Here is a 54854-nt window from a genome sequence, read left to right on the forward strand (position 1 = left end):
CCACCGAGTGCTGGAATTAAAGGTGTGTGCTACCACCGCCCGGCTGCATGCCTTTATCTAAACTGTAACTGCCTCAGGTGGCCATGGGTTGTTCATCTGTGCTGTACTGTGTGAGAACTGTTCCCCACTTTCCACCTTTCAGTAAAGAAACAAGTGTCTTGTGCCTGTCCTTCAGGTTATCCTAGGAAGGTTGAGAATGAAGCCTCTCCACTCTAAAGAACTAGAAACTACCAGGACCCCATCTTGTAAGCAGCGTGTGCTGTGGGTAAGCACCTGGACTTCATCCATTGGCTGGGCTGACTGGCCAGTGCCTGATGCAAGGCCCTGCTTGGCTTTGGGATAGGTGCTAGAGATCCACTCAAACCCTCATCTTGTACAGCAGCCGTTTTTACCTCCCTGTGACTGCAACTTCACAACTGCCATACTCTTCAAGATGGAATGGGAAAGGGCCAAGTAAATTACTGCTTGGGTTTGCCCTGACTCAGCACATGCTTGGTGGCTATAAACCTTTGTTTCCAGAGTTTGGACAAAGTGCTAAATCTTTCACTTGCTTTTTCAAAGCCCTTATCTACTAAGGCATTCTGGTTTGCTTGACTTTGACAAGGTTTTCCTATGTATTTTAGGCTAACTTTGAATTTATGCTCCTCTGCCTCAGCCTCCCGGGTTCAAGAATAATGAACCCTTGTCGCTACCCATCTCACTGTCCCGTTCACTGGTTATCGCTCTTGGTTATTTGAGTGTCTGACACTGCACACGAAGATTTGTAGAGCGAGCTACTTTATGGCTCTGGGTATTAATTTTGGTTTTCATTTGCTTGCCAGGCAGTTAAATTAGTTGTACTACCATGCCCAGGGAACTTTACAATGACTAACAATGACATGAGCTGTACTTCAGGTTGTTTACCTATTATCATATAGAGAAGGTGTACGTCCTTGGAGTACACTGGAAACCCCCTTCTTTGAAGGTAACTTTATAGAAGCTTGTTTTAGTAGTTTTAATGCCACTTGCTTACCTCTATAAATATTGCCAAATAAGAAATTATGGGCAAGCAAGTAAAGGAAACAAATTTCAGGGCTGGAAAGATGGCTGAGAGTTTAAGAGCTCTGGCTACTCCCGTAGTGGCCTAAAAATTGTCTTAACCCCTTTCCCAAGGCTTCTCTGGCCTCCAAGCACACCGAGCATGAAAGTGGACCACAGACATACAGGCAGGCAGAACACCCATACACAAAAAAAGTAAAAAAAAATAATTTAATTTAAAAATTTTACCAATTATAGATTTACCAAGAACATGTTAGATAATATCCACAGATTTGTTTGCAGAGAAATTTATCCATTATTTTTATTAAATTAACATTTCTGTGTCTACAATGGGCTGGAGAGATGACACAAGGAAACTTAATTTCTTGAAGTAGCATTATTTTCTTAATTTCCTATTAAGGCTTAGTTCTTAGTTACAAAGTCAAATCTCTAAGTGACACATGCCTGTAACCCCAGACCTTGGAAGGATGATAGAGGGTTGTCCTGTGTTCTACGATAGTTTGGGCCGTATAAAATTGAGTCCAAAGCTAGCCTGAGCTACTACCGAGACTGTCTCAAAAACATAAAAAGTTACATCCCTTTAAATTGCATACACTAAATTGGATGTGACCACATTTACTCTCTCACTCATTCCTTCTAGGTAAGTGCACTGGTTCTTCAACTTGGAATGGCCCAACTTCCAGAAATACAGTTGTACAAGGGTTAAGATTTTAAGAGTGAATGTATGTACACATTTTATTATATACAAAGAATGAAGTTTTAAAAGATAGACAAAATAGAAGTTATAGTCATAATTGGTATTCTAAAAAAGTCTTATCATTTCTAAAAGACATAGGCCTTAGAGTAGAACTTCAAAGGATAAATCAGAGCTCTAAATAGGTCTCCTGTAACAGCAACTGACACTCCAAGAGGCTGTGTGTGAACTGTGGAAGCCAGTGTGTTAGGCCTTGGGAAGGAATGAGATGCTTACATATTGAAGGATAAACAAATGAACAGTACTGAAGGAAGGGGACTTCTAGGGTCTGCTTTATTATTGGCAATGACTGTAATCACTGAAACCAGAATTCTAGGTAAAGCCCTGGGAGTCTCATAATAAGGAAACCTTTCTGTAGGTCTACAAATGGTTTAGTGACAGGAAAAGAGAGAGGTGAGTTAAGAAGACAAAACAAAAAAGACAGGTTAGAGGTCAGAAAATACATACAGAACTCAGGCCTAGCAAGACAGGAAGGGAGATGACATTCATCTATTTAAGTCCAAGCCTGGAAGAACAATTTCCATATATTTGGTATTTAATAATATACAAGAAAACAACACATTACGGAAGAGCTACTTTATATAAGCTAGAAACACACATAATATAAATTCCAAATGAAACCAAATTTGCTACATGTTTAAACTATAAGGATGATAAAAAAAAGATTCTCAATTCAACTACAGTTACTGTGATGTCTTGGACATAGTCTATCCCATTGTAATCTGTATGCAAGTTCAAATTATGAAGTTTCAGGTTTCACTTTTTAAGAAGAGAAAGCCTTAGCCCTCAAATGAGTTAGAGATTTATTGAGGCTCGCAGTGGCAGTCTACTTTTTGTGACAGAGTGCTCTGAAGTCTCTTCCGCTTTAGACTTCTCCACTGGGTTAATGCCTCTGTTTTCTTTGTCCTTTCCATGTGGCTTTTTATGCTGTGGATTTAAGGGGAAAAATACAGTCACAATAATATAACATTTCCTAGACATTGTAACATTTTATTTCAAAGTTCTATACATTGTAGGCAAAAGTTTAAATCAGAAAATCATAAGAGTCAACTTAAAAAAACAAACAAAAAAGAAAAAAACAAAATGAGTATAGTCTTCCTTATTTCACCAGTAAGGGAAGTAGAAGAATTACCTGGTTTGTTTTTCTGAGACAAAGTTTCTCTGTGTATGGTCCTACCTGTCCTGAATCTCTGTAGACCAGACCTCTGCCTCTGGGATTAAAGGTATGTGCTACCACCACCTGGCAAGGAATACTACTTTTTTGCATTATTTTCTAAAACATAATTATAAATTTTCCTTTAAGACAGTGATTCTCAACAGCAAGTGATTCATTCTGCCCTCTAGTGGACATATGCCAATGTCCTGAGACATTTTAGGATAGTACAAATTCCTAGTTCTGGTAAGAGCTGGCCATGGATGAAAGTGTTCGACCTGCAGGGTAGCTGGCTACAACACAAAATTACGCAGATTATAACATCAACAGTGCTGCTTATAGAGAGGAAGATTTGTCACCATGAAGAAAAGACCATTCTACTCTAGGTAGAAATGCTGACATGGGTGACTATGAAACACTTCCATTCTTCCATTTATCTTCTACTGAAAATGTGTTTCATGCTGGGCAGTAGTGACACACGCCTTTAATCCCAGAACTTGAGAGGCAAAGGCAGGCAGATGTCTGTGAGTTCGAGGCCAGCCTGGACTACAGAGCAAGTGCCAGGAGAGGCTCCAAAGCTATACAGAGAAACCCTGTCTCAGAGAGAGAGAAAAGAGAGAGTTTCATACTTACTATGCATCTGGGGACTCTATACCTCTGCAAGCCTGCTACTTCCAGCAGAAATTAAAATACTGCATACTCAGTTATGAATGTTTATAATTTATAAAGTTTTATACTCTAGTGATCACTTAACATGTATAAGGCCCCAAATTCTAATCCTAGCACCAAAAAGAAAAGGCCACAAACAATAATGGAGAATCGGACTGTCGGTATGAGTCAGTGATAATGAATTACTAGCTGTGTCAGGGCAGAAACAAGGGTAGAAGAATATGGGTGGGACTGTCCTGGGATACACAAAGGATCTGAGGAAGTCTGCACAAATGTAGGTAGGCGGTGGTGCACACCTTTAGTTCCGGCTCTCACGAGGGGAGGCAGGTGGATCTCTGAGTTGGAGGCCACCCTGGTCTACACAGCAATATCCAAGACAACAGATATACAACACAGTGAAACCCTGCCTTAAAAAACAAAACACACGCACACACACATTTCAACTGTAAAATTCAGTATTACATGTCTTACATAAAGAAATTGTTACTTTATCTATGGTCATACCTTCAAGATACAGGAAAAGAAGCCAGGCAGTTTCTGTTTTTGCTTTTTAAACAATCTTGTTTTACATACCAATCCTGGTTCCCTTTCCCTCCCATCCTCCCACTCCCCCATCAACTCCTCAGAGAGGGTAAGGCCTCCCATGGGGGATCATCAAAGTCTGTCACATCATTGGGGGGCAGGACAGGGGCCCTCCCCCACTGTATCTAGGCTGAGTAAGGTATCCCTCCATTGGGAATAGGCTCCTAAAAGCCAGTTCATGTACTAGGAATAAATACTGGTTCCACTACCAACTGCCCTACAGACTGCCCAAGCCCCCACGTTCAGGGGGCTTAGTTCAGTCTTGTGCAGGTTCCCCAGCTGTCAGTCTAGAGTCAGGGAGCCTCCATTTGCTCAGGTCAGCTGTTTCTGAGGGTTTCTGCAAAATGGTCTTGACCCCTTTACTCATCACTCTCCTTCTCTACAACTGGACTCCAGGAGTTCAGCCTAGTTTCAGCTGTGGATCTCTGCTTCCATCAGCTACTGGATGAAGGCTCTATGATGGCAATTAAGGTAGTCATCAATCTGATTATAGGGGAAGGGCAGTTGAGGTACCCGATTCATTAGTGCTTAGATTCAATCTGATTATAGGGGAAGGGCAGTTGAGGTACCCGATTCATTAGTGCTTAGATTCCTAATTGGGGTCATTCTTGCGGATTCCTGAAAAATTCCTTAGTGGCCAGGCAGTTTTTTTGCTTTGAGACAGGGTCTCACTATATAGTCCTGGTTGGCCTGGACTCACGGTGGAAAACCAGCCTGGCCATGAACTGGAAGAGATCAATTGTTTCTGCTCCTCGTGCTATGATCAAAGGCATGTGCCCTCACCTGCACCAGGCAGTTTTGAATGGCTTGTTACTAACTGTTAGCAGAGCATGAACCATACACCTGTAACCCAGCATCAGAGAGGCAGGGACTTGGGAAAGTTTGGGGAATGATTAATAAGAGAAGAGTCTCTTGTGGGCAGGATCAATCACTACTACAATTTATAGTCCCCAACTTTTAAATTCTTTAATCTTCAGAGTGTGATGGACAGGGATGGATACCAGGGCCTATTGGGTAAAGGTATAAGTAAGAGAGATAACTGCTCCTACTGTAAGAGGCAGAGCCGGGTGGTGGTGGTGCACGCCTTTAATCCCAGCACTCGGGAGGCAGAGGCAGGCAGATCTCTGTGAGTTCGAGGGCAGCCTGGTTGTTAGCCTAGGCTAGCTCCTCTTTAGCCTCAAAGTATGGGGACGTCAGGTGTATATCACCATGCCTGGCTAGGTTAGCCATGATCCCTTTATACTAACTAGTAAAAACTGAGTGACAGCAGGTGAGGAAGGGAAGTAGGTGAAACACACTGTCGAGTACCTGGAAAAACGGAACACCGCCATTTGAAGAGCAATCCACATTGGTGCGTACAAATGTCTCTTGACTCAAAAGTTCTTCAGCACATTGTTCCTGAACCTCCTTCTTGTCATCTGTGTCCTAAAATAAGAAGCTCGGTGAGTGGGTAAGTCCATGGCACTGGATCGTCAAACAGAGCAGAATGCGGTGGAACATGCTTTACTATCCCAGCCCTAAGGAGGCAGAGGCAGGAGGATTGTTGCAAATTTGAGGCAACCTGGTCTATATAGAAAGCTACAGGACAGCCAGGGAAACACAAACAAAAATCATCATAAAAGCCAGGCAGGGGTAGCACATGCCTTTAATTCTAGCAGGCAGAGGCAGAGGTAGGTGAATCTCCGAGTTTAAGGCAAACCGGGTCTACAGAGTGAGTACTAGGACAGCCAGGACTACACAGAGAAACTGTGTCTCAAAAAACATCGTAAAGGCAATTTTCTTTTTTGAATGATCTCATATGAATTACATGAAAGTTAAACTTTGATAATTTGTAGGAAATCTACAAAACAATCTATTGGCTTGTACTTATTCTCTTCTTTCTTGACTTTTCTATACTTGTTATTAACTACGGAGCACAAATTGTGGGCTTCATTGCCTTGCTTCTAATTGCAGCTTCATCTTCATAAGCTGAGACAAAAGAATTCTGTTTGTTCATTCACAAGATGTACTACAGTGGTACCCATCCCACAGGGATACTGAAAGGGTTGAGTTAGCATACATGTAGACTTAAAACAACACTGTCTGGTATGGAATCATAGCTTAAATGCTGGCTCAGAAATTATTATCTACTAGTCTAAAAATCAAAATCAGTAAGATTAAAAGAAAGTCAGCAATTCTCAGAGGAAACAGCATAGGACTGAAGAGTGAAAAATAACAGTCATTACATAAAATCAACAGTTTACAGGGCTGACGTGATGACTCAGAGGGTCAAGCATTTGCTGTTCAAATATAAGGGTCAGATTTTGGATCCCCAGCCCCCACCTAATATCTTGTGGGTGTGGCAGCCCACCTTAATCCCAGCACTTAGAGCTGGTAACTACTAGTAGCTGTGGGTTCAAGTGAGAGATCCTACCTCAATATAGTCAGTAGAGAACAATTAAGGAAGGCACCTAAAGTCAACCTCCTGGCTCCACACAGATACACACATGCTGTATGCACACCCCAATGCACACATGAGCACCCATGCATGCCAAGACAAGTTTATGGGAAAGCTCTACAACTATGTTCTGAGTTTTACCTGGCCGGCCTCTCTGTCGCTTTCTGAGCAGCTTAGCAGCATTGATTGGTTGCTCTGTGCCTTTTGCAGCCGATCAAGGAGTTGTTCCCGTGGTTCAGTTCTCACCAGTGTTGACGGATATAAATAATTTTTCCTCTCTGGCGTCATACCTTTATACCAGACATTAGGAAGGCAGGGGAAATTAAGTGTGAAACGTAACTTTTAAAATTATGTTAAAATGTATACTTTGAAATGAGTTGTCTTCCAAAACCAAAAATGATTTCCATATATCTTTTTTACCTGCCAGGCACAAACTGGTTGAAGCTAGTATTTTTTTTCATGTAGTAATGTTTTCTTGGGGTTTGTTTGTTTTAAATAAGATTGGCTTTTTCCTGCTTCTAGGGCTTCCTGCAAGCTAAGTCTCTGCTGGAAAGACATCTCTTCTTATTTTTTTTAAGGATTTATTTATTTTATGTATGAGTACTCTATCTGCATATACAACTTTATGTGAGAAAGGGGCACCAGATCTTATCATAGATGGTTGTGAGCCACTATGTGGTTGCTGGGAATTGAACTCAGAACCTCTGGAAGAGCAACCAGTGCTCTTAACCTCTGAGCCATCTCTCCAGCCCCCTCTTTTTATTTTTTAAATTTATTTCTTTATATTTTATGTATGAGTGTTCTGCATGTACGCCTGCATGTCAGAACAGAGTGTTAGATCCTATTATAGGCAGTTGTGAGTCACCATGTTGGTGCTGGGAATTGAACGCAGGACCTCTGGAAGAGCAGCCAGTGCTCTTAAATGCTGAGCCATCTCTCCAGCCCAGTAATGGATCTTTAACAGATCTGACAATTCACAAAAGTCACCTTACCTACAAAAATATGAAGTTTCCATTTCTAAGAATATACAGAATAATATATTAGGCTCAAAAATGAATTTGGGTATTCTGAGAAATGGTGGCATTGTTGGAATTAAAAGTTTTACCAATGTGATCTGAAAAAAGTAAGCATTTCTTTATAAATTTGGTGTAGTACCTGGCTCTTACGGCAGTTACATTTCTTTATAAGGGAGTTGCCTTTTCACTTAACATTCCATTTTCATTGATAGTTAACAATAAATCTGAAAGATTGAAGAAACTAAACCAATGTTCTTTAGTACAAACTCTTTTTTTTTTCCCGAGACAGGGTTTCTCTGTATTGTTTTGGAGGCTGTCCTGGAACTCGTTCTGTAGACCAGGCCAGACCAGGCCGGTCTCGAACTCACATAGATCCGCCTGCCCCTGCCTCCTGGAGTGCTGGGATTAAAGGCGTGCGCCACCAACACCTGGCAGTACAAATTTGAAATGTAGATGCCATAAAAATCATTCAAAAAGAAAAGTGTACAATTCAACGACTTTACAATTCAATGAAGAATCAACTATGAATCTGTGGAAATCAGCTGGTAGTTTACCAATCTTAGGCATTTTTGATCTCTAAAAATTGTGATTTTTTTGTTTGTTTGTTTGTTTTGTTTCTTTGAAACAGAGTTTCTCTGTATCTCTGGCTGTCTTAGAAATCACTATGTAGTGCAGGCTGGCCTCAAACCCAGAGCTTTACCTGCCCCTGCCAACCAAGTACTGGGATTAAAGGCATGTGCAATCACCGCCTTGCCCTAAAAATGGTAATTCACCGGGCGTTGGTGGCATACGCCTTTAATCCCAGCCCTCGGGAGGCAGGGGCAGGCAGATCTCTGTGAGTTCGAGACCAGTCTGGTTTACAGAGCGAGTTCCAGGACAGCCTCCAAAACAATACAGAGAAACCCTTTCTCGAAAAACAAACAAAAAAGGTAATTTCTAAATGACAAGATAAGAGAAACACAGACAATATGCACTTCGCAGTGAACTTCGTATTAATAAACAGCTTAGCTTTTATATCCATTTGGGTATTGAAACACCCTCCAGACACAGTGTTAGCTAAATAGCCAGGTCCGTTTTATTTGTTTTTAAAATGCTTTTTCGTTTTGTTTTGTTTTTTCTTTTTTGAAACAGGAGCTCTTGTAGCCCAGGTTAGCCTCAAGTTTACTATGTAGCCAAAGATGACCTTGACCTCAGATGGTCCTGCTTATACCTCTTGAGTACTGTATTATAAATGTGTGTCACCACACCTAACGGTTTCTTTCTTTCCTCAGGAGCCCAAGTGACAAATTTCCTTCCCCAGATTCCTGAGGAAAACAGACTGTAAATTGTCACAAACATTCAGACAACTGGCTTTGTTTATACACATGCTTTTAAATTGTTATTTATGAAATTTCCTATTGTGCCCAAATTTCTAGGAATATACCACAGACAAGAAACAAGCTAAGACTGAATTAAAACATTTTTTTGTTTTTGTTTTTCGAGGCAGGGTTTCTTTGTACTGTTTGGAGCCTGTCCTGGAACTCACTCTGTAGACCAGGCTGGTCTCAGACTTACAGAGATCTGCCTGCCTCTGCCTCCAGAGTGCTGGGATTAAAGGCGTGTGCCACCAACGTCCAGCTTTTTTTGGTGTTCTAAACATTCTATATTTAAATTTATTACAGGGAGCTAGTAGATTCCTGTCAGGCAAAGGCAGGGCTCAGTTTCCAAGAGCATCTAACACTGTATACAACTGAATTCAATTTCAAGAACTTTAACAATTTTATTCGTTTTAAAATACCCAATGGAGGTAAAAGAGAGGTGTCAGTGATTAAGAGCATATATTACTCTTCAGAGGACCAGAGCCGGTTCCCAGCACCACACTGGGTAGCTCAAACCCGGCCTCCAGAGGCACTACACTCAAGTGCATATCCACCTACCTCTGCCCCACATAAGTAAAATAAACCTTAAATAGTAAAAATACCTGTTGGGACATCTAGTTTCAGATCCTGCTGCAGAAAGCAATTAAGCTTTGTCAAACCAGTTTTTATAGTTTCATCAAGCTCTAGACTTCTTGCTTTTAATGTTTCATCATCTGAAGTTATCTGCACGACGAAGGAGGTGTGCTGGTTCTCAATGGCAGCTGCATGCACACCCTGTTTTCCAGTGATCTCTGAACGTGTAGCCTCACAACATTCATTTACAAACTGTAAAGACACAGACAAGCTTTCATTACTAAAGCTGGAAGCACTTTAGTCTAGCACCATTTTTAATTATCTTGAAACGGTCCATAAAACAGGTTTTAAAAACACATATAAAAGTAGAGAGAACAGGGCAGTTAGCCCCTGCTATTCACTGCCATCGTGAGTGCTGGGGCCAGAGGTACTCTGGCCTGCTAAGCCATCTCTCCCACTACCCATTCTTAACATACTCCACTATACAGATGGAAGGAAGGTCTGACTTAAAACTAGACTGAAGGCTAAGTCCTATGTCTGGTTTGCTCTGTGGTTTATAATTTGATTTTTTTTTAACTTGAAAAACTTTTAAAGAGACTAGGTCTTAAGCTGGGCAAGGTGATAAACACCTTTAATCATAGCACAGAGAGGAGGAGGCAGAGGGATAACTTTGAAGTCATCCTGGACTAAATAATGAGTTCAAAGCCAGGAGAGGAAGGGAAGAGAAGGAAAGAGGAAAGGGGCTGGGTCGGGGCAAAACTAGATCTTTCCCCATGTCTCAAGTTCTGGATTTAGTCACCCATCTCCATAGCGGGTTTTCTTTTGTTTATAATCTTTTTTGAGACAGAGTCTTTAAGCCTCTGTGGTACAGACTGGACTCAATCCAACTCAGAATACCCCTGGCTTCCAAGCAATGGCATCACAGGTGTGAACCATCATGTCCAGCTTCTATGCAGCCTCAGTTTGAGTCCAGAAGCCTATGTAAAAGTGGAAGGTGTTGTGTCTCTGATCCCCACATACGTGCCATGACATACATGTCCACACATACACATCATGTACACAGACACAACGATCATCATTTTAAGGGTGGAGAGACGTTTAGCAGTTCACAGAACTCCTGAGATCTCCAGTACCTGTGTCAGGCAGCTCACTGACTGTGACTCCAACTCCAGGGGTCAGACACTTTCTTTTGTCCTCCAAAGGTGTTCCTGCGCGCATGCACATACACACCCCAAGTAAAATAAAACCTTTTTCCCCCAGACATGGTTTCTCTGTGTAATAGTCCCAGCTGTCCTGGAACTCGATTTATAGGCCAGGCTGACCTCGAACTTACCTCGCCTGCTTCTGCCTCCAGCACATAACAATTTAAAATAAATTCTAAGTCAAGAATATTTTCATTTCTGATTATAGCTATTCTCCCCAAAGTTAGTTCCAGGAACAGACATATTACCTCCATTAGGTTCTCAAGTTCTTCCTTCCTCTTGCTTAAGCAAGATGCCCACTGTTCAGAAAAGTAAGCTGTGCTTGTGTTCAAAGATTCACACTTCTGTGTAGTCTCCTGAGATACAGTTTCCAGATTGCCATTGAGTGAATCACAGTGCTTTACAGATTCTTCAACCAACTGTGTGCCTTCTTGACTAAAGTGTCTGAGTTCTTGTACTAACACATCAGAATCAGCAGTTAGTTTTTTACTTTGAACTGTTGTTTGGTTGATTATAGCTGCAGCCTTCCTATAGAGAAACAAAAACCAGAATAACCATAAGTTCAAGGCCACTCTGATCTACAAGTCATGGTCCAGAACAATGGAGCTACAGAATAAGACTCTCAAAAATAACAAACATCCCCCCTCCCCCAAAAATCCTCTAGCTCTTGCTATCTGAAATCAGCCCATCATCACTCTCCAGAGGCAAGAAACCTCAAGTCAAATGAGAAAGGCAATCAACAGATGCCAACAACAAGAACACTTGTTTTAGAATTCTCTGGCAAACATTTTATAGGAACCTTTGTAAAAAATGTCTCAAAAAAACAATCAAAAGCCTTAAGCCTGTGATTTCAGCGCTTGGGAAACTTAGGCAGAATTGCTTTGCAGTCAGGGTAATCCTGAGCTACACAGTAAGGTCCTGTCTCAAGAACACGAGGGTGGAGAGGAAGGAATACATTTAGATACATATATATATACAAATATAATGTCAACAAGTCACAAATTCACTTGTAAGCAAACCAGAGTTGTTTGTACTATTTGAAGTTTTTTTTTTTCTATTGAAAATCATTCCAGGCTTAAAGAAAACTTCAAAAGAAGTTAAAAGTGTCTTACTGCTCTGTATTTTCTTGAATATTGTTCAGTGGTTTCTGGATGTTTTCGCACTTTTTCTCCAAAGCACAGAATCTCTCTGTCCAACTACTGATTAACTGGGAAAGTTCCTGTAAGAAAGATTGAGGAAGGGAAAGACTTGAAATGGTAGCATTTAAATGTTTAGTCTCTGAATATGAATGACAACATGATCACACAGGTGAGAATTTAAACTTGTTTGGTCATCCTGCCTTAGCCACTGAGTGCTGGGGTTACAAGTGCATAAAACCACACTCAGCTGAACTATATAAATTCTTGACAAAATATTTTTTAATTTCTCCTCTCACACAAAGTGGAAAGCCCTGAAAGGACTATTAAAGAAACATTTTAGGAGTTTAAAAAAAAAAAAAAAGTAAAGAATTTAAAAAGAACTTTTTTGGCCTTGTTTTTTGGAGAAAAGGTCTCACTAAGCTTAGAGTCTGATTCTGCTGCAATAGAATCATATACCAAAGCTTCGTTGTTACTTGTTACAACTCAGGGCCTAAGAATAACAGACACTTGGTGTGGTTAAACATGCTGTAATCAAAGACAGATAGGATGGCCAATGATACAGCAATGAGAGAAAACTAGGCTTAGCCTATCAAAGATAGTAGCTATCCATGTCACCCTAAAAAGAAAAAAACTTACAATATTTTCACTTACAATGCTACAGCAACCTTATGGGTGAGTTTTCTATTCCTTCCTCTTACTGAGAAAGGACCATTTTGTCTGTCAGGATGTTGTTAAGCACAGAGTTCCAGATGCAACAAATTCTCAAATATTAACTGATATAAAGAAGTATTCCCGATTATTTTGTACAAATACCATCAGAAATAACAGTAGCTGTGATACCTTCAGGTTCCACAGTAGTTTTGTAACATTCAAACCACATGACGTAGATTGTTAAGTTCATCAAGCCACTAAAAATGTCAATTAAGAGATACCTGGAAATGGGTTTCCTTTATTGTCTTCAGGTCTTCATTTAAGTTTCCACAAAGTTTCTGTGATTCACCCAAGGAAGAAACTGTATTTTCTTGTAGTTCATGTAGGTTGTTGCACAATACACTTAGAAAACCGTCTATTTCCTTTTTTTGATCTTCTATCTTTGAAGAAAAAAAATATTAGTTTCTTTTTGAAGCAACCTATCAAATTTGAGGTATTAAGAAGACAACATCTGTACCTTTTCAGCCATTGTCAATGAAGTCCTGAAAATATGCTGCAGTTGCTTATTGATGTTCAAGATGGAAACCACACCAGGGGCTAAGATGGTCTTCAGGGAACCAAGAAGGTCAGTCTCAAGTTCATTCTGGTTTTTAAAGCAAATGCATCTTTAAGAATGTTTTCATTTCCATTAACCTGGCTGATATATCTCAGGTACTTAGCAACCAAACACTGACATTCTTTATAACCTAAAGAGGCACAGCTGTATATATCCAGAATATACTCTGGCTACACCATTTAGTCCTGCTCCACTAACTGAAACAGTGTTTAATAAGTGTGAAGTAAACGCTGAATTAATCTTCTCTTTTTTGTTCGTTGCGTCTCTTATGACACAGGCTGACCTTAAACTCACTGTGTAGCCGAGGATGCTCTTGAACTCCTGTTCCTCCTGCCTCCACACTATCAGGATCACAGGTATGCACCACCATGCCTGCCTTTATAGTCAATTAACAGTCTAATGGAGATTCAGAAGAGGAGAAAAACGACAGTAAAGTGTTAAGATTTCAGCACTCCAGTTTGATCCCCATCATGGGAAAACAACAAAATCTATAGATACATTTAAATATAATGAATTTTTTTTTTCTTTTTGAAACAGGGTTTCTGTGTTCCAGCTGTCCTGGAACTCACTTTATAGAATAGGCTAGCCTTGAACTGGCAGAGATCTACCTGCATCTGCCTCCTGAGTGCTGGGATTAAAGGTGTTCAACACCACTGGCAGGCTTCCTTTCTTTGTTTCTTTCTTTTTGATGAATATAATGAATTTTAAACAGTTTTAGGTTATTGGTCAAAAAAGCTAAGCCAAAAAGTCACTAAGAGTAGACCTTAGGGGCTAGAAAGGTGGCTCAGTGGTTAAAGCCTGTGCTGCTTTTGAAGAGGATCAGTACCCACTTTAGATGGCTCTAACTATGGCTCCAGGGGATCCAATGTCCTCTTCTGGACTCCACAGGTACCTGTACTCACTTGCATATACCCTCGCACCCCACATAAACAAGCAACAACAAAAAAATAGGCTTTGGAGCAAGGCAGTGTAGTTCATGTCTGATATCCTGACACTCAAGAGGCAACATAGGGTGATTAGCATCAGACCTTAAGCAGCCTGGACTAAATAGTGAGTTCTAGGCCAACCTGAGATACAAAGTACCCTGCCTCAAAACACTGGGGGAGGCAGGAGACCAAACTTTAGGCTACAAGGATTTAACTGTGAAGATCCTATGACTTAAGAGACTACTTTATCAGAACTTGTGTGTTCTTGTTCTTGAAGAGGAACACATGAAATTGAGAAAAGATCCTTTCACTAGGAAAGGGCAACAAATAAATACAAAACCTAAGCAGAAATGAGTTAGTAGAACTGCAGGGACATGCTTGTGGTACAATACTCAGGACCTGCGTTTAGGCCCTCGAATCCACATTACCAAAACAAACAAACAAGATGAGAGTAGCACAGGGGAAAGCAGACAGGAAAAAGATCCCTGGGGCTGAGCAAGTTAAAGGTTACTTCCCAAGCCTGACACCCAAATTCCATTTCGAGAACCCGTATAAAGGCTGAAGGAGACAACAGGCCCCACAGCATCCTCTGACCCCATGTGCACATCACGGCAACATACACATGATAATAACAACAGGCCCCACAGTATCCTCTGACCCCATGTGCACATCACGGCAACATACACATGATAATAACAAATCAAATCTTTAAAAAAATTAGCACCTTAAGAGAGGTATCTGAGGTCAATTTTTTGGATTCCTTATCCACCTGTGCGTACATGTATGTGTGTACACACACACTCACGAAAAACAAAAGGAAAAGAAACGAAGAAAGAAATGAGTCAAGTAGCAAAAAAAAATATATATATGGGTTTTGAAAGCATAATCTTCCTTTGATTAAAGCAGAGGTGCCCCCCGCCCCCATTTGTTTGAGACAGTCTCACTATGCAGCCCTGGCTGTCCTGAAACTCTTTGTGTAGACCAGGCTGGCTTCAAACCCAAGAGATCCACATCCACCACCACTAACGATTTATGAGTGATTTTTTGTTTTTGGTTAAGACGGGAGCCCATAACTCAGACTGAGTCGGCAATCTCTATACAGCCTACACTGGCCTCAAATTCATGATCCTCCTGCCTCACCCTCCCACATGCTGGAATTACTGCTGTATACCAGTATGCCTGGCAGAATGAGTGACTATAGAACTATGAAGAAAAGCTTTCAGAATGAGGCCCAGTAGGGCTTAGTCACATAGAGCTAATGCAAAGAACTTTTGGTTTTTTGGTTTTTCGAGACAGGGTTTCTCTGTGGCTTTAGAAGCTGTCCTGGAACTAGCTCTTGTGGACCAGGCTGGTCTTGAATTCACAGAAATTTGCCTGCCTCTGCTTCCCGAGTGCTGGGATTAAAGGCGTGCATCACTATCGCCCAGCACAAAGAATTATTATTGTATGTGCTCTTTGTGACTAGAAGGCTTATTAATAACTGCTACTCTTTTGTTTGTGCAGGGTCTCTCGTGTAGCTTTGAACTCATTAAAAGCTAAGGATGGCTCCAAATTCCTGATCCTTCTGCCTCCATCTTTCAAATGTTAAATTACAAACATGTGAAAGACAATAGATTAATTATTCCTATTCTCAACTACACCAAATGAGTGAAAACACTTTCAAAGTTTAGTCATATCCTCCTAGAAACCAGCCTTTCTGTGAGGCGAAAACAAAAGCAAAAGCTCCACAAAAGTCCTGCAAAGTGTAAGTTAATGCCATTTCTGACGGCTGGTCCCCCTTTGAAAGCATTAAGAGATTTACTTACAATCAATCCTTGCAGCACAGTTTTACTTTGTGCTGCTAACGACTGTTCCTCCAATATCATATCAGAGATCTGGGTGACACGAGCTGACACGCTTTGTGGAATAGACATGAGAGTTCCAAGAGCTGTTGCAGTAACGGTGTCTAATGCAGAGACACTAGAAGACATGAGATTACCTACAAAAAGAGAGATGTGAACTTTGGCATAAATATATTTAAATGCAGTTAAGACCACTTTCAATAATTCAAAGTCAATCTTTATTATGTAATTTCTAATTAAAGAACTGTCTTACTACATAATAAGATTTAAATATTGTCCTATAAGCCCTGGCATATTAAAAGCATATCATACTCCAGCATACCTTACAATAATATTAAAATTAGAATGCATTTCTCTTTGTTTGAGATGATTTTACTTCCAGTCAGTCATGCTTCAGTTTCCCAAGTACTAGGATTGAAGGCATGAGCCACCAGGTTTAAGACTTAGAAGATTCAGCTAGGCAGGGGTGGTGCATGTCTTTAATCTCAGTACTCAGGAGAAAGAAGTTAAGTACAGCTCTGTAAATCCAAGGCCAGCCTGGTCTACAGAGCTAGTTCCAGGACAGTCAGGGCTACACAGAGAAACCCTGTTTCAAAACCAAAAAAACCGAGGGGGGAGGGAGAGGGAGAGAGGGAGAGAGAGGGAGAGGGAGGGAGGGAGAGAGAAGGAGAGAGAGAGAGAGAGGAGAGAGAGAGAGGCATTAGAATATTCTAAAATAAGTATCAGTTTTATAGTAGACAGGAATTTATTTAAAAAAAAAAGAAAAGAAAAGAAAACTAAGCAGGGTAGTGGTGGCGCATGCCTTTAGTCCTAGCACTCAGGAGGCACAGGCAAGTGGATCTCTGTGAGTTTGAGGACAGCCAGAGCTACATAGAGAAACCCTGTCTCAAGAAAAGAAAAAGAAAAAGATAAAGTGAAAACTGTAAAATATATATATCTGAAACACAAAGAAAGCCTTAGAATGGGCTGGGCATTTAGCTCAGTTGCCGAGCAAGTGTGGTAGTACAGGCCTGCGATCCCAGTACTCAAATGGGAGACAGGAAGATTAGATGTTCAGAATCATCCTCTTTACACAGCAACTTCAAGACCAGCCCAGGATACCTGTGACCACGCCTCAAAAACAAACAAAAGACCAGAAAAGCTGAGTTTAGTAACACTCTTCCTGTGATCTTGGTGCTTAAGTACAGAAGGAAGGATTATTAGTTAGAAACCGGCTTGTCTAGTGGTGGCGGAAGGAAGGCAGAGGAGGGAGAAGAAATGGGAGGCAGGGCAGGGGAGGGGAGGGGGCAGGGGGATGGGAAAGAGGGGGAGGAAAAAAGGTAGAGAAGAGAATGTGAGAGTGAGTGAGTGAGTGAGCTGGCCTGGGATTCAACTGAGCCTGTCAACCCTGTCTACTTGGCCACTCAAAGACTTTGTCTCAAAAGAAATAAGATGGAGGGCTAGAGAGATGACCCAATGGTTAAGAGTATACACTGCTCTACCAGAAGTGCAGTTCCAATTCCCAACACCCATATCCAGTGGCTTACATTCCAATGGAGGAAATCCAACGCCGCTAGCCTCTAAGAGTACATGCACTCTCTCACACACACACACACACACACACACACACACACACACACACACGCACGCACGCACACACACACACACACAGACATACACATACATGTAATTAAAAGTAAAAAGTGGATGGTCCCTAAGGAATAACACTTAAGGTTGTCCTCTGGCTTCTATATTCATATGCATACACATCCACAAGACACACCCACAGAGATGCTTGAACTTACCAAACAGTGTCTTATGATCTTCTAGCATAGCCTTTTGTTTTGCGGTGCCATCCTTAATTAATTCTTCCATATTATTAAACAGACTGTTGAGGTTTTTACCAAAACTATCTTGAGCTTCAGCATTGTGTTTATCAATTGCTCTCTTTCGGTCCAGCTTTGAATGGAGACCAGATACATCCCTGGTGGTTTCTTTAACTGTACTAAGCAACTGTATGTTTAAAAAATAAAACACAAAAAGGTAACACATAAACAGTCTAATCAATGTGCCTGTGTTCTATAAGACTCTCTCCCTAGTGAGAACAAGACTCTAAAGATCCAGGTGCTTAGGCCCCACCAAGCCTGCTCCCCTACTCCCTCTCTCCCAACCACCCCCTTCCCAAGTCAGCCGTCTGTGCACAAGGACTTGCAAATTTATGTCAGTAAATATGTTTGACACAAACTTTTTTCCTTTTGTTTTATTTACTGTCTCCTCAAAAGTATACCTAGTAAAAAATGTAATACTTTCATTCCACTTTTAAAAGGAAACATGGGGTCAAATAGTGAAATACTGTTTCATAAATGGACATAAATAACACCTGGAATGAATAAATTAAAATGTCAGAACAGAAGCTTAAGGAGGCAAGGATACTTCTACCCACCCTTCAACGTTTTCAATACAAAAGACAAACCTTGCTGGCAGCATCATGTAGCTTCTCCTCAGTTCTTTCCAGGGCTGAAGAAACATATTCCTCTTTAACAAGTTGCAATTTTGTTTCTTGCAAATGTTTCTGAGTGGTTTCAAGTTCCTGGGTCTTAGTTTGCAAGTCAGATTTACACTGGTCAAGTTCATTTTTACTATCCACAAATAACTCTGTAACCTACACATAACACATAAATAATTATTTAAGAATCAGAAAAAATGCTGGTGGTTGGTGAAACACTTAGGTAGTTAATAATATTGGGAAAACAAGTTACTCAAATGTAAAAATTGTAATAGTATGTCAGACTGATTAGAACATTTTTAATGGCATCTGGTGTCTTCTAGAAAGCTTATTCAAAACTTAAATAGCAAGTGTAATATAGTGCCTTCAGTGGACTGCCCTCATAAAGGGGCAACATGAGGGTGGCACAGCAAGGGTCCAGTTCTTGTCTAACTGTCCAATGTCTCCCAATCCTTGAAACCCTTAACTTGAAAAGGAGCGGGGAGAAAGTTCAGCTGGTAGGATGCTTACCTAGCATAAAAAAAGCCCTAGGTTCTACCCCCAGCTCTGCATAAAACAAGACCTGGTGATGCAATGCTATAATTCCAGGTAGAGGCAGGAGGACCACAAATTCAATGTCATCGTTGGCTATAGCTTTGCTACTCTTTTGAGGAAGGGCCTTTATGTAGCCCTGAATAACCTGGAACTCAATACATGACTAAACTGGCCTCTAAATTATAAAGATCCATCTGCCTCTGCCTCCAATGTAACTTAAAGGCATGTGTTTCAATCTACCCAGACTACATGAGAACTGTTTCAAAATAAAAATAAAAACTGAGTATACCATGAACCCTAGGTCTGTAGCATGCTTTGGAGGTTTGTATAATATGTATATGCTATAGTGTTTACACAACAATGAAATCATTTAAAACACACTTCTCAAAAACATAACCCAATCATTAAACAAATGTCTGACTAATTTCTTCTAAAGTTGTATTAATAAGTGTCAAAATAGAAGCTTTTTATTACTAACAAAGGAAGGGACTGGAGAGATGGCTCAGTGGTTAAGAGCACTGCCCGCTCTCCCTGAATTCCCGAGTTCAATCCCAGCAACCACATGGTGGCTCACAACCACCTGTAATGAGATCTGGTGCCCTCTTCTGGCATGCAAGCTTACAGACACTGTAAGCATAATAAATAAGTAAATCTAAGAAAGAAAAAAATCAAAAAGAAAACAATTCTTTCAAAAGAGGAGAAAAAGTCCTGCACATTCTAAGTGTCTTTCAGCATTTCCTTTCCAGGACCTCACACACCATCTGGAATGCCTACCTTACTGAGTTCCTCCTCAAGGACACCGATCTTTTCAGACAACTCAACAATCTGTTCCTCCTGAACTGTTAATTTTCCATTCATGGCTCTAAAACAGTTTAATACAAATTTAACAGTTAATGCTTTGCTCTAAACCCTACAAAATTTAATCTAATTGTATAACAAAATTCAACATAACAAAATTATGGCAGCTACAAAAACTCATCTCGACACTTTTCACCCTCATGTGATACTTACGTGGTTAAGTGCAAAACACAGCAAGCAAATGCATTCCAAAGATTTACTTGTTTGTAGTTCATGGATGAGTGTTTTGCCTGCATGTATTTCTGTGTACCACTTACATGCCTGGTGCCCATGGGACCAGAAGAGGGCATCAGATCCCCCTCTGCAACTACAATCACAGTCGGTTGGAAGCCACCATGCCAGTGATAGGTATTAAACCTGGACCCTCTGGAAGAAACAGAGCTCTTAACAACTAAACCATCCCTCCAGCCCCTCGCTTGTTTTATAAATGAAACTGAAAATCTTTTTCTATTAATTTGAGATGTAAAGAAGCAGTGACAGGGTGCTTGTCAGCAAGAACAAGAGGGACTCTGGATTTGGTCCTTAGCACTGTAAAATATATGGAAAATGAAACTGTGTTAAGAACATAGAAAACTGACAGAGCCTGGGCGGTGGTGAGGCATGCCTTGAATCCCAGCACTGGTGAGACAGAAAGCATATCTCTGAATTTGAGGCTAGCTTGATCTATTGAGTGGGTTCCATGACAGCAAAACTGTCTCTAAAAAACAAAACAAGAAAATTTAAAAAAGAAAAAACCTGACAGAGGGAATGATAAGGCAAAGTAGAGATGGGGGAGGGGATAATATAGGTGGCTGCAATCAGTAGTACAGAATATAAAGATGCCTTCCCATGCCGTAAGTGCTTAATACTTGAAACTATGAAGCATCATGAGAAATGGGTGAGATAAATGACAAAAATCACCTAGAAGGGCCGAATCAAAGTATATATACAGAACAGTAAGTACAGGGGATGCCACACACACAGTTCTACTAGTACTGGGTCTTGTGAGAGTCACTAGGGCAGAATTTCCCAGTTCTTTGGTGTGGGCTAATGTTGGGGAATATTACTTTCAGGTGCACTGCTTTTGTTTATGCTGCATTTGTTTAATTCTGTGAAGCTGTCTTACTGTGCCTGTCTAAAACACCTGATGGTCTAATAATGAGCTGAACGGCCAGTATCGAGGCAAGAATAGGTGGGGTTGGCAGGCAGAGAGGATAAAAAGGAGAAACGAGGAGAGCAAGAAGACAAGGACACTAGTGGTCAGCCGCACAGCCACTCAGTAAGAGTGAAAGTAAGGTATACAGAAATAGAGGATAAAAGCCCAGAGGCAAAAAGGAGTTGGGATAATTTAAGAAAATCTGGCAGGAAACAAGCCAAGCTACTAAGGCCGGGAATTCATAACTAATCCTTCTGCATACTCAACTTTTGTGCTCTCTCCAACACCTCTGTTAATCAGTTCAGATCTGAGCAAAGGTATGTTTAAATGGTGCTGCTATGAATATCACAATGCTTCCTTTAGGATGCCAGGAAGACGACCTGACATCCTGCAAGGATTCCAGAAACAAAGCAATGGATTTTTAAAAAAATAAAAACAGGACTGTTTTACCTTAAATATATATTTGCTTGTTAGAACATAAAGATGTGTTTATTTGCAACTGGCATAGAACATTTAATGCATTTTATAACTATATTCTTATTTTCATATTCTTACTTCAAGTGCATAAGCTAGTGTTGATACTAAGATGAAAATATATACTCAAGAGCTAAGTCTTAATTCTACTGAGCTGGACAGACTTTTATTACTGTCTCTCCCCGTACTGAGTGGTACTGTCTAGAAAAGGTGACATTTCAATGCTCATCTGGCTGCCTTTCCACCAAAAGAAGCCCCTACTTGGTTGGCTGGTTGTTTTTGGAGACAGGGTTTCTACGTGTACCCCTGGCTGTCCTGGAATTAGCTCTGAAGACCAAAATGGCCCTCAAACTCAAGAGATCTGCCTGCCTCTGCCTCCCAAGTACTGGGATTGAAGGTGTGCACCACACTGCCAAGCCAGAGCCTCTACTTCTAAGTGCAAGAAGTTATCACAGCTGTCAGGTTGGGCCTGGCCCTGGTGAACAAGTGACAGAACCAGATTCATGAAAACAGCCTAAACTTTCAGTGTGTGGAACATGAATTCTGAAATAGAAACCACATTTTTTATAATCTTTGTTGCATACATACTATGAAAACCCCCAATATTTGTTTTAATGAATGATGAAAACATGAGAAAAATCATATACATCTATTAATACTACATCTTAAAAATGTATTTGACAGTGCTGTAATTATAATAATAAAACTGAAGTTTTTTAGTGGCAATACTGATTTATTTTTTAAACCAGAAAGAAAACACCATATTGGCTACTTACTACAGAAAAAAACATAAATGCCAAAAAAAAAAAAAAAAAAAAAGGAAATTAACCCACAAAATTCATCTGAAAATGAATGAATAGGCACTTGGGCTCAAGAGCTCAAACGTCCCAAGATCTTTCTGGGTGGGTGAGGTCACCCAGTACCCCATGCTCAGGATTAGTTCTTCTGGGGGAGATTTTTAGAAGATTTAATATCCCTGACTGTGATCTGATTTATAACTCAAGAAGAAAAGCCAGGTGGCCTGGAGTTTAGTGAGCTAAAATTCAGATCCTAATACACTGAAAGTGCTATTTTAAAGTGATTTCTCTGGGAACTTCCACATCATGGCATCTATCAAATGTGCTCAGGGACTGTAGCAGCAGGAGCCGTGTGTGAAGACGGGAATGGCAGCCCTGGGCTCAGGGGATAGTCTTGTTCTCAGACCCAAACACCAGCAGAATTGTTCAACCTCACTCAGGAACGACGGGGTGTGTCTGCCCAGGTCCGTGGAATATACATCAATTGTATCAGGAAGACTTCTAAGCCTTAGAATCTTTTATTGTAGAGTGATAGAATTAACCAAAAGAATACCAAAAAGGCAAAATGTATTGGGAAACATCAGGTTTATGAATCTTCATATTTTTCTCTTGACAAATTTCTCAAAGGCATTTTATTGCAAACTAGATTTTCATTTAAAAAAAAGCCTGCCATGTTGCAACTTCAATTTTTAAGTTCTGCTCCCTGCTACCTTTTGTCTGCATTTTAAATCTTCACAGGCCTATTTCATTTTATAGACTTGAATGACTGTTTCTCACCTTCCATCTGCTCAAGTTAAGTGTTAAAGCATGCTGTGTAATACTCATCCAATAAAGTCTTTGATTAAAACCAATAGAAGCCTGGGTATTGCTGACTATCCTCTAGGGGGCAATGAGCCTCCTTCCTGAGAGCCAGGAGTCTGCACTACCCGCCAGTGAACTCCAGCTTCCCTCTCACTACACACCACAAGGAGCCAGGCATTTGAATGAAAATCTACAGTGAATGGTGAAACCCACTCTAATTGTTAACAGTGGCCAGAGTAATCTCTCTCCAACCAGAAGACTGGGTGAGTGTTCTCAGAAGTATTGAAGCACTTTGCCCTACAAACTTCAACCCAGGAAAACTTGTGATGGAGGCCCAGACAAAATTCCAGGTACTACTTTACACTCCAGTCAATTTACAGGACTATAAGCCCCCCCCCAATTATAATCCACATTTTAACACCAGTTAAAATTCACTGGACAGTTGAGGAAACAATCACAAATAACAGAAATCACCACAGAGAGTAAAAAGGATCCCGAAATTCAGTGATTGTGCACACCTTTAATCCCAGTACTCAGGAGGCAGAAGCAGGTGGATCTCTGAGTTTAGAGGCTGACCTGGTCTAGAGTTCCAGGACAGTCAGGACTGTTACACAGAGAAACTTGTCTCCAAAGAAAGGTAAAATGAAGTATGCTGACGACTTCTTAAAGACAGGCTGGCTTCAAACTGAGAGCTTGGTATATGCAACACCACACCTGGCTGGAGTAGCGCTTTTAAACACAAACCCACAGGCCTTCCAGACCCACTTCAGTGGGTTACACTGATTTCTTCAGGGCTAGGAAATTTCAGAAATGACTGGGTTGGTGGTTTAGCTCAGGTCTAGGACAGTTAGAAGACAGTTTCATAGTGAGAAGAGAAGATGGATATGGCTTTAAAGAAGAGGCAAAAGAGGTTTACATATTTTCACTGTAGTGATGGTTATACAAATGTATACATATAAACAACAACAAAAAGACCAAGTTGGGTGGTGGTGGTGGTGGTGTACACCTTTAATCCCAGCACTTGGCAGGCAGAGGCAGGTGGATCTCTGTGAATTTGAGGCCAGCCTGATCTACAAGAGCTACTTCTAGAACAGCCTCCAAAGCCAGAAACCCTATCTCAAAAAACAAACAAAAAAAAACACGAAAACAAAAACAAAAAAATGTATACATGTGTCACAATGGTATAGAACCACACATACACAAGGTACCAGTGGCACTCTCCCATGCTTACTATCAAATTATGGTTACATAAAGGAATATTGGTAGAAATTGGTTAAATAATACATGGGGAGCCAGGTGTTATAACCCACACCTGTAATTTTAGTACTCAGAAAGGTGAAGTAGAATTGCTACGAGTTCAAGGCCAGCCTGACCTGTCTAGTGAGTTCAAGGCCAGCTAGGACCACGTAGCAAAATCCTGTCCTAAAAAAAAGAATAAAGGGCTAAGGATGTGACTCAAATGGTGAAATACTTGTGTAGCATCCAAAAGCCTGGACTTGATCCCCAGAGCTCCATAAAACTAAGCATGGTGACAGATGCCTTTGTCCCAGCACTTTGGAGGTAGAGGCAGGAGGATCAGAAGTTAAAGGTCATTCTTACTTCACATGAAACTCTGACTAAATAAATAATCACTATGCATGGGGGCTTCTCTGTACTCTTGTAACTATGATCATTTTAACATAAAAAGCTAAGACTTCCTAACAAGTATTTGATAACAGTGTGAGTGTGTGAGTGTGTGTGTGTTTAAACATTTATTTGATGAGGGAGATGGTACTTGTGCTATAGCACACATACGGAGATCAGGTGACAACTTCTGCAGGACTGGTCTCCTCCTTCCACCATGTGAATTGGAGGACTTGGGTCTCGGGCTTGATAGCAAGCACCTTTACCTGAGGACTCATCTCACAGATCATAGCTTTACTCTTGAGACCATTCCTGCTATGTGTCCCTGTGGCATGCCACTTAAAAAAACAAAATCAAACAAAGAAAAAACAACTTTTTTTTAATTTGCGCACATGCACATGTAGAGGTCAAAGGTCAACTTGTGGAAACCTGCTCTTTCCTTCGATAATGTGGGTTGCAGACATCAAACTGAAGTCAGAGTCTGCAGCAAGTACCTTTACACATAGCCACCTCACAGGCCCAGTGCTGCAGACTTTTTAACGTCAAACCAAAAGAAGCACTTATTGGCAGTAGACACCATTTCCTTATTGCTACATGAGCTAAGCTTTACTTCAAACTACCTATTATCGGAAATCATTGGTTTTAGAGATGGCTACATTAGCACACCTCTGTAATCTAGTAATCGTGAAGCTGAAGCAGGATTCAGAGAGCTCCAGACCAGCCTGGGCTGTATATATAGCAAAACCATCTCCAAAAACAAAAATAGGGGGCTGGGAGACGTCGCTCATCTGGGAAACTGAGTTTAGTTCCCAGCACCACATGGTAGCTCACAGCTCACTCCATTTCCAGACCTTCTTCTAGGCATCTGAATGCGATACACAGACATACATGCAGACCATGCATATACTTAAAATAAGCAAACTTAAAATAAAACAAAGCCAGATGGTGGTGGTTCGAGCCTTTAATCCCAGCACTCAGGAGGCAGAGGCAGGTGGATCTCTGTGAGTTCCAGGACAGTATCCAGAAGCTACTCAGAGAAATCCTGTCTCTAAAAAAACAAAACCAAACCAAAAAAAGGCCTAAATTGGGCTGGAAAGATGGCTCAGTGGTTAAGAGCACTGACTGCTCTTCCAGAGGTCCTGAGTTCAATTCCCAGCAACCATATGGTGGCTCACAACCATCTGTCATGAGATCTGGTGCCCTCTTCCGACCTGTGGGGATATATGCAGACAGAACACTATATAGATAATAAATAAATCTTTAAAAAAAATAATGAAATAAAACAAGACTTAGGAACTCCACGGTCAAAAGGCTTACCTAAAGCTTTCTTCAGAGATGTACACTCCATTTTTCTCACGGACTGCAGCAAGATCTCTCTTCAAACGCTCTATCTCTTCTGTATACTCCTACACAAGAACATATTATACACAGATTCGGAGTTAGTTGGGTTTTTTTTTCTATCATTCAGTGTGGAGAGAATATGCAGGAAATAAATAATGTTAGCACTTTGTTTTTCAAACATAGAAGGGATAATCATACTAAAAAAAAAAAAAAAAAAAAGATAGGATTTCATCCAAACCCAGGTTGGCCTGGAATTCATGGCAATCTCCAGTCTCAGCCTTTGAAATGCTGATATCCTCCAGCTATAACTATAGTTTTAAATCCATGATAATTTTTCTAGAAATATTTTTCAAGACAGGATTTCTCTATATTGTTTTGGAGGATATCCTGGAACTCTGTCTGTAGACCAGGCTGGCCTCGAAATCACAGAGATATGCCTGCCTCTGCCTCCCGAGTGCTGGGATTAAAGGCGTGCGCCACCAATGGCTGGACCTATCCACCTTTTATCTCTACTGCTGTGATAAAATACTGGAGAGGGAAGTCAGGGCAGGAACTCAAGCAGAGGCTATGGAGAGTGCTGCTTACTAGCTTTGCTTCTCATGGTCTGCTTGGCCCGCTTTTACTAAAAAAATCCTACAAATTTGCCTAAAAGTCAATTTCATTCATGCATTTTATCAATAGAGGTTCCCCCTGCCTAAATGACTCTAGCTTGTGACAAGATGGCAAAAACTAGTGAGGACAATCTGAGAATCATTATACAAGTACAGTTAGTAGTATTGGTGGAAGAGATGAATACATAAGTGGTATAGAACAGAGTCCAGAAATAGGCCCACAGAAATCTGGAAAACTTAATATAGTAGACAACATCAAAGATGGAAGCCATACAACAAAGTAGAAAAACATGTTAGCAAACCTCAAATATCCAGAAACTTTGTATGTAACAAAGTAACTAAACTGTGTCAAGAACTCTAAAGGCTGGAGAGATGGCCCAGCAGTTAGGAGCACTGGTTGTTCTTCCAGAGACCAGGCTCCATTCTCAGCACACACATTGTGGCTCACGGATACCTGCACCTCTAGCTCCAGGGAAACTGACCCCACTCTTGCTTTCACTATGGAAAAACACCCACACATGTTAAAAGAGAAAAAATCTAAAAAACAACAACAACAACAGCAACTCTAAAACACCAGTAAAGAACAAATAATCCAATAGAAAACAGTACTAAGGGCACACAGACATGCCACCAAAAAGGACATCTGAGCTGGATGGTGATGGCACAACTTTAGCCCAGCACTCAGGAGGCAGAGGCAGACAGATCTTTAAATTTGAGGCCAACCTGGTCTACAGACCAAGTTCCAGGAGCTACACAGAGAAACCCTGTCTTGAAATACAAAACACAACAAGCAAACAAAAAGGACATATAAATAGCAAGTACAAGGAGAAGTGCTCAATATCATTGGCCATTAGGGAAACATAGGTTAAAGTCAAGTGACACAAATGACACCCACCACACATTTTCAGAATAGCTACAAAGAAAACCTGGCTTTTCACCAAATGCTGATGATGATGTGGAGAAACTACGTCACTTATGTTGCTAGTGAGAAGGCAAGATTATACACCCACTCTACAGAACAGTTTAGCAAACCCGAGCATACTGGTGCATGCCTATAAATCCAGCACTCAGGAAGCAGAAGTATTAAGAGTTCCATGCCAGCCTGAACAAGAGTGAGACTCAACTCCACCCCATCACAAGAAAGTACTTTAGTCATTCCTTAAAAACTGAAGTATTCAGTTACCATTATCACAACAAACTCACACAAAGAAAAAAAAAGTATAATTCCAGAAGTGATGTCTTGGCTGCTAAAAGCCTTTCCCATAGAATCCTGACAACCTGAGTTCAATCCCTAGGGTTAGGATTTGGGTCATGGTTCTGGTTAAGAGGAAGAGACTCCTAGAAGCTGTCTCTTCACATGGCGTGCATGTGGATGAAAACAGTTAATAGTTACTAATAAAAATTTCGGGTGAGAATGGCCCCAGAGGCTCCTATATTTGAATGCTTGGTTCCTAGTTGGAGTTTTAGGAGTTGTAAAAGGCATGGCTTTGTTGGAGGAAGTATCAGTGGGGGTGGGCTTTGAAGTTTCAAAATCCCATGCCAGGCTCGGTCTTGCTCTCTCAGCCTCCATCTTAGATGAGAAGTGCGCTCTCAGCAGCCACTCCTGTGCCATGCCTGCCTGCTACCATGCTCTCCACCATGAAGACTATGGCCCAAACCCTTGGAAATTGTCAGCAAGTCCAATCAAATGCTTTATTTTATAGGTTGCCTTGGTCATGGTGTCTCCTCACAGCAATTAGAACAGTAAATAAGACATGTGTTTACGCAAATGCTATGAATTAATATAAATAGAACTTTCATTTAAAACAGAAAAAAAATTGAAGTTATTCAATAAATCATTCCAAGGTGGCCACACAAATTATACAAATAGTTCAAACACCATAAAACACTCAGCACGAAAAAGACCTGTCAAGATACAGGATGATTTAGGTGACCTCCAGAAAATAATACAAAATTTAAAAGGACAACTCCAGAAGTTTATGCACTATATACAAGTCTGAAACAACGGATTCTACACAATAGAGTAGTGAGTACGGGAATTAGAGCTGAGAGAAGAAATTCTATGAGCGTCTTATGGCATTTTGGGAAATAATCTATTGGCTGGTGTATATTTAAACAAAGTATAGTATTATCCATAAAATGGAATATTATTCAGCAATATAAAGAAAGACTACTAGCACACATCAACAATAGTATAAATAAGAATCTCAAATGTTATACCAAGTAAGATATAGAAGCAAAGGCTAAATAGTACATGATTCTCCTTCTAGGAAATGTATAGAAAAGTCAAATCTATCTATTGAAAGTGTATTGATAATCCAGAGGTGGTGGTTCATGCCTGCAATCCCAGCACTAAAGAGGCCAAGCAGGAGGGTAAGGAAACAAATGCCAGGCAGGCCTGGGCTACAAACCAAGATTCTACCCAAGAACAAAAGAAAAAGACAGACAGACAGACAGACAGACAGACAGACAGACAGACAGACAGACAGACAGCATATCTGTGGCCACTTGGTTACAAAGAAGGGAAACTACAATGTTAATTTTTTTCTAAAAATGGATTGTATAGATGGGCTGACTGGCTCGTTATCTGTCTTAGGCAACATCTGTGCCCTGACTGAACTTTGTGACCGACCTGGAATCTTGAGGTCTGGGGATGTTCCCAGGTCCTTGAGGACTGAGTCTGGGAAATATTTTCAAGTCCTTGAAGACCACCAGGGGAAGATGTTAAATGTAGCTGCTCATGTACAAGGAGAAGACAGCTTAGTAATTTTCCAACTATTGGAGGGCTAACTGTTGGAGCTCTTCATTGGACAACTACATTAAGGTATTAAAATCATTGAAATAAATACTGACAAGCAGGAAACATCATGGTAAATAAATTTCAGCTCAAAGATGAAAACAAAATTTATAATTGTTAGCACAAATGCTGTCAAGTGTGTCAACTGTGTTATACAACGGGGAATGTCAACATATTAGTGTTAGAAGAACAGTGTAACATAGCAAGCATTTATTTTAAGTCATTATGAAATGCCTACCACGGGGTCTCCAGAACCATCATGGACAGAACCCTTTTGCATGGTCAGTGAGAACTTCACTCATTAACAAATGCCTACAACAAGCAATTTAGCAAATCTTGATTAACAGTGAAGTGTTATTATTCTTAACCAGGCCTGATGGGACACTCCTTTAATCCCAGCACTTGGGAGACAGAGGCAAATGGTCTCTGTGAGTTCAAGATCAGTCTGGGTCTACAGAGTGAGTTCTAGGACAGCCAGGGCTACACAGAGAAACCCTATCTCAAAAAAACAATGATCTGTTGCTATTCCATATTTCAGATACCCCAAACATGATTACATTATCCATACAAATTCATAATTACCTTAATGAGAGCTTTTTTGGTTAGTTTCTGATTAACTTCAGGCTTATTCATTATGTTCTTTGCTCTGTGAGCATATTCCAATGTACTCAAAGTTTCCTGTCATGAAAAGGAAGGGTTAATTACTGAAGGCATGAGGATGGAGATAAGATACTTCTGTTAAATGCACACAGGGGAGAGGGAAGGCTTTTGATGAGGCACTGTGTCATTTCTGCTTTTATAAGTAATCCTTCACTCACATTACTATAAGTAACCCAATAAAAACCATTAGTTCACCAAGGTGACCTCTGGAAATGTCTTTACTTTGGTCTGCCATGCATTTTATCTGAGGGGAGTAGACATTTGTTTATGAGATTCCAGGAACAGTGTCACACAACACCAATGTCCATATAATTAAATATTATACACACATAAAAAATGAAGTGTAGATATAAAGCACAATTTTAACATAGTAGTAGTATGCTAAGTATAAGAGGTCAGTGCCCCAAAAAAGATCTGACTCAGTCTAAGTTCTCAATGAACCCCTACATAGCACCCATCACTATTGACCTAGAGCAATCTTTTTTAATGTGGGTGAGTGTATGTATGTGTGACTGTATACTCTGAGTGGGTCTAGCGCCTGAGGCAGCCAGAAGAGGGCCATCAGTTACAACTGGAGTTACAGATGGTTCTGAGTCACCATGTGGGTGCTGGAATTCCAACACCGGTACTCTGGAAGAGCAGCCAAAGCTCTTAATCATTGAGCCACTTTTTCTAGCCCCAGCAAATTTTTTTCTTTTTAAATGTATGAAGGGTTAGCAAGATGACTCAGTGAACAAAGGCACTTGCCACCAACCCAAATGACCTGAGCATGATCCCTGGAGCCCATAAGGTAGAAGGGGACAACTAACAACCACAAGTTGTTTTCTGACCCCCATCTGTATACCCACACATACACACAAAAGAAGTACACAAATGAATGTAAAAAAATATTTTTTTAGCTGCGAGGTGGTGGTACACACCTTTAATCCCAGTACTCAGGAGGAAGAGGCAGGTGCATCAGAGTTCGAGGCTACCCTGGTCTACAGAGCGAGTGCCAGGACAGTCAGGGCTACACAGAGAAACCCTGTCTCAAAACACAAAAAGAGAAACAAAAGCTTTCTCTTTTTAAATTATGAAGCCAGTTTGATTCCACATGGCTATCATCACAGCACTCCGGAAGCTGAGGTAGGGAGAGCATGAGTTTTAGCCAGCCCAAAAGACACAGCAAATCCCATATCAAAAGAAAACTAACAAAAAAAAGGAACCACTTTGGGAAATCCCTAACTGGCTTTTTATCGTAGTGGCATCCTCTAGAATATGTTCATACACAATGTCCAGATTCTTATATATTACAGAATAGAACGAAACAAGGAAATGAATTTTAAAAATATGACTGTAAGAAAGGCTTATAGTTCCCACATTTGCTGCTTTCTCTCAAAGGGCTTACCTCAAGATTTAGAGACGCCGGGGAAATGGTTGCAATTATAGAAGTTCTTGTACGACCCCCAAGAGAATCTTGCAGGATTCGAGTTAATTTGGATTCTCGATAAGGAATATGGGGTGTTCTTTCCACAAGAGCAGTTATAACTCTTCCCAAAGTCAACAGGGACTGGTTGATATTTCCAGCTTCACGGGCCCTCTTGTCAACTGCTCCAGAACGCCCAATATTTTCACTTCCTGCAAGATCAACCTTTAATTTTAAAAAGAAAATGTCAATCTATTGTATTTGGATTCAAAGATTTGAATTCTTTTATATCTTTTATTGTATATGATGTGCTAAATGGCTAGCAAAATACAGTTTTTATAACATTTCTTCTTTTATTTTACTGAAGTTTACTATAAAAATTATGTAAGTGAAATCCCAAGCTTCTCTAGAAGTAATCAAGAATAGCCAGCACAGTGGCATTAAGACAAGATGCTTACCAAATTCAACTTCCCAATTTTAACAAGCTCTTCTCCGTCAATTGTAGTTTCCTTCATATGTATTGTAACAGAAAAAACTGAATGGGAACGACTAGAAAACAAGATCAGATTGTCCACTCATTACAATGTAAAACATTATTTGTTCCCTAAGAAATATTGAAAACAGGCAAGGAAGATCTAAATGCACAAGGAATACAAAGAGATCATCAGTCAGAAAATAAAACTTGGGATGACAAAACCTCTAGCTGTTACCTACAATAGTGCTAATCCTAATAAGAAGCTATCAAAACTACCCTAGAGCTTTTAGGGCTGGAGATGTAGAGTTTGTATCTAGTACACACCAGTTCTTGGGTTCCATCCCCAGTGACACACACACACACACACACACACACACACACACACAATTCTCAGACACCTCTGAAAAGGAGAAGTGTCTCAGAGCAGACGGCTCCCATCCAGAACCTTGATGATTTATTAATGACATTAGCAGTGGAGAATAAATACTTTTTCATTTCCTTCTTGGTACTTTTAAAAATTCTTATTTTATAAAAGTTATTTAAGTCACAGAAAAGGGGAAGGTGCAAGGAGAAACTATGTATCTTACGTTTTCCACTATTACCCACTGATTTAACTTAAAAAAAACTTTTATCTACTGTGCATAGATTTGGACATATATACAATAAGGGGCAGGGCACATGCCACATGGAGTTGGTTTTTCCTCCTTCCGTTAGGTGGGTGAGTTTCAGTGATCAAACCCAGGAGCTAGGTTTGCATGACAAGCATCTGATCCCACTGAGCCATCTAAGCCCTCCCCACCAGGTTCCAAGATTGTGGAATGCAATTAAGCTTAAATATTAACAATCTTGGGAAAACTGAGTTAACTTTTTTATTTATAAAAAGTGATCTTTATTTAATATGAAAGAAAAAATATATAACCAGACATGGTGGTAGATGTATTTAGAGAAATTTGTTCCTGCCTCCCTTTTCATGAATGCCAGAGTTAATGACTATCTGTGTATCTACACTAAAGTAAAATCATTTTAAAACAAAGATTTGATCTCAATTTCTATAGCTCAAGTGATCAAGTGCTTGCCTAATATGTGTCCTGAATTTAATTCCCAGCACTCAGGAGGCGGAGGCAGGAGGATCTCTGTTAGTTCGAGGCCAGCCTGGTCTAAAGAGCAAGTTCCAGGACTGCCAAGATTGTCACACAGAGAAAGCCTGTATCGAAATGCCCCCCGAAAAAAAATCTTTACTACTTCTGCGATAATTTAACTCGTCTTTGTTGTCCCTCCACAATCTTCCAATATTGCCATACCAAGAACTACCCTTATAGCACCAAATCTACACTATGATGCAGTTCCCTATCCCCTCCTGACTTCAATCCTACAGATTTTTCATAAAGCAAAGGAAAACAGCTCCTTTACCTGGAGTAAGCATTCATTAGGGTTGCTGCAGTTGTCCGTTTTGCTGCCCCCTTCTCCAAAATTTGGTACACTTCATCTTTGTTGTGCACGGTGATTTCTTCTAAACCTTTGATTATCACTCCTCTCTGATCAAATATCAAAAGAGTAACTATTACTTTTTTTTTTGAGACAAGGGATTCTCTGTATTGTTGTGGAGGCTGTCCTGGAACTCGCTATGGGATTAAAGGAGTGCGCTACCAACACACGGCTTCTGTTACTTTTTTTAAAAAAAAGTACACTGACTTTTCTAAGACTCACACACTAAAATTCAGAAACTTTATTCTCAGACTGAGTTACCTTGTTCCGGGGATCATCAAACATCTGCAGCCTCTCAGAGACATCAGTAGATGGACTAAGAAGGTCAAAAAGCTCTTCATTGTAGATTTCCAACAGTGACACTTTGACTGAAAATTCAGTGCCATTATCAGTAAGTTTCTCAAAAATTTGATGAAGAGTACGTGGAATTATACCAGCCAAAGGATCCTAAAATTATATAGATAAGAATTAAACTCAAAATGCCATTTACTACAACAGTTAAAGCATGACAAAGCCCTCCTTCATAGTTTATTACTATATTTGCAATACTGTGGATTAATCCCTAAGGTCTTACACATACTAGGCAAGTATTTGACCACGGAGCTATATCCCATCCCTGTTTTTCCTTTTAGAGACAGGAGTCTCCCTTAAACTGTTCATGTTGGCCCACACTTGAAGTCCTTCTGCCGCAGTCTCTGGGGTATTTGGAATTATGGATGCACACCATCATACTCAACTCTAGTTTACTTAGGGTTTACTTTATAGCCTAGACTGGCCCTGAATCTGCAATTCTCCCAACCCAGCCTCCCAAGCACTAGCATTCTGGGCACAAGCCACCACACCTGGCTTATAGTGTATTTCAATATGAGCCAGTTAACCCTTCTTATCTACTTGATCTGCATTCTACCAATCACAAAAAATACTTGAAGAAAATTTTATCCGTACAGAGCATGTACAGACATTTTTCAGAAGTACAGATAAACTGAGTGCACATGCCAGTAATTGTAGCACTTAAGATATAGAGAGAAGATGATAGGTTCAAGACCAGCCTCAGCTACATAGCAATCTTAAGGTCAGCCTGTGATACATAATAACCTGTCTCAAAACAAATACCTACCCCTCAAAACATAGTACAATTATTTACATAGTACTCTCATTATATTGAGTACTGCAAGTAACCTACAGATGATTTAAACTGTGAAAGGATACATTTAACCTGTGTACAAATAGTAGATCATCTGATGAAAAAGACCTGAACATTCTCATTGGGGTGGGGTGTGTGTGTGTGTGTGTGTGTGTGTGTGTGTGTGTGTGTGTGTGTGTGTGTGTGTGTGTGTGTGTATGTGTACTAGAATCAACTCCTCTCAGTGGATATTAAGGGCTAACTATGACCTAAACATCCTCATTGGGTGTGTTTGTGTGTGTGTGTACACTAGAATCCACTCCTCTCAGTGGATATTAGGGGCTAACATGCCAAAGCAACTTAAAAACTAAAAGCCAAGTCACTTCAATCTGAGCTACTGTCAACCACAATCTAAAAAATACTACGTGGAAAATCCACAAATAAACAGCTGTGAAATTTAAAAAGTGGACATAATACCAAGTAGCACAATAAAATAATGCACCTTAATGCCAGGAACATGAATTACTCCATGACTATATGTGTCTATACTATCTATGCTTCCTACTTGGTAGTCACTTGGTAGTGCTATTGGTTATCAGATCCATTGTTCTAATAGGACAGTGTTAAATATTTCAGTAACTCTTATTTGTATAATCCCAGCACTATAGAGGCCGAGACACAACAACTATTACAAATCCAAAAGCTATAATACAGTGAGTTCTAGGCCAGCCTGGGTTATAGTATAAGACCTTGGCTCAAAAAGCCAAAATAGTGGTAATAACAGTAGTAGTAATAATAATTTTAAACTATCACCTAAAGCAAAATAGCAGTGATTCTGGCAATTTGGATATATCAAAAAGAAAAATGTAAAGTTCATTTAAGTGTCAAAGACCAGTATAATAAAACTAGACACATATTTGAATAACATATTACAGAACAGTGTTACATTTTTATGTTATATTGTTATTACTGATAAAAATTTTATGAAGCCAAATTTATGAATTAGATTCTATTACAGGCACACACTAAGAAAAGACATGGTATACATAACCACTTACTATTTTAGGTACCCACTAGGGTCTTGAAACACTAAACCCTACAGATAAAACAGGATGGTAGTGGGAGAGACTATATTCTACCCCTGCTATTCTAGAGTCTAAGGAGGAAACCCTCCCACACTTTATTATTGTTGTTGTTGTTGTCAGGTTTTTTGAGACAGGCCTTCTGTGTGTAACAACTCTGGCTGTTCTGGGACTCACTCTGCAGACCAAGCTGGGAGACAAGAGATGCTCCTGCTTCTGCCTCTTGAGTGCTGGGATCAAACGCATGTACCATCACCACCCAGCTAGTAGACTCCCTCTTTTTATCACTTAACTGTACTGTATGTGTTGGTTTTATCTCTCCCATTGAGACCATACATTTCTGATACATCAGTAATTTTACTCAAGTACTACTTATTGTATTTTAGTACAGTAAAGAACTTAGGTTCATGGTTGACATGTCTCCCTGATCTTCTGCATCTCAGAGATCCATAACCAGGTTTTTTTGTTGTTGTTGTTTGGTTTTTTTCTTTTTTTTTGGTTTTTCGAGGCAGGGTTTCTCTGTGGCTTTGGAGGCTGTCCTGGAACTAGCTCTTGTAGACCAGGCTGGTCTCGAACTCACAGAGATCCGCCTGCCTCTGCCTCCCGAGTGCTGGGATTAAAGGCGTGCGCCACCAACGCCCGGCCATAACCAGGTTTTAATTGGCCAAATTTTTGCCACACTCAAGGTAAAAAGACATTACAAATGATAAATACCTCCTCCCAGGTATATGCTTCATTAGGTGACCTTTCACCTTCCATTGTAAAAGTTTTTCCAGTGCCAGTCTGGCCATATCTGTCAAGATTTCAAAAAGTATAAATCAAAAACAAATACACACATCTAAACCTCATCAAGTTGAAAATTAGTTGTTTTGCTTACGCAAAGATGGTGCAGTTATAGCCCATAATAACTTCATCTAGAATGGGACAAACAACACTTCGGTAAACATCAATTTGCTTCGTAGATGCTCCAAACACCTATTTTTAAAAAAAGAGAGAAAAGCTCTGAAAACATATCATTCATGGTAATAATTTTGCCCACCAGAACTTAGCTCAACAAACTTGAAGACAATGTTAAGAAGTATGCCATTTTCCACAGCTTTACTTTGCATTAGTGAATAATCACAGAAGGCAGAAGAAAGTAAGTACCATATCAAAAGTATATGTTTTCCTTGAGGTCTTGTCAGTCAGTCCCGCAGTTCGTACACTAACTTCTTTCCGTGCATTATCACATTCTACTACCGAGTGGGCGTTAGCTTTCCTTTCTGTCAGATTAAATGGTCTGTAAAAAAAAATACATAAAGTTAAAGTTAAGAACTTTTAGTTAACAAGTTAAATAATAACACTTTCCTTCACCACATTAATCAGAAAATATGTGTAGCTGGGCAGTGAATGGTGGCACACACCTTTAATCCCAGCACTTGGAAGGCAGAGGCAGGCAGATCTCTGAGTTCCAGGTCATCCTGGTCTACAGAGTGAGTTCCAGGACAGCCAGGCGACACACAGAAACCTTATGTTGAAAAAAAAAAAAAACAAAAAACCACAAAAGAGAAAAAATGTGTAATACTTTTCAAAGATAGGTTAAAACAGTTCTAACAATTCCTTCTTTCTCCTTTGTCCTCTTTTTGAGGCAGGTCTCAGGTACCTCAGGCAGGCTTCAAACTCCCTCTGTAGAGTGCCTGGCCTTGAACTTCTGATCTTCCTGCCTCTACCCACCAAGTACTAAGATTGTAAGTGTGTGCCAACAGAGGCTAACATAATTTAAAATGTAAGGATATCTTTTTCAGAATTCTATTCTTACTTTATCTGTCTGTCTGTCTACTTTGAGGCAAAGTCTCTCTGTAGCCCTGACCTTAACTCATAGAGATCCTCCTGCCTCTGCCTCCCAAGTGCTGGGATTAAAAGCATGTGCTACTATACCCAGCTCATATCTCCAATATTCTTAAAATGTGACTGTTAGGTTATGATATAATAGAAAGAACATCAAATTTGTATGCCATCTATAAGCCTTCCAGAGGCTATATGGCACAAAATAATAAGTATACAAAATTAATGACTCAAGAATGGTTGTCAAAAGTCTGGAATCCCAGCTACTAAGGAAGTTGAGGCAGGAGAAGCTCAAGTTCAAGACCTGCCTGAGCTACAGATTGAGTTTAAGTGCAGCTTTGGAAATTTAGTAAGAGTTGGTCTCAAAAAAAAAAAAAGTGCAGTTATAGTTAAGTAGCACAGTGTTTGCACAGCCCATGTGAGGCCCTCGGTCCAATGCCCAGCACAATTATTCCAAGAGTATTATGCTAACTCACTGTGTTAGTTTCTCAACCTGAAGTCAACAGCAACACTATCCTCGTATTTCAAATGACAAACAAGCACCGAAGTGCTACCCTGACCAAGCAGAAGAGGTCACTGGTCTTCACTCTGACAAAATGCCTAGGTTTAAGTACTATTTTACAGGAGCTCAGGATCGTACTTGTGGTCCAAGCAAGAGTGAGGAGCAGGGCTTGGGTCACCAAAATGCACTTAAAAGCCAAGCTGCCTGTGATGTCTGAGAAGATATGATGAGAAAAACAACAATAACTTGATCTCTTCTAAATATCTGTAAACAGCTGCTTTTTCTCCAGCTATTTTTGCAGTTTTGTTCTCAGGGCTTATCTGGATGCTTGCCTGTACCTTGCCTCCAGCTTGTTTTCATTGTTTATTTGGTTGGTTGTTTCTCTTTTATCCATGCCAATGTTATCTGCTACTGGGTGTCCAAATTGCTTTCTATTTCTATAAAAATAGTTTTACTTTCTTAAGAAAATAAGAAAAAAAAGCCAAGTATGTCCAAGTCACCTGTCAATCCCAGAACTTAGAGGCAAAGACAGGTGACCTGTGAGGCAAGCTGGCTAGCTAGAACAGACAGAATTGTAAGCTCTGGGTTCTGTGAGAGGGTTCTGTGAGAGATCCTGGGCTATCTAGCAAGATATCCAAGGTCAGCTCCAGGCCTACACATGCATGCACACACAAAGATAAATTTTTAAAGGTGGGGAGGGCGGGTTTGGGTGGGAGAGTGAGATAGCTCAGTGGGTAGAGGTGCTTGCTACCAAGCCTGAAAAGTTGAGCTCAATCCCCAGGACCCACATGGTGAAAGGAAGGAACCTACTACCACAAGCTGTCCTCTGTCCTCTACATATGCCCCCAACCAATAAATAAAACAAGATGAGCTCAGCTGGCAGTATGCCTAGCATGCACCTTTCTCAAAATGAAACCCAGGGGTTCCTTGTCGTGGTGTTCTTCTGCACTCTTCTTCCCACAAATAAGGGCTCATTCAATTTTTGTTGCAGGTTCCTACCAGATTTTTTTGTTTGTTTGTTTTTCAAGACAGGGTTTCTCTATGGCTTTGGATGCTGTCCTGGAACTAGCTCTTGTAGAACAGGCTGGCCTGGAACTCACAGAGATCCGCCTGCCTCTGCCTCCCAAGTGCTGGAATTAAAGGTGTGTGCCACCAATGCCCAGCTACCACATTTCTTTTTTTTTTTTTTTTTTTGGTTTTTTCGAAACAGGGTTTCTCTGTAGCTTTGGAGACTGTCCTGGAACTCACTCTGTAGACCAGGCTGACCTCGAACTCACAGAGATCCGCCTGCCTCTGCCTCCTGAGTGCTGAGATTAAAGGCGTGCGCCACCAACGCCCGGCTACCACATTTCTTTTTAAAGGTCATTTCTCATAATCACCCATTAGCGTTAACAGAATTCAGACTATTGTTTAGTTTGCTATATCCCCAGTACCCAGTACTATGCTTGGCACTGTATCAAGCTATATTACTTAATAAATTTCATCCTAAAAGGAATAATGAAAAAAACTAAGTAAACTGAAAATTAAAACATCCTATTTTATTTCTGGGGACTGTAACCTTTATAAGTCAACAGTCTTGCTATACCATTATCAATTTAGCCCCCATGTAATCCCTGTCAAAAAACACAGTCTACAGAGTAGCAGCCACAACATTTATATGCTTAATACATAATTGAGCCAAAGGAATCAACTTGAGTTACTTATCCCACTGAGTATGAACATTATGTAAAGAAGTAGAAAACCTCTTCCCCTCATTGCTAGGCAACCAAGGTGCTATTTATTTATGATTCATACCTTAACTTATTTTCCCGTACCTAATTCACTAGCATATCATTGAGTGGTCAGAAGAACAAATTTGTGATCTTGGGAAATTTTACTCCTAGGTAATAACAATGCTGTCATTTTGCCACTATACTGAAGCCTACACAATGCATATTACCAACAAAAATATACGTTATTAAGAGTTCACTAGGGCTGGGCGTTGGTGGCCACACCTTTAATCCCAGCACTCGGGAGGCAGAGGCAGGCAGATCTCTGCGAGTTCAAGGCCAGCCTGGTCTACAGAGTGAGTTCCTGGACAGCCTCCAAAATAATACAGAGAAACCCTGTCTCGAAAAACAAAAACAAACAGACAAAAAAAAAAAATCAAGAATCAAGAATCAAGCAAAAGGAATATTAGAAAATATTTGGAATTCAATGGAAATGGAAACAGAGCACAACCGAGGTTGGGGAGGGAAACCATGTGACCTGAAAGCAGAAGGGGCATTTAGAGAGGAAAGGTAAACCAGAAAACAAGGGGTCAACCAAGATGAGGGGTGTTAGTGAGGGAATAAGGACACAAGGTCTCCTTATATGTATGAAAATACCCAAATGAAACCACTCTTTATGCTAACTTACACACGCACGCGCACAGGCAAACTTGCTAAAAACAAAGCCCATAATAACACAAAGTCAGTGCTCAATGCTAAGCAGTGCAAATCCTTTCCTTAAAAAACAAGAAGGGGAGCCGGGTGGTGGTGGCGCACGCCTTTAATCCCAGCACTCGGGAGGCAGAGGCAGGCGGATCTCTGTGAGTTTGAGGCTGGGCTGGACCCATAGCCTCCAAAACAATACAGAGAAACCCTGTCTCGAAAAATCAAAACAAACAAAAAAAAAAAAACAAGAAGGGGAAGGAAAAAAAAAAGAAAAAGAAAAATCCACAAACATCCTAACACTGCAATTTAAACAAATTAATCTCAAAGCCAGAAAGCAGGAAAAAAAAAATAGAGCAAAGATAAAATTGAAAACTAGATAAAAACAATGAAAATCATAAATTGACAAGCCTTAGCTAGGCATACTAAGAAAAAAAGCTTAAATTACTAAAATCAGAGGTGAGAGTGTTGATAATACTAATAATTTTATAAAAATAATAAATGTAGTAATACGAACAACTGTGACCCAGCAGAAGAAATTCCTAGAAATACAAAACTTGCAAGCAAATCAGCGGTGAGGAGGTGGGAGGTGGGAGACAGAAGGTTGGGGTGATGGGGAGGTATCATCTCCCAGCAAAGTCCTGCTCCCTCATCTCTATCTTCTGAGAGGCAACAGCAGGGCCGAGAAGTTCCAGGAGCTGCATACTTCAGAAGTAACTGGCTAGAACGCTTGTGCACCCTCACTGGAGAGGGTCACTCCAGAAAGTGCAGATGCACTCCTTGAAGACAGACTACGAGGGATGAGCTACCCTAGACGAATGTAGGGGACAGACCCTCACCAAAAGTAGCCAGGCACAAACTGGGAGGTAAAGTCTATGATCTCTGCTCTGCAAAAGATGAGAAGTCAAGCTCCCAAATCCCACAAGAGAAGACCCAGGCTGAATTGGGCAGCAACTGGGACTCTGTCCGTGTGGTGCTCCTATACGGCAACAGGAGTCCTAGCATCAACTCTTAAGTCCTATGTAGTCCTGGCTTTCTCTAATAAAGCTAGTTTATCCAAGCAGAGGAAGGCATTGAAGGAGAGGGAAGAGGAAGGAGAGACTGACCCTGAACCTCATGGTTTCAAAGTGAACTCTACCAAATAATTCAAGAGCTATTATTTTCATGCCCTTTGAGAAAAAGGTAAGGGAGGTGTGGTGGTTTGAATGAAAACAGTGCCATAGGGAGTGGCACTACCAGGAGGTGTGGCCTTGTTGGAGGAAGTGTGTCATGGGAGTAGGCTTTGAGGTTTCAAATGCTCAAGCCAACCAAGCCTAGAGTCACTCTCTTCCTGTTCCAGCCAATTCAGATGCAGAACCTAAACTCTCTCTCCAGGACCATATCTGCCTGCATGCCATCATGCTTCCCATTATAATGATAGTGGGCTAAATCTCTGAACTGTAAACCCTACCCAATTAAATGTTTTCCTGTATAAGGAAATAATTCCCTATGAATTCGAAATTACAGAGCCATGATGGTGGATGCTCGGGACAAGAAGTCAACAAAATACTAGCAAACTGAATTTAGAAACATGGATTATGTACATGATCAATGCAAGGATGATTTGACTTACAAAAGCTAATCAATCCACTACACGACAACAATCAATGAAACAAACTTTCATGTTAATTGATTCAAAAGCAGTATTTGACAAAATTTAAAACCACTTTATGTTAAAAATGCTCAATGAGGGGGCTGGAAAGACAGCTCAGCAGTTAAGAGTACTGGCTGTTCTTCCAGAGGTCCTGAATTCAATTCCCAACAACTACAAGGTGGCTCACAACCATCTGTAATAAATCTGGTGCCCTCTTCTGGCCTGCAGGCATACATGCAAGGTAGAGCACAATACATAATAAATCTTTTAAAAAATGTTCAATGAGCAAAAAATACAAGGAAAATAGTTCTAATAAAAGCCAAATGTTAAAAATTCACAGAAGAATTGGGCAGTGGTGGCACTTAGGAGTCTGAGGCCAGCCTGGTCTACCAAGTGAGCTCCAGGGCAGCCAGGACCATCCCACAGAGAAACCCTGTCTGGTGGAGAGGGGTGGAATTCATACAAGATATGGCTCAATACTTATGAGCACTTGCTGCTTTTCCAGGACCTGAGTTCAGTTTCCAGCACCCATGCCTGTGGCTTACAAGAGCTTCAAGTGATCCAATGCTCTCTTCCACACCCTGCAGGCAGACACACAAGGTGTACATTCACACAGACACACTCTTCTGGCCTCTGAGGGCACCCACACTCAAGACACACAGACACACACACACACTTAAAATTGAATCCTTTTTAAAAAGAAAAGTGCCCTCAGCAAATAAAGTTCATGATCAAAAACTAAAAGCTTTTCCTTTAAAAACAAGGGTGAAGGACCAGAAGGATGAGTCAGTGGTTAAGGACATTTGCTGTTCTTCCAGAGGACCTGAGTTTATCTCCCAGTGTTAGAAATTAAGTTTGGGGTCACACAGAAATTACCACTCCAGTTGAAGAGTCTGGACAGGTAAAACTTTACTCCTATCAAGAGGATGTGCTGCGCTATACTTGCAAGAGGGAACCCAAGAGACAGAGGTTACTGTGCCTTTTCCCCATTGGCTGGGGTCTGACCTCACAGCCTTTCAAGAATGGCTAGTTTTAGAAGAATCAGCTGAGCTGGGCAATGGTGGCACACCTTTAGTCCCAGCACTCAGGAAGCACAGGCAGGAGGATCTCTGTGAGTTCAAGGCCAGCCTGGTTTATAGAGTAAGTTCCAGGACAGCCAAGGCTACACAGAAAAATCCTGTCTAGAAAGACAAAAACAAAACAAAACAAAACAAAAAATCTGCTGAGAGGAAATGAAAGGGGAATGGGCCAACCACTTTAATCCAAGATTATAACAGAACTTCTGAATAAACAAAAGCTTGTGGGGGATATACTGGGGAGAGAAAAAGATTTGAATCCCTTGTCCTAAACATAGTACTATAGTATTTTATAGGAAAGACTCATTCTTACACTAGCACTGGCAGAGCTCACAACTGCCCATGACTCCAGCTCCAGGAGATCCAACACTCTCTTCTGGCCTCCAATGGCACACATTCACACAGGGCACATGACACTCATTCATAGACAGACAGACACACACACCTATACACAAGTAAATAAGAATCTTTTTTAAAAGAGAAGAAAAAACCAGAGTGAACAAAAGACAATGTCCACTCTCACCACTTCTGTTCAACATAGCAATTGGGAGCTCAAACATGAGTAACTAGGCATAGTAATTAGAATAGACTTTCAAACTGGAAAGGAAGAAATACAATTATCTCTGTTCTCAGGTAGTAGTTTGAATGTTCTCACATATGTTTTTCTTTTGAGTGAGTGAGAGAGTGTGTGTGTGTGTCTGTCTGTCTTGCAAATGCTAACTAAATACTTCCCCACAGAGATACATCCCCAATCCCAGTTTTTTTGGTTTTTTTTTCGAGACAGGGTTTCTCTGTGGCTTTGGAGGCTGTCCTGGAACTCGCTTGGTAGTCCAGGCTGGTCTTGAACTCACAGAGATCCGCCTGCCTCTGCCTCCCGAGTGCTGGGATTAAAGGCGTGCGCCACCAACGCCCGGCTTTTTTTTCCTTTTAAGAAACAAGATCATGCTAGACATCTAAGCTGATCTTCAACTCCTGTGCTTAGGCAATCCTTTTGCCTTGGCCTCTTAAGTAGCTGGTAGAGAACTGTAATGATTACACACACACACACACACACACACACACACACACACACACACGTTAAAACTAGTAAATAAACTGGGGACTAACTGGAGGAGGAAAGGGAGTCCGCTAGAGTAGTGGGAAGGAAAACAAACAAGCACAGGCCGCACACTACCTGTAGATAGGGTGGGGGGTAACTGTGACAGTCACTGCTACCTCTACCATGTTGAAAAGGGTGGCGCACACCTTTAACCCCAGCACTCAGGAGCAGAGGCAGGCAGATCTCTGTGAGTTCAAGGCCAGCCTGGTCTACAGAGCAAATGCTAGGACAGGCTCCAAAGCTACACAGAGAAACCCTGTCTTGAAAAACAAGAAAGAAAAAAAAAAAGAAAGGTGAAACCAACCGTCAAATCATCTGCTTTGGTCCTAGCCTTGACTGCTTAACATTAAAAAAAAAAAAAAAAAGCTCCTGGTTTCAGATACACAGTAAGATTCAGACAAAACAAAAACAAAAAAACCTCTAAACGGAAAAGTGTATTTGATAAGTGTGCATGAACTTGGAGAGAGATGATAGAGGATAGATAGTGTCATGGATTTTTTAAAAAATTAATTTAAGGGCTGGGAGGCAGAATCAAGTGGATTTCAGTGAGTCAGAAGCCAGCCTGATCTACAAAGCCAGTTCCAGGACAGCCATAGCTACACAGAGAAACAATGTCTCCAGAAATCAAATAATAATAAATAAATAATTTAACTGAGGCCCTTAAAGGAGAAATAGAGTTAAAAAATTTATAATGGGTCATGTAAAGATGGAAAATACACAGTCTGGATTATGTATACTAATGTGTTTTTCTGAATTTTTTGACTATTAATGAGCTCTTCCCAAAGACCTAAATTCACTTCCCAATATCCATGTGCAGTGGCCCATAACAGCCTATAACTCCAGCTCCAAGTAATCCAGTGCCTCTTCTAGCTTCTGCAGGCAGAACACAATTCATATAATAAAAATTTTTGTATTAAAAAAAAGTTTTACACGTATTTAATCCCAGCACTCGGGAGGCAGAGGCAGGCAGATCTCTGTGAGCAAGTTCCAGGACAACCTCCAAAGCAATAGAGAAACCCTGTCTCACAAAACCATACAAATAAATCAATAAAATAAAATAAAAAAGTTTTAGTCAGGCACGCCTTTAATCCCAGCACTTGGGAGCAGAGGCAGATCTGTGAATTTGAAGCCAGCCTGGTCTACAAGAGCTAGAAACTCTGTCTGGAAAAAAAAAGTTTTAAATAATAAACTCAACAAAGTATCAAGATATAGTCAGAGAGGTTAAGAAGGGTATTGTGTTAAAAGCATTTTCTGGGTCAAGTCTGGAGACCTGAGTTAAACGTTTCGATTTTATGGTGGATAGAACAGACTCTCAAAAGTTGTTGTCTGGTCTACACACCCACACCGACCCTGTTGCACGTGAATACATATCACACACACATATAATAAGATTTATAATTAACATGTAAAAATCAATTGCATTTATATATACTAGCAGTAAACAGTCTAAAAGAAATTACAAAATCAGGGGCTGAAGGTTAAGAGCACTGGCTGCTCTTCCAGAGGAACTGAGTTCAATTCCCAGCAACCACATGATAGCTCACACCCATCTGTAATAAGATCTGGTGCACAGGAATACATGCAGGCAGAACACTGGGCACATTATAAATAAACAAATCTTTTTTTAAAAAAGAAAATTACACCGGGCGGTGGTGGCGCATGCCTTTAATCCCAGCACTCGGGAGGCAGAGGCAGGCGGATCTCAGTGAGTTCGAAGCCAGGCAGGACCAACAGCCACCAAAACAATACAGAGAAACCCTGTCTCGTAAAACCAAAAAAAAAAAAGAAAAGTACAAAATTAATTGAATTTGAGATAACATCAAGAATAAATTAATTTAGCCAGATAATTAAAAGATTTGCATAATGGAATTACAAATATTACTGAAACCAGTTATGGAAAATCTCAACACTCGGGAAACTAAGACTGGAAGATCAACATACTGGAGGGTAACCTAGGCTTTGGAAGCCTGTTTCAAAGATAACAAAAACAAAAACCTGCAAAACTCATTTCTTGATTTTAAAACTTATTCTAAAGCTATAAGTAATGAAAACTATATGGGACTGACATAGACAGACATTAGACTAGTGGAACAGAGCGCCCACAGATAAATGCTCTCATAAACAGGCAAATGGTTTTTGGCAAGTGTGCCAAAACTCATTCAGTAGGATAAGAACAAGCTTTCTAACAAATGGTGCTAGGAAAACTTGGTATCCACATACAAAATAAAGAAGCCAAAAGTTCTCCTAACACCATCCAAAAAAACCAAAAAAACCCTCAAAGTGAACCAAAGACCGAAATTTAGAGAAGGACTAAAAACCCTGACAACACTGGCTTTAGCAATGATTCCTTGAGTAAGACACCAGACACACAAGTGACAGCATCAAAAATAGGCATAGTGACTCACACATGTGACCCCATAACTCAGGAAGCTGAAGCAAGAGTTCAAACCCAGCTTGGACAGCCAATTGAGTTTGAGGCTAGCCAGAAAGCTATGTAGTGAGATCCTGCCACAAAACACAGACTCTACCACCCAACAGTCCAAGAAAGCCTCATATATTGCTTATTAAAATTTAATGACAGATTTGCATCAGAAACTACTTGATACAGAAAAGACTAACCAGATCAGAAAAAAGAAAAACCTATACTAAAATGACAGACACAATATAAACATTTTTCACTTGTAAAAAATGTAAAAGAAATCTCTTAAGGCAAGGCTTGAAGTGGAGGACAATAAGGACACATGAGATGTTTTATTTATCAATTTGAGTGACAAATAAAAAAGCATGTTTGTTACAGTGGTCTTTTGTTTGTTTTTGTTTTTTGAGACAGTTTCTTTGTGTAGCCCTGGCTGCCTTGGAATTCCCTTTGTAGACCAGGCTGGCCTCGAACTCAGAGATCCACCTGTCTCTGCCTCCTGAGTACTGGGATTAAAGGCTTGTGCCACCACACCCACACTGTTAGTGTTCTTTATAACATTTATAACTCAAATATTTCGCAAGTAACAAAGGAAATAGTAGCACACAGAAAGGTAATACTGTATAATAATTATAATAACAAAAAAGCTGCAATATAACTGTAAAAAAGTGCATTTGTTGGGCTAGCAAGATAGCTCAGGTTAAGAGCACTTATTCTTCCAGAGTACTGGATTTCTATTTCTAGCATCCACACCTGGTATCTCACAACCACCTGTAACTCCAGCTCCAGCCTTCTTCTGATCTCCATGGGCACTTGAATATATGCACTTACATACTCACACATATATACATAACATATATATATATATATATATATATATATATATATGTATGTATGTAGAGAGAAAGGGAAGGAGGGTTTCTCTTTGCAGCCCTGGCTAGCCTCCAATTCTGCCTATAGAGATCCACCTGCCTCTGCCTATACAGTGCTGAGATTAAAGGCTTGAACCACCACTGCTCAGCTAAGTTCATTTGCTTTCCTGTTGATTAAAAATAAATCCCCAAATTAAGTAACTAAAATAAAGCTCCAGAATGCCATAGTCAAATGTCCTTGCCTAGACTGGAGGTCACTGCCACACTTCCTCTCTGACACCTAGTTTAAAAACATGGCCATCAGTGAAGTCTGGTAGCTCAAGACTGAATTTCTTGTAACTCCAGGGCTCAAGAAGCTAAGGCAGATAAACAGTCAAGAGTTTGAGGTCAATCTCTAGGCAACACAGTAAAACTCTGTCGTCGTCCCCCCCAAAAAAAACCCACAAAAATGGCTGGGCTGTGGTAGTGCATGACTTTAGTCCCAGCACTTGGATGACAGAGGCAGGCAGATCTCTGAGTTTGAGGCCAGCCTGGTCTACAGAGCGAGTTCCAGGAGTGTTAGGGCTGTTACACAAAGAAACCCTGTCTTGAAAACACCAGGCAAAACCACTAAAATGACAGGCACAGTGGCACACACTTGTCACCCAGCACTTAGGAGGTAGAAACTTTAGAATAAGGCCTACAAAGTCATCTTGTGCTACACAGACAGCTCAAGATCAGAATGGACCACAAGAAATCTTGTGAATGGAAAAAAGGAACCCCACACATACACAAAAACTACAAACCAAAACAAAAGAAAATCTTGTCATCCTTGGTATCTATACTTAGTCATCAAAGCTTAGTAAGCAATAATCTGAACGTTTTTAAAAATTTTCAATTTGGGGAATACTATCGGATTGACAAAAAAGTCACAAGGGCAACTTTGAACAGCACACTAATATACCGATAAAATCTCTAAAATGTTGGAGGCTTAAAAAAAATCAATCGCTACTTATTTTTTAAACAGCACATTCAACAAGTATCATCTTTTCTCTACAAGTTTATATTCAAAGTGGGTAGTGGGGTACCTGTAACCATGAGCAGCAATCCCAGCTACCTATTTTACTGAGACAGTAAAATAGGCTAGCTTATACCCAGGAGTTCCAGCTCAGCCACGGTAACATCACAAGAAATCATTAAAACGACTTAAAAAGTCGGATAAGCTATTTGAATGTCAGTTGGACGAAGAGTTGAACCCCACATCCTCCCTTTACTCACAATTCTCCTTTGGTATATGAGCACAGGCAGATAAAAGAGAGAGATGGCTGGGGGGGTGGGGGGAGACGACAGACCTTTAATCCCAGCACTCGGGAGGCAGAGGCAGGAGGATGTCTGTGACTTCCAGGCTAGCCTGGTTTACAAAGTGAGTTCAGGGCAGTGAGAGCTGTTACACAGAGAAAACCTGTCTCGAAAAGAAAGAAAGAAAGAAAGAAAGAAAGAAAGAAAGAAAGAAAGAAAGAAAGAAAGAAAGAAAGAAAGAAAGAAAGAAATGTTGCACCACAGACAATGCTTGTGAACTTCATAAGCTTAGCTTCCAATTCTTAAATTCAGTGATGTCTACTTGGTTAATGAGAAGTGAATAAACTATCACATCTAGAATAAAGAAAATTAGCGATAACTCTTTCCGAGGTGAAAGTAACCCCCAGGCAAGCGCCATACTACCTGCAAAGTAGACGTGAAGCTTTATTCCCAAGCTGACAACATGCATGGAGCAGCACAGAGCAATGACACCTAAATCTCCGGCGACACGGTTTTTTAAACCGGAACTCACTTCCCAGTGAAGAGCAACATCCAACTCTTTGCGAATGCAGCATCACTCTAACCAACACCAACATCCCTTCCCCTCAAAAACCCTAATTTAGATCTCAACCTGGCACCACTTTTATCGAACAAAACGCGGGGAGTCTAGAAACGGGCTTTTAAGATTCCTTCCGAAAATGCAAACAAATCGCTCTCACGAACGGAGCAGGAGGGAGCCCAAGAGCGAAGCCTCCACGTCTGGACTCGTACCAGCCTCTCCTTACCTGCATCTCACCACCACCTGGATGTTCTTGCCCTTCTCCTCTTTCTTCTTCGAAGAAGAACTCGGCTGGGACGCCATGACGCTCGCGCCAAAAACCTGCCGGCCTGGCGGTGACTCCGACACTGCGGGGGACTGGGCGCCCGCTCCCTCTCGTCCGGTGCTGCCGCGGCCTGCAGGACCGAGTCTCGCAGCTCAGCCAGAGTCTCCACGGTGCACGCAGGCCTCGGGTCGTGGCCACCGTCCCGCAACAACCGGGCGGACGGAACCTCCCAGCTGGCCTCTGCACCAAAGCCAGCAACGATTCGGCGCCTCAATTTGAAAAAAGGAGTCGAGTTACGGAGCCAATAGCCGCGCGGCGCGGCGCGCAAGGCATCATGGGACGCTGAGTCGTCACCGCGCCCATGCTACAGCGAGGCTGAAGGGAAAATGGTGAGGGCTTGCGGGTCCGCTGTGCGGAGCGTGCTGTGAGAACCCGCCGCTGGCGGGCTACTGGGGCCAGGGACGCCTACGCAGCCATGCTCGCTCGCTCGCCGGGGCTGCCCGCCTTCCGAGGCCTCTCGCTTTCCGTAGAGGTGACTCGGTGGGGGTCCGTGGAGGCGGCGACTGGGCCCGTTAAGGTGTAGGTGGCGGCCCGGGGAACGGCAAGGACGATTCCTCCGCCGCGTCTCTGTTTGACGGCATCTTAAATGCCGGTTAGACTCTTCTCTAACTCGCGGGTGCGGGGGAGAGCGCCCATGTACCTCCCAAATACCTGCTTCCACGGTCCAGATCCCTGGTCTTCTCGCTTAATTGTAGTCAACTGTCTACGGATGAAACTACCGTGTCCCGGAGACTCGCTGGCATCTCAAATGTCACACAAAGTGGACACACCGTAGCCCCGGTTGTCCTGGAACTCGCTCTGTAGATCCGCCTGCTTCTGCCTTCTGAGTGCTGGGACTAAAGGCGTGTGCCACCACCGCCTGGCGGGTTTCCTTGTTCTTAAACGGAGGTAATAGAAATCATTGTTATCTGAATCTCAGATCTGTTGCTTACTAGATGCTTTACACACACACACCCTTCCAGTACCGCAGAGTACAAGTTCTCACCTCTCTGCCTTGAAAGCAACGCCAGAAACATGCTTATATAGGTTGAGCCATAAAATAAGTTATCATGACTGTAAAATAATACCTTTTCCAGGAAGACAGCTCTCCCACAGCCTATTCCTGTACCATCGTCCTGTGAAAGCGTTTAGGAGGCGCTGAGGATTGAACCTATGACTCTGTATGCTAGGCAAGTGCTCTACAACTAAGTGACATTCCTAGCTCTTAAATGTTATTTTGTGTATGTGAAATTTTTTTTACTTTTTAGTGCACCTGTTCCACTGTTAACAATTATTAGAGGATTAAGATAACACGTAAAGTACCCAGCAGGTAATATTTTTTAAAAAGAAAAGAAAATTTTCTCCTCAGTAAATATCAAAACAGTATCTACATGAAATCTTTTAGATTATTTCAGAAATTCAAGAAAATAACATTTTAAATGCAGATGAGGGGCTCAGTACTATAGCTTTGGGCTAGAATGCAATGAGACCCTGCTTTTGATCCCCAGCACTGAAAAAACATTGTTTTAAGGCGGGGTATTTTGGCACACACCTATAATCCCAGCACTTGAGAGGTGCTAGTTTGAAACCCTGTTACAAAACAAGCAGAAAAACAATAAAAGTACATACAAGAAATTCAGTTGTCTTCCTTCCTGTGTTTTCTGAGACAAGATTTTGTTATGGAGCACAAACTAGCCTCAGACTCCTAGTGACGTCATTCCCCACCCACCTCACTCAGGGTTGAGACGACGGTATGCTCCACCATGCCTGCCAAGAGCTTCCAATAACGGATAGAGCTACCAGTAATCTAGGACGTGCTACACGAGAGGGTTTGTGCATATCACATCAGTATTCAGAACAACTCTCTGGAATGCAGCTACTATTTCACAGTAATAAACCAATGGGTCAAGTAAGCATAGCGTCTGTGGCCATACAGCTATTAACCATCGGGGAAAGTTGAGAGTTATTTCTGACCTCAAATTCCAGACTGTTAACTACTGTTTGCCCCACCTAATTTTTTTGTTTGCTCAGTACATATGTACTGAGTTTCACAGTATCTTTATTTGCTGCTTACTGTGGGCCAGACAATGCAAACAGGCTGAATTATTGTCTGGACCACAACATAAACACTAATGGAGGTGGTCAGGCTCCATGAATAATTGTACTTTTTGCTGCGTTAAGCAGGTGGCTGTTTCTGAAATGCTGCTTTACTGCCCTTGTAGACCTCAAACTACTACTAATCAACATTTCTCTCAAAAGCGCACAGGGCTGTGGATATGGCTCAGTTGAACAGTGGCTACCTACTGTGCCTGAGGCTCTGAGTTCAATTAAAAAGAAATATGCCCGCTATTACAGATTATTTTTAGTATTTTAAGTGTGGTTAATATTCATACTACCAATGTAACATCACAGCCTGTGGGTTTGGCCTAGCATTTCTCATTCAAAAGAGTTCTGTTTTGTTTTGTTTTTTAAGTGTGTGTGTGTGTGTGTGTGTGTGTGTGTGTGTGTGTGTGTGTGTGTGTGTGATGTACTAATGTACAAAGAGACTGGTAAAGGTGGATTCCTGAAGCAAGAGTTACCTCCAGAGGGGGGGGCACGCCTTTAATCCCAGCACTCAGGAGGCAGAAGCAGGCAGATCTCTGTGAGTTCGAGGCAGGGCTGGACTGACAGCCTCCAAAACAATACAGAGAAATGCTGTCTTGTAAAACCAAGAAAGAAAGAGTTACCTCCAGCTGTGAGCTACCTGACATGGTGCTGGGAACCAAAGCAAGGTCTCACACACTCCAGGCTGTTCTTGACTCTTAAAAGTAGCCAAAGATGACCTTGAAGTCCTGATCCTTGGCCTCCACTTCCTGAGTATTGGAATTACAGTCTGAGCTCCAAGCCTAACTCAAAAGTTTTCTTTCTGGTGGCACTGGGGAGATGACTCAGTGGTTAAAAGCATTAGCTGCCCTTCCATAAGACCCAAGCTCCATTTCTAGTACCTACTTGATGACTCACAACCCTCTGAGACTCCAGTCCTGAGGGACATGAACCTCTCTTCTGGCTTCTGCAGTCACCAGGTATAGACATACATGCAGACAAGAAACTCATACATATTTTAAAGAATATCTTTAAGTCTTTCCTGCATGGTGTGGGTGTGGCAGTGGTATGGCACATGTGTCTGTTTATGTGGCTGGATAAGTCCCATGTATACACATTCAGAGGCCAGAGGTTCATATCAGGTGTCTTACTCTATTGCTCTCCACATTTTTAAAAAATAGATTTCTAAGTATTTATGTGTGTTTTACATACATTACAGAAATGTAATGAAATTTGTACCAAGTATTCTTCTACAGATGGTAAGATTCCTACTGAAGAGCATTAGAACATCATTCCCCTCTTACAAACCTATCTGCTAATTGTTTTCTCCAAACAATGGAACCCAGAGCACTTCATTTCAGCTTCTAGATGAATGAACACATTTGTTTCCATTAGCAACATCATGCATATGCTTTGCTTATGTATTCCATTTGAATTGTGATTGATAAAAAGGCAGTCATAATTAGTCAAACAAGTAAAAAACAACTTGTGCAGTCTAATAAGCAAAAAGCTTACAACAACAGCTTTTCCTGCCTCAATGCCTCCAAACACCCAGAAGCAATTGTTAAAAATTTTTGAGAAAAAATTAATAATTGAAATATTCCCAGCTTTGTAAAGAATTTATGCACACTGTTACATTTTGTTTCATCAGTTTAAAATGTTATTTGTTGACTTACAGATATGATGATTTGGTTCCTGAGTTTACCATCCTTTATACTCTCTCTGCCCAGAATACACAATATTACTGTGTTGGGGTTTTTTTATTTGTTTGTTTTCTTTTTTGAGGTTTCTCTGTGTAGCTTTGGAGCCTGTCCTAGAACTCACTCTGTTAGACCAGGCTGGACTTGAACTCTGCCTTCCCAGTACTGGGCCTAAAGGAATGGGCCACCACCACCTGGCTACTGTTTTTATTAAATCAGTATTCTGTGTTTGGGTTATTTTGCCTATTCATGGCTGAGCATTTTATTCTGGTGGCTGAGTTAGAGATCTTATAATTGTGTTTATATGCAAATCTACTTTCATCCATTGGACCAAGCATTTAGAGAATCCTTTCAGCCTGGCAACTCATTTCCTTCATTTCTCAGAAATGCTTTTGAATAATTCATCAAACATTCTACTCCTTTGCTTTGTTCTTGCTTCTGAAACTCTTATGTATTAGATTTCCACTTCCCAGCATGCACTACTATTATATCTTGATATATTTTTCAAGTTGTCTGTATATATATTTAAAAATCGTATGTTCACAATTGAGTAATTTTGCATCCTGGATTAACATAACTGAAGCATTCTTCCAAGAACTTAAAAATTGCTCCTAAGCCTCGTTCCCATTTGTACGATCTTTAAGACTTTTGAGTAATGTCTGTGAACAACTGAGAGTGCCATTCTTGATTATAAGCATGTGGAGTCATGTTAGGTTTTGTTATGTCTGGGTATGAATACTGAAGAGAACATCAGTAAGTATGTCTGCATACACCTGTAAAATATGGAGAAAGCATAGTCCATGAACTGCCTATAATCTTGTAAATAACAGTTAAAAATGCTTACATAGGGTAGGAATGTAGTTCAGTTGGTCGAGTGCTTATCTAATTTACACAAAGTCCTGTATTTAATCCCTAGAAGCACATAAATCTAGGTATGGTGGTGTATACCCATAATCCCACTGGGGAGGTAAAGGCAGGATGATTAGAAGTTCAAGTACATCCTTGACTACATAGTAAGTTCAAGGTTCGAAACTACATGAGACTGTCTTTAAAAAAAAGAGTGTAGAGTTTTCTGAATCTAGATTTTGATTACCGTCTTGTGTTTTCAAAGAGTACAATTTCAGTAGCAAAAAATGGGGAGGCCTGGTCTACAAGAGCCAGTTCCAGGACAGCCTCCAAAGCCACAGAGAAACCCTGTCTAAAAAAGTTAATAGGGAAAAGGAAAGAAGAGGTTGCCTGTTCCATTTCCTGTTTGCTGTTAGGCCAGGAACATACCAGACCCTCCTGACCCAAACACTTTTTTTTTCCATGATAGGGTTTCTCTGTGTGTAGACTGTACTGGAACTCACTTTGTAGACCAGTCTGGCCTCAAACTCACAGAAATCTGCCTACCTATGCCTCCCGAGTGCTGGGATTAAAAGCGTGCGCCACCAACACCGGGCTTCCCAAACATTTTC

At 40.8% G+C, this 54854-nt stretch overlaps 1 protein-coding gene across 1 annotated transcript; it reads right to left on the reverse strand.

Annotated features, from left to right (window-relative positions):
• Positions 1–1234: 1234 nt before the first annotated feature.
• On the reverse strand, positions 1235–50764 carry Kif11 (kinesin family member 11). Its single transcript, XM_040744984.1, has 22 exons — positions 49538–50764; positions 36788–36920; positions 36519–36616; positions 36356–36434; positions 33698–33883; positions 33362–33486; positions 31935–32025; positions 31459–31701; positions 29994–30089; positions 25980–26068; positions 19749–19836; positions 18408–18596; positions 17740–17947; positions 15920–16092; positions 13090–13215; positions 12854–13012; positions 11895–12001; positions 11031–11310; positions 9610–9832; positions 6775–6923; positions 5505–5621; positions 1235–2719 (listed from the first exon to the last, which is right to left on the reverse strand). Exons 1-22 carry the CDS (start codon positions 49612–49614, stop codon positions 2588–2590), a joined length of 3168 nt encoding a protein of 1055 aa, XP_040600918.1. The 5' UTR covers positions 49615–50764; the 3' UTR covers positions 1235–2587.
• Between the last annotated feature and the right edge of the window lie 4090 nt (positions 50765–54854).

Source organism: Mesocricetus auratus, unplaced genomic scaffold (genome assembly GCF_017639785.1).
Source record: "Mesocricetus auratus isolate SY011 unplaced genomic scaffold, BCM_Maur_2.0 Super-Scaffold_4256, whole genome shotgun sequence".
In the NCBI taxonomy this organism is placed as follows: Eukaryota; Metazoa; Chordata; class Mammalia; order Rodentia; family Cricetidae; genus Mesocricetus; species Mesocricetus auratus.

Coding starts and splice junctions, on each gene's coding strand:
- Kif11 (XM_040744984.1), bottom strand. CDS start 49,614: ATGGCGTCCCAGCCGAGTTCTTCTTCGAAGAAGAAAGAGGAGAAGGGC. Junction 36,435..36,518: donor TATAACTGCACCATCTTTGC/GTAAGCAAAACA, acceptor AAATCTTGACAG/ATATGGCCAGACTGGCACTG. Junction 32,026..33,361: donor CTAATGAATGCTTACTCCAG/GTAAAGGAGCTG, acceptor CTTGTTTTCTAG/TCGTTCCCATTCAGTTTTTT.